The 72089-nt window shown below is 37.3% G+C and overlaps 1 protein-coding gene and 1 pseudogene across 5 annotated transcripts in view; both read right to left on the minus strand.

The window, feature by feature from the left end:
• Positions 1-14616: 14616 nt before the first annotated feature.
• LOC121327341 lies at positions 14617-49804 on the minus strand (annotated as a pseudogene).
• A 17829-nt stretch (positions 49805-67633) lies between these two features.
• Positions 67634-72089, minus strand: part of LOC121305517 (F-BAR domain only protein 2-like) — a 58868-nt gene continuing 54412 nt past the window's right edge. For all 5 annotated transcript variants that reach the window (XM_041237175.1, XM_041237182.1, XM_041237167.1 and 2 more), the window contains 2 exons: positions 71914-72078; positions 67634-70790 (listed from right to left, as the gene is read on the minus strand). In XM_041237175.1, coding sequence (XP_041093109.1) covers positions 70768-70790; positions 71914-72078 — 188 coding nt within the window. In that variant the 3' untranslated portion in view covers positions 67634-70767. The remainder of the gene's footprint in view (positions 70791-71913; positions 72079-72089) is intronic.

Raw genomic sequence — 72089 nt, forward strand, 5'->3', positions numbered from 1 at the left:
TGACAGGCCTTAATAATTTTCAAGACAATTTGCAAAGATGAAATAGCAAACCCGTGAATGATTGGGCCTTTCTTCATGCAAGTGATAATGGGTTTTTTCAGTGGGAGCAATGGAGTAAATGTAACACATTCAGAAAAATGAAGGTACCATTGCAAACAAGCTATTCCTTTCTGGTTTTGATAAACTAGTTCAGTGTTGTGTGGCATTTCCTTTCTAAATCTTACTGTTACTTCTGTGTTATCGGTATTTGATTGAAGCTAGTTGTTTCAGTGTTAATTATCTCACTATACCAAATGTGTTGCTTTTGATACTTTCAGAATAAGTTTTGTGCTTCTTTTCTTCTCTGCTGGAGGTCCCAAGACCATCAAAAAAGCCCTTGTCCCAATGGTAAAAGAGTTATTCAAGCAATGATACACAGGGGGTGGTTCCTCTAGTAACCAATCAACAACCAACAACTTTTTACATGGGCTAAGCTGAGGGTGCACATAGCTCAGTTGATTGATTTATTTATTAAAATATATAATATTTTAGTAGATCAAATTTCTTCTGTGTGCAGAAAGCCTCTGATTTAAGCCTCACATTCATTTCTGAAGTTCTGCCACTGGATTCCATTGCATGTAGCTGCAGAACGTCACTAGCGAGTCCTTGACTCCTCCCGAATTAAATCCATGCATGCCTGTTTCCATCAAAATTACAAGGACGACTCATGCGAAAATGACAGTCTACAATGCTTGCTTTCACACGGGAGCATTGCACGCAATAGCTGTGTGAAAGGTAACAGCAGCATACAAACACAGAAGGAAATGGTGCAGAAAACAGTATGGCGAGGTGACAGCAACCTTTAATATAGCAGTTTCAGGTAACAAGGTAAAATCGAAGCAACTCACGCAATGCCAGATTAAAATATCGATACAAGCAACAAGCTTTATCAATGTTAAAGCTCTTTTGTGGGTAATTTTTAATCAGCTTCAGCAGTTAAAAATTTTAAGGAATGTATTAAAACTCTTCAATTATATTATCATATGCGCTTTCTCTCCTTATGTTTGATTTGTATTGTAGCTTGCACGCCTGTGATTTGGTTAAAAACCCTTCACGTATACCTCTTGTGCTTGGGAAGAGAAAATTAACCAAGAGCAAGTGTTGGACAGCAGGCAGTTCTGAGCAACACAGTATTATTGAGCGAATGTGTGATACATGAACATTGAATGGTTGTGACAGGGAGACCCTGTCATTGGTTCTGAAGTGCACGTGTGCCTCTATGGAAGTAGCTGGGACGTGCAACAGGAGATGCGTTGGTTGGTTGGTAAGGAACTAATTGAGCAGGTAGGCTCGCCCAGTGCGGAATTGCGCGGAGCTCAAGAAGCATTTACTAGGAGAGTGTCCACTCTGCAGGAACTACTGCACGTAACACTTCCACTCCAAAATGGTGCTCATGAAGGCATTGCCCAGCTGAGGCCATGTGAAGAGGCAGGAATCTCTGTGACAATACAGGGGCTCCAGGAGCCCAGAAGTAGGTCAGTTTAGGGGATGTTGATCCCAAACAGTGTAGAGTAGTAAGTTCCTTTTAGTGGGACTAGCGCTTGTCATTTGTGTGGCAAACTTTTATTTTTAGCTTTGTTTTGTTTTCTTTATTGAATGTGACACTAGCGCTAACACGGCTGGTACCCTAGAGACAGCCTGTATATTGTTTATTAAATCTGCACTCCTGTGCAGCTTTTCAGCACCCACTGCTCTGTATCTGCCTATTGTTCTGTGATGACCCAGACACTTAACAAACCCCCCTGTCACAATGATATGTATTGAACACCATATTATTATGTGATTGTGTGATACATTAATATTGAATGGTAAAGAAGCATATGAGAATTGCACATGATGCTACATGGTGATGTATTGTGAATTGCACATGATGCAACATGGTGATGTATTGTACATGTTTTTTCTTGCCTTGGTCATATTGAAATGCAAGGTGCTTTTAATAGATAATAAGCATGAACCTTGGCTGCACACAGTCCTGACACTGGGGGTTAAAGGTGGCATCTTCCCCTAATAAGAATGTGTTTTATTCTGATTCATGCCAAGCTTCATGTCCATATTTTCAGCTCAATCATTTATGGGATGATTTTTTTCTCCAGACAAATCAAGCAGCACAATAATGGCCTTCCACCGCAAAGTCTCTGGTTCACATCCTACAAGAAATCTATTTTTAATGAATGATCATGGCAACACATGACGGCATCCATAATGACATTCCCAATAAAAGAATGTCAACCTTGTCAAACATGGAACATCTGGATAAAACGTCTCCAGTGTAAAATAAGCTGACGTACCGATGCGTCACATACCACTGACGTCAACAGGCCTTTAACACTAGAACCGCCATGGCAGTCATTGTGACGGTTTGAGGTTTTCAAATTTAAATTAATTTGTGTGTCTGAAAGTTATGCTCTTGTCTGTTTTTGACTTTTCCTAAATACATGTTTTAAATACCCGAATGGTGTTTCATATTAGATATTACAAGAAAAAGTTTCCTTAGGTGATTGTGGATTTGCAATGCATCCTTGGCTTTTAACACCTGTGTCTAATCCACACAAGAGTGAAGAACAGGCGTACAAGGAAACACAGATCCACTAGGAATGTGATCGAGATTTTAGACACGGATTTTGCCTAAACATATTTGTAATGTTGTCAGACTCCCGCCACAATTTATGTACAATGTACATGTTCACCTTCACACGTTTACTGTAGGTGTACTGTAGATAAAATGCATGATTAGAGATATTCACCAAACAATTAATTATAAACACATTGTGAGTTAGGTTAGGGAGTTCTATTGTAATTTTAAAAGCTTAATAAATACATAATGAAGTGTTATATACATGTGTAATAATTAACAACTACAAAGACAAATGGCGCTTCAAATTTCTTTATTTATAGCCTACAATCGTACACACTAAAATACATACAAAAGTAAATTCCAACCAAGCCTACACAGCTTACACTGATGAGTTCGTGAGTCTACCACACCCATCGCCTCATCTAAAAAAAGAAAAAAAGGTATTTTCTTCTTTTTAACCAAAAAAGATAGCAAAATGCACATTAAGAGTTGTGCTATATTTAGGGCTTCTAGTTTTCGGTTTTATTTTCCATCTCTCTCTCCCTCCCTTTAAACCTTAATTAATAGTTGTTCAGCCTTAACTGAATACCAGATTGTTTAAATATGTGATGCACTACTAGAAACTAACACAGCGGAAATTAACAAGCTGAATTAGACGATTAGAGCCAGAACGGAATGCAGGTTCAAATAGAATCAGCTGAGATCAATGCACGTCGTTTGTTAACTCAATCAAGATATGAGGGTAAAAAGAAACAACTTCCTTTTGTAATTAGTGTTTAAGAAAGTGAATCGGCTCAAAATATGTTGAAAGGGACATCATCTGATCAAAAATAAAACCCCAAAACTAGAATCCTTATATATAATAAGCTGTGCCAAAATATCCCCCCAGATGAAGGTAAATGACTAGAGGGATTTATTTATTTATTTATTTTAAATCCATGCCATTCGATTTAGGCCCTGTCCACATTATGCCTTTAAACTGTATTAGTTGCCTTTAAGAATTATTACAACCATATTAGTTGTCTAGAATTTCTGAGGCTTGTTGTAAAATGGTAGATCATGGAACGACGTGATCAGATGCCAAATTCAAGGCACATTGATATCTGGAGTGATGAAATAATTCAAGAAGAACTTCAGAGTTCAAAACAAAATGCACACATTATGATAGAATGTACCTTGTGTTTTTAAGAAACAAAACCATAATCATGCCAAGAAGCGCTGTGTCTTCCGTTGGCACAGGCTCCATATTTTCTAAACAGACGGTGGGATACTATCATATTCAATCCCATAGTACACCGTGCTGCGAGGAACTGTAACCAAACTATTTTAATAGTGTTTACACACATTAAGCTTGAATATGAAACAGTACTTTAGTGTGGGCGCTTTGAGCTGGACTAATTAAAAGTTTTTGAGTATGGTTCTTGAGATCGGTTATGTAGAGTGGACCGGGCCTTATACCCACACACCAGATAATCGTAAATCAGCAGTTTATATGTCTTCTAAATGTACATTCTGGATGACAAAATGCACAATTTTAAATTAAGTTTACAAATTATACACAAAATAGATATTCCCATTATTTTTTATTTTTATTGGGCCGCTCCTTGCAGGTGGAAGAGTTATCTCCCTGTACCCTAGTAGTTTCCATAACAGCAAATTCTGCTTCCATTTATTATTCTTGATTGTGTTAACATGCATTTTGATTGACATGTACCCTTTATATAGTCAAGGAGACAGGAAGTGATGTAAGTGATCTGTGACATTTAAGCTTTTTAATTAAAAATGCATTCATTAACGACCTAGACTCAATTTCAAAGCATAGACTGATTCATTGTATTAACAAATTTCATTTGAAAATCACTTGCTACCAAAGCTGTCATTACTGTACCGCAAGTTCGATACAACAGCATTGTTTTTTGAAAATCCTATTCACACACAATATGCAAACACAGTTACAAGTCTAAAGTGAGTGCTGTAGTGCTAGTGGTGCAAATACAATTAATTGTGATATGAGTGCAGTGATGTTCGGGTTTTGTGCTGGCCTCTAGCGACAGCGCCGGGTCGTGTTAGCAATCTAATAACAACAAACAAGTGTATAATTAGACATGAAAAAAAAAACACTCACGATACAACAAATGCCAAGACGGGAACAATCGTAATTGGTATTGTTTCCTTGTCTGAGCCATGAACAAAGGAACAGACTCGCTACTTTCCCTTTTGTACCATCAAAAACCTCTGGTTAATGATTGCACCCACAGTCCACCAATCCGGGCTGTCACTTCTTTTCCCTTTGGGGGTCAAATGATTTAATGGTACCGTAGCACCATCCCCTTTCTAGATGGCCGACTTCCGCCTAACCCTGGGAATACGAATTGTCTGGCCATCCAGTCTAGGGCACTCTTTTCCCATTACACAGTGCCCTCACAGGTTGTCTCTGTGTGAACGTGTGGGTTTGCCAGTCTGCAGTAGTGAGAGGGTGATGCAGGTGCTCCAAACAAGGACAGACACAAAGTTCACGGTTCAAGTTTTAATTCTCCTTTGTCACTTTCACCGCTCAAAAATAATAAAGCTGGCTCTACCCAACAATGGGTATCGCCAGCGCCAAAACGAGGGGTTACAGTCCCGAAATAATAATACAAAAACACAGACACAACACAGACACACGTCTCCGGACAGTGCTCTTAGTGTAGGTGCGGTGCTGAAACAGTGATGCTGGTTAAGTGCAGGTGCGGTGAAGTCCGGGTGAATCACTGGCCCCAAGGCTGCAGCTCCCAGCTCCATGCTTGATCAGTCTGCCGACAACAAAACACACACGGTTGCAAAACAAGCACACACTTAACTCCATCTTTCCAAAAACAGTCCTCGTTTCCTCCAATCAAGCACAACAAAGGGCTGAGGGTCACCCTAAAGTACCCTCAGCCCCGCCCCCTCCGATAGCTAGTTCAATCACGTCTCCTCCAATTCATGAATGAAACTCCGCTCACTGTACTAGGGTCATCCCTAGTACAGTGTACTAGTGGTACTAGGGTCATCCCTTTCTTGAATGGCCGGCTTCCGACTGCCCCCGGAATGAACTGCCCAACCATTTAGTATGGGGCACATAATTCCTGCTGTGCAGTGCTCTCACAGGTCGAAAAGGAGACTGTTGATTCAGATTCATTCGCTCTTTGTCACACTCTGTCACAATTTACAACATCTTTTATAACAGTGTCATTATTAATGTTTTAAAAATTGATCTTTAAACTAGAGTGCTATGAAAATGATATTGTGAATGAATAAAAGTAATAAAATGAGATATAAGTCCATAAAAACCGAGTGGAATGTTAGATGCTGATTCAGCTTATCAGGTTGCAGGATTGCCAGTTTGTAAAACACTGGTGAAGAAACTGAAATAAAAAATCTGCCTGACTTTGAGTAGGCTCTGTTCCATGTAAATTGAGACTCAACGCAAGGATGCTGGATTACAGTTTAAAGAAAGCTCAAATAAAAGGTGGCTTTATTCAGTGGAACTGCTGAAACATTTAAATTATGTGATTACAGTGCTTCTTAACTGCAGAGTCCTTAATACTTAAACAGCTTTTGATGCAGCCAGGTGGTTTCAGGCCCAGCTACCCTGTCAGGCACCCCCTTAGTAACCTGTCCATGGTCCCCATCTGACAGCATCTGTCTCAAAACCACAGCATAGCTGCCAGTCAGGGCTGAATGGAGATGTTTGTCAGGGTGTGTGTGTATTACAGGAGGGAGGCAGGATGTGAACCACAGACCACGTGCTGTCCATCTTAACCACTGGACAAAACATTCAAGCTGGTTTTTACCAGCATTTGTATTACAGTTTAACTCCAAGATTCAGAATGCACAATAGCAACTCAATGATGCCTTTACATATAATCTGTGATGTGCGTCTCGACATCTACCCTGAACAAACATTTAAAGTGGTCTCATGGGGGTCACAATATAAAACACAGAGAGATCAGTGATGTGACTCACTGTGTGTATATATATATATATATATATATATATATATATATATATATATATATATATATATATATATATATATATATATATATATATATATATACTACGGAATCCATTTTACCATGTATAGGAACTACATTTCCTGTGCCATTAGAGGAAAAACAGCTCCATAGAAGGATATTACCACTTTCATGCTTTCTCCTTGGCCTGCGACTATTGAGACCTTCACCATGCAATACTCGGCCTATGGTTGAAATGGAAACCCCAGTCACACTTGCAGCCAATTTACTTTGAATATCTTTGGCAGTCAGTGTCAGATTATTATTAACCTTCCTTACAATTACTTGTTCTTGGTGAAAGAACCTTCCTTCTCCCAGTCCAAGTGAGCGTTGTGACAGTACCATGGGTCTTGTGCTTCCTAATAATAGAAACAATAACTGAAATTGGGATACTCAAATGCTTGGAAATCTTCTTGTATCCTTCTCCAGCTTTATGCCAATAAATAATTTTCTGCCTAAGGTCTTCACATAACTCTACTTTTTCCCATATTGACTTATTGGTAATGACAGCAATCAACCTATGCCTAACGCTTTTATACTTTCTAAGAATGTTCACTTACAATCCAGCATTTTCTAGCCTTTGTTAGAATGTCTAGCACCTTGTAGACAATGCTGTCATAGCATCAAAGGGTATGAATACTTTTGAGTTAGAATTTTTTGAGTTTTGCAAAAAATAAATTACTGAAATTAATAATTGTAGACATATATTTCTTGTAATTTTTTTTCCTCATCCACAACAGCAAAACTTTTACTACAAACATTTTTTCTTACCTAAAATTCTTTGTTTTCGAGCAATTTCTAGAAATTATACATTTCCAGTTCATCAGCAATGTCAGAGACCTTGATGAGAAACCCATATATAAACCATAGTCTTTTTCCTTCAGCTTTTAACCTGGTGGCCCATAATTCATAATAAAGAACTTTTAAAAACCCCTTAAAATCATTAACATTTTTAAGTTACAAAGGTTAAATACATACAAGTCAGTTCATTAAGGCCCAGAGGGACTTGCATTGATTTGCATGCTTCCAGTTCAATATCTATTATACAACAATACAAGTCACATCCAGTTAATTTGATAAAGACAGCTGTATTGGCTATCTAAATGAATCAGCATGCAATTGGATGTTATCTCTGGTGTACCCATATCAACGATAAGTGCAGCTAGACGGTAGAAACAGACTGCATTGTAGGTGCAATTTGAGACCATAAAATCATCATGCTAATAGCAAAGACTGCGTAGGACCAATCAATCGATATCTTCTAGTCCATATACTGTAGGCATTATCATATCATATCCATATATATATATATATATATATATATATATATATATATATATATATATAGGAATAATAATATATATATATTATGGTTTTTGGCCCACAAAAATATAGGGCTGAGGCCAATGGGATGTAGTTTAAATGTAAAGCCCAAAAACCACTGTTCTCCAAGAGGAGAAGGGGGACCAGGGATTTTATAATGATTTGAATCTCTAGAAATGAGTTCAGGGATTATTGAATCCCATATACATGAATGAGGGAGTGTGAGCGGGAACTCATTTCTTGTAGGAGCAGTGCACTGCCAAAGCAAGGCACCCTTTCATTTTGTTATAATGCTGGTGATATAAAGCCATGGCTTCTGCTCCTGCTGCCAACACCATAAACCCTGAGAACCTGATTAGCGTCTCGACTACAGCTTCTGTGTCACATCCCTATCACACCTCAACAGAAAAATGAAACACCTGGAAGATAATATGCACTGCAGCACTTGCTCAAGCTGTTTTGGCTGTTCTAACTTTTAAAAAGAAATTCTCAAGAATTGCAAAAAGAAATGAGGGTGCAAAACTGTACAATTAAAAACAGATGGTGGTGGATTTTACTCTAAATGGAAAATTACTTTATGTCCAACATTTATCACCAAACTGAATTATTGTAAAAAACGTCCTCGAGTTTCCAAGATTCAACCTTCAAATTTTATAAAGTAGGAGTCCAATACAGCAAAGTCTTTTCCTTTCTACACAGCATTGACTTGATGGATCAGCCTAACCCTTCTGCATTCATCACTACAAAACCAGATACACCTCTACCTTTAATTACTCACTATACCTTCAGAAAAAAAATCTAGCATCCAAGCAGGCTCCTCATTAGGCAGCCAGTTACCCTGATGCAGATATCTGGTTACCAGGGGCTGATTGCTGGAATCTGACATTAACTTAATTAGTTTCCCCGAGATTTATAGAATCCAAAAACATGTTTTCAGACAGTGTGCACATTTTGGTGGTATCCCCTTATATTAAACAACAGATTTCCAGAAACAGTTACAAAGCTCCTGAGCAGTCCAGTCCATGGTTTAGTTACACAAAGGTCACTGGGAATGCACAGGGGCGCTCAGAAAGCTCTGAAGGAGGAGAGCTCTCAGAAGGAGAGCTGATAGGCCTCAATCGCTTTGATGCCAACATGAGTCCCCTTCAGGTGTTAAAATGACTACAGGGGAAATAGGAGGCTCTTAAAAACTGGTCAACAAACAGATGGAAAGCATCCTGCTTATTAAAATGATTACCCAAGTGTTCTTGTGAAACCAATGTGATCATATGCATCATTTAAGTATGGAAATACCTCCCCATTATTACTAAGGTAACACATTGCAACAAATCACTATTTTTCCTTTCTGCAAATGATGAATTATACCAGTAAAGCGCTTAGAGAATCTAGATTAATTTGTATTAAATGCTGCACAAAAGATGGTGTTCTTAATCAAAAATTAATTGAATAACTCTCCCCTACCTAACAACATTCTCACAAGTAGCTATTTGTTCCCATGACTTGGAAGGGATGAAAGTGGTATTCCAGTACAGCTATTCTCATCGCGGTGTTAAATAAGCAGAAGCAGGTCAAGTGCATTGAGTAGTTCAGATTTTTACTAACTCAATTCCAATTTTACCCAAAAATAGTATCAGTGTCTGCAGTCAGTCATATTGTCAGAACATGTCGTCGAGATGCAGCTGCATTAATGTGAATACATTGTCCCTGTACAGTGTTTATTTTAGAACAGGATATCCCCTTCCGCCCCTGTGTTATTTTGTATTTGTTTATTTTATGTTTGTGTTTATAGATGACGGCGAATCGCCGTGTGTTTTGTATTTGTTTATTATTTTGTATGACGGCGCAGCCTTGCATTTCTGTGTTATTATTAAAAAATGTATTTGACGGCGAACCGCCTTGCATTTTTGTTTTGCAGCGTGGATGAAGCCCATCCACGCTAATAATTAAAACCCGTGCAGAAGGTGACCATCTCCCGAATTAATTAGGTGATTAGTTTATTGCTAATCGGGAGATGGTCACCTGTATAAAAAGCCTGCAGCTCTCAGTGTTAAAGTGGGTGTTCAGAAGTGGAGAACGGGAGAGCAAGAGAGCAAGAGCAAGAGAGCAAGAGAGCAAGAGAGCAAGAGAGCAATATTTAAAAAGAATAAGGATCTGTGAAGGCTACTGCCCAGCCGGACCTTAGCGTTTATTTTTGTGTTCGTGATTTATTTTGTTTAATTGTTTTATTTCTGCTCTGTGAGCAAGTGTTTTTTTTCAAATATTGTATTTATTTTTTGGTTCATTAATAAAACGGCGCATGCGCCACTGCACCGTACCTTCTGTTTTGGTTGTGCTTTCTTCTGGTCTGGGTCCCCGCAAAGCCGTTTCCTGCCACATGTACGTGGTGGCAGTGGTGGGATCACCAGCGCCTCCTGAACTCAGGCCAGAAGAGGTACTGCAGAGGGGTACTGCAGTTTTTATTTTTATTTTTTAAATTAATCGTTATTTTTTTGGAGTGAAGAAAAGGACAGAAGGATGGGAAGGAAGCAGTGGCAGAAGCAGCAGCGCGGGGCTGGTCGCAAGCCCCACCATGCATCCAGCAATGTGGACGTCTGTCTGACCTGCTTGAGGGGGGAGGAGTGGTGTTTTGAAGTTGGTAAGGTTGGGCACGTGTCGCCCGACTACCACACTACCACTCCCCACCTCAGGAAGCAGAGCCACAGGAGGAGGATGGATGGGAAGCCTTCCTCCACAGCATGGGAGTACAGTATTGTTGCTGCATCTGTGGGGAGTGGGGCCGTTTCCCGGCTAACTGCCCCCTCCCACCAGAAGAATGCCTGCTGCCTCTGCATCCCACTGCTGCCACCACGTACGTGTGGCAGGAAACTGCTTTGTGGTGACCCAGACCAGAAGAAAGCACAACCAAAACAGAAGGTACGGTGCAGTGGCGCATGCGCTGTTTTATTAATGAACCAAAAAATAAATAAAATATTTGAACAAAAATAAACACTTGCTCACAGAGCAGAAATAAAACAATTAAACGAAATAAATCATGAACACAAAAATAAACGCTAAGGTCCGGCTGGACAGTAGCCTTCACGGATCCTTTCTTTTTAAATATATCTCTTGCTCTCTTGCTCTCCCGTTCTCCACTTCTGAACACCCACTTTAACACTGAGAGCTGCAGGCTTTTTATACAGGTGACCATCTCCCGATTAGCAATAAACTAATCACCTAATTAATTCGGGAGATGGTCACCTTCTGCACAGGTTTTAATTATTAGCGTGGATGGGCTTCATCCACGCTGCAAAACAAAAACGCATGGCGGTTCACCGTCAAATACATTTTTTAAATAATAACACAGAAATGCATGGCTGTGCCGTCATACAAAATAATAAACAAATACAAAACACACGGCGGTTCGCCATCATCTATAAACACAAACATAAAATAAACAAATACAAAATAACACAGGGGCGGAAGGGGAGATCCTGTTCTAAAATAAACACTGTACAGGGCTGCTCACCCTGCTACACACTGATATAAGAATCAACCACATATAGTGATAAAAATCATTCCTATACTAACCAGTGTAAAATACTCTGCTTGTAAGAATCAAGCAATCTGCTTATAAGAATCATTACAGGGCAAGTTGATTACATGTAATATGGTACTTGATCATGTGCAATGACGTGTACAACCAATAAAGCTGTATTTGAATTTGATCACGTCTCGCGTGATTAGGCACGTGCACAGCGTGGATAGTGTAGTACTGAAGAAAACACTGCATTGTTTGTAATCAAACAGTGAATGTGACACTGCATTGTGCAGGTAAGTTTTTTGTGTTCACTGTTAGTGAAAATGTGTTTCATAAAGTGAATACACATTCATTGAATACACACTGAGTATAGCAGTGTTATTGTGTGATATGCATGTAGAGGGAGTGGGATTGCGGTGTGGTGGGGTGAGGAGGAGGGGGAGAGATTGCAAAGCTTTTTATCTCTGTTTAATGAAAAATTGAGATTTGCATTGCAACAGAAAATAAGTAAGCCACGGATGCTTAAAATCAGTGGTAGTCCTGACAGTAAAATACTGTACCATAATGTCATTTTAATTCAAAGGCCATTACAAGTAACACCACATGGCAGTTAAACTAGGCACCCTCATGAGACGATCACTTCTCAAGTGTACTGTAGTAAAATAGTATTCTGCAGCCTTGAGTAAACATAATCGTGATCATATAACAAGTTGATTACACACAAGGACGTGTTTTGATGTATTGTCCTCAGTGATTGAGCACCACTATACCCCCATGTGGCAAAGTGCCTGCCTCTGTGTGTATTTTGTGTTATATGTTGTATGTTAATGTTGGTGTATAACACTATGTAACACAATTTTTGTTCCTGAGTAGTAAGTGTTATTTCCTAATTGCTTATGCCTCAAAAGTATAGAAAATGGCTATTATTCCCCACAAACTTTGCTTTTGTGACCAGGACAGTGATATTTCAAAATACTTACTTACTCACTTACTACCCAGGAACAAATTTTTTTTTTAAAAATTGTTACACGGTGTAATCATTGGTACATGGGATATAAACATTTCTGTGTAACACAAGTTTAAAATGTATATTTGTATTTAGGCTCGAGGATTGCACAGCACTTCATGTGCAAGTAAAAAGTAATAATATGTGAGCACGGGGAATAGCACTTTATTAATTCACGTGCAGTTGTACCGCAACTCCAATTGAATGATTGATTGGCAATCGAGTCTGGGTACAGCTGCATAAAAGCAGCATGTTTTCACCCACTCAGGGTTGTGTGTTCAGTGAGTGGAGAACCAGTGTGGAGAGGAGAGAATTAAAAACAAGAAAAGTAAACAAAGTAAAATATATATAACCGTTTTCACTCAACTGTTTGTTTGTTAGTCTACTGTTTGTTTAAGTGTTAGTCCGTATTGTTTGTCTTTTTATTTTGGCTACCAGTGCCGTGTCCTGTGTTTTTTTGTTTGTTACAACCTTTTTATTTACTGTTCTGTTAATTCATTAAATGCTGAGCGCAAGCAAGCGCTCAGCTTCCCCAAAACTCCACCTCTCTGTTTATAGCCAGGGAACAAGCACTTATCATTCTCATACCAAGTTTGATTCTGCACCACAGTAATCATATTGTTCCACTTTTAACAATCATCTGCTTATAAGAATCAAAACACCTGGGATCGATGTGATTCTTCTAAATGGAGTGCACTGGAAATTCATAGATTGTTTTGCGGCAAGGACAGGAAACTGCAGATAACATTTTCCTTTTCTTAATTACCCTACTTGTTCTAACTTCTGTTTGCTATCATTATTCATCAGTGGTTTCCATGGTGACAGCGCTGCGGTGACTTTGAAGACCTTGTTTGTGCATTACTCATCTGAAGGGTTTTTATATTCTTTTTTGGGGTTAAAAAAGAGCTGATGTCATTTACTGTAATGGGTGCTTTTCTGCAACTATAAGAAGTTTGTTTTGCTTTGTTTTGTTTTGTTGCTCATAAAAAAACAATAAACAGAACAGCTTGCTTCTATTAATTCTGCCCTTATAAAAGTTTACCACGGTATTTTTGCATGTTAAGTTTTCATTTTTACCATGCATTTCCCTTACTTTACCCTAGATTACTTTACTTTAGTCTTCTTTACAATGCTGTTTTACCCTGCTTTCACTATGCTTTATTACACTTTGCTGTGCTTTTACTATTGTAAACTTTTATAAGGGTGGAGTTTCTGAAAGAAAAAAATATTAAAATATTCAATTGTTCCAATTGTTATGGACAGATCTAGTCGCTATCATCTATCATACAAAAACCATACCAATGATTGGGTAACCACTAACTGCAGGACCTCATGGCAAGGCTGATGAAACAGGTTCAAATAATGAAATCTCTTTTTAAAAAAAGAGAAGGGTAAGACGGGAATTAAGTGAAGTTTAGAAAATCCTATTCGGTATAAATTTAGTGACCTCTTCAAACGTAAGTACAATGAAGTTCAGTACAGAGGTATGAAGCACATTGCTTCAGTTTAGTAGGTGCAGTAGCAGTGTCTAAAGCACTAGAACACTAAACATCAATGACATCCTGCCCTATGAAATACATTGCATTAGATGGGCTAAGAGACATACCTCTTCTTATTACCAGCATGTTTTATGCTCTGATATAATGTCCATTTGGGACTAGTTAAAGACAACTCATTGCACTTGCAAGATTCTGTGACAGACATCAGGAGCTATTATTGAATTAGCCCGGTTCTTTAGGGTCTCATGGAATATTATAAAAGTTGATCTGGCTAGATGTTAAGGCCAGCTACACTATATATGTTCATATTTTTTAAATACAATTTTTTTCTGCAAGTTTGAATTAAACCCTTTAAGAGATTTGAGCAAGCATTTCAATAGATACCAGTTTTCTGTAGGCTCATAACCCTAGCAGTTATCATCTCCATAGCTGTTAAAAAGATGATATGCTTTGAAAATGCATGGGGCTTACTGTGCAGTTTATTTACTTCATGCCACCCTTCCCTCCCCGTTTAAAGCATATATTTAATGTAAGTGTGGGGTTTCAATAGCATGCCAAATTAGAAAAGCATATGGGGGGCCTAGTTCTTCTAGTCCCCCTTGGTGGTACACCCCATCCTAGAAAAGAGTGTCTTCATTTATGATGTGGCCAATAATGTGCATGCCTTCTGCTGCATCCCAAATATAAAAGAATTCCTCTGCCAGTCTTTGCTGGTGGTCCAACAGATTCCATTCTGCAAAGGAAAAAATAAATTTAATGTACTGTTTGTGGGGTAAAACAGCTAGGATATGACCACATTAAAATTGATATATTATGGTATTTCTAATGAGTATGAGAAACACATGCTTTTTAATAAATTCAAGAAAAAATACAACATAAATGACTTGTGCCTAAGTTCACAAAACTACATCCCTTCTGTGTCAAACCTAAAATGACGCTTTCTAACCGTGGGTTCTCTAGCTCTTTCTTCAAGCACAACTGAAGATTTTACCAGATGTGTATTAAGAGGTATATTCAGGTTTACATTTAAAATTGTACAGTCATTGTACGGTCAAGTGTAAATATTCAGAGCATATTTCAATGATAGATACAGGAAATTACTCAGAACAGCCATTAAAGGGCTTCTCCCTGCAGGTTTCTTGTGGATATTTGTAAGATATAAAATGTACGTTTTCTTTTTAATGATGAGAGTGGATCATAATTCAGACCCCTGTAATATAGACTTGTAGTTGTCTTGATTCTGTGAAGAAAATGCGTATCATCAGTTGGCAGCAGACATACTCTTTTGTATTGAGTAAAGCACACACACACACACACACACACACACACACACACACACACACACATATATATATGTGTGTGTATATATATAATATAATGAAAATGTGTTTTACTGTTAAGACTTATTGAAAAATATTTTTAGAGTTTACTGCAGTCATTAATTTACTTTTACTTTTTGAAAGGGTAAACCCTTCCTGTAAGTATTACAAAACAAGAACCAGTAGTTAATTAAAGACTGGACTAAACATTCTCAAAATACAGCCCATTGGGTACAATAGCACAGATTATCAGTATTCAATGCTGCACTGAGTATAGATTATTGTACAATGAATGTGGATACAGCAGTCATATAAATACATTAATATCCAACTGCTTTTTAAGCTATAAGTGCTTTTTTTAAAAATTTAAATACACCCAATGCCGTTTTCAAAAAAGTATAATATGCCATTTTCTGGTCGGTTACTTATTTCAATTGAATTGTATTTTACATATTATTTTATATTGTAGTACTGTAGTGAAATAGTAGCTGTTAACAGGATATGTTTTCTATTGCAAGATTGTGTGTATAAATCAATAACTTCATTCATTTCACATTGAGCCAATCGAGTTGTACTGTTTGATTTTCGTACACACTGGTTTATTGCAATTTGAGCAAATTTTAAATCATTCTTTTGAGATGTATTTGTTTTATAAAAACAAAAAATCAGCGAACACAGCCAATACAATTCAGATTTTTTTAAATGGAAAAAAGTATGTTTTTGGTGTCTTTTTCTGGTGTTATTAAAAGCAAAAATGTCAAAGTGTATTTATTCTGTATTCATTTCTTTACATTTCAAATTGAATTGGTACGCCTGACTGTGATCGGAGCTTTTAGTTTCATGGGCACCTTGTCCTAGAAAGCACTGTAAACTTAGTTTAATTTTTTGAGGGTACAATAATTTTGAACAGCACCCTAAATGTGGATTATTTATTCTATTTTGTGCTTCTAAGTTTCAGAGTGATTTTTAAAGTAAAGAAGACACTTGTGTTTCTTTTATTGGATGTTTTAAATGTAATGTTTTATCCTTCAGAAAGCTTAATCAGAATTGTAAGGTAAAACTAGATTGAAACACTTCTCACAGGTTTAGTAGTTTTTAACACATTTTAAAAACAAAATATAAACAAACACTATTAAAAAAAACACAGGAGTGTAACCATAATCTACTGTTTTTATAATGAAAATGTCAGTAAATTAGTACATTTACAGTCAAATTTCAATACAATTGCAAGCAAAAAGCAAACAGTCTGATGGTGTTCACTGTTTAAAACATTTCAATAGTATAACATACTTTCCTGGTAACCATGTAAATTTTCAGTTTACAACATTTTATCTGCAAATGTACAGAGAATTAAAAAAAAAGGAAATACAGTTTGTTCCTTTTACTTCTGCACTTGCATGTAATTTTACAGATTTTTTTGTTATCAATGTTGGTTTTCAAACATATTTGTGTATTTTATAGAATTTTCTAACATCTGCTTTTTTTGAAACATTAAGAGGTACACAAATCTGATTCATCACAGATGGACGTGTTCAACTGCACTAATTCTAAAAGGATGCAAATAAATTAGTAAATAAACATAAATAAACTTCACCCACGAAAAGAGGAATTCTCCTTTTCGAAGTAAGAAAAATTTTATTTCTATATATATAAGATATATATATATAATATATATATAGATATATATATATATATATATATATATATCATAAATGTACAAAAAAATTGTAACAAGTGTAGAAAAAAAGTCCGTCATTTCACCAATGTGCATCATGATTTGTATGTAAAACAATATATACAAAATCATTTAAGAAATGTGTTTTTAATGCAATAAAGTCCAGTTAAGTAACCTCATCATGCACGACCTTTATTGATTTGCAGATTATACCGAAGCTTCCATTTCTTAAGGGTAATATATCTAAGTGCATCAATTACATTATCTATATTATGATAGCAACCCATCTATATTGGAAAGATTATCGAAAAACAATTTGACATTATTACAATATGCATTTCAAATTCATTATTTTAGAAAGATTTTAAGAATACAATAGATTGTCCTACACAACATATTTGCATTGGAACCGTTTCAAAGGTATGTGACTCGCCTCCCATTTTGGGATCTGTTCACTTAGCAGTAAAGTGGTTATAATGAGGGCAACTTACAATCCAATACACAACAGGATGCACAAAGCAATGTGCAAAGATGGTCTTGATTAATCAATGTTTCTATGTTTTACCTTGAGTAAACACTGGAGAAATCTGTGTGCCATATCTTTTATAAACTGTGTAACTTAGAAAAATACAACAGGCGTACCCAGTTACCAAGATACTTCTGTTTGTTTTTAGATTGGGATACAGATTCTGACTATTCAGTGACAGCCATGTAAACACATAGGATCACATCCGAATTTCATACAAATATTTACATTTCCAAAGCAAGTTTATGAATAGAAATGGTTAAATTGCAGGTAAGTGCATATAAATATTTAGGAAAGCACGGCCAAAGAAAGACAATTACAAGTAAGTGACATCAAAAGACTTTCACACACATAATGTTGCTGTCCTAACGATTCACCAAAATTGCCTAGCTGAGATGCAGCATCGCCTTCACAGCACAGATCCAAGGGAAGGGTGCACAGTGAAAGCATTTGCCCAAAGTTGAAAACTTTGTGAAGCAACTGGTGAGCTGACATTCATATATGTATGTTTTAAATAGTAGCAGCAGCTAATAGCAGATATAACTAAAGTCACAAGTTTAATGTAAATATGACAGAATCTGGCTTCCTTTGAATGGAAAGATTAGAAAATGATTAATCCAAGGCAAATTTCTCAACAGGTTATATAGCAAATATGGTTTGAATAGAATGGAAAAGCTGCTTTATAGTAAGTATGGTCTAAACCAATGTGATTGGCCAATCAAGCACATATTTTGTGACTTACAACCAAAGTGCTGTGATTGCTATAAACAGAGAGCACAGGAAAGCAAACACATTAATCCTCAAAGGTTCAGAATATCTTCTTGTCATAACAATGAATGGGTCTTTCGGTGATATTAAGGGCAGATGTAAAAAAGATCAGGGCATAAACACTGAGACCAATTATTTTGAAATGTTTAAATATCTTAATAAAAAGAGGCTGACAATATTTACCCAGCTGCTGGGTAAATACCTTCCATAAGGACAGGGTAATGTTTAGTCATGCCCATCGAGTAAACTGGAACACAGGCACTTATTATTTTCCCATTTGGTGAGTCAATAAGGTTTCATATACAGTCCTGTACCTCTCATTAACCTTGTTGCTGGTTCATTAGGATCCCAAGTGCCGAAGGCTCCTTTGCTCAATGGACAGGAACACAAGTCACACAGTTCTTTTTGTAGTGGAGAATATCCCCTAATTCATGTTCCCTTACATGTCTAATATAAGGATGGTCATGGCATATTCGTCACTCAGATGTCATCATTAAAGCCAAGCACAGGGAACTGGATGTTATTTATCCTTATCAAAACTGTTTCTCCAAAAATCAATGGTCAGCTCCTGTGCTACAAAGTTATAATTAAGACAAACAGAAAATATGGGAAATGCAAAAACAATATATTTGTGAGGCGAAACAAGCAACTCATACTTTGTAGTTGGTGGTTACTCTTTCTCTATTCGAATCATTTGGAGCTACTTATTATTATTATTATAACGGTGCTGTTATTTTTTTTTTTAATAATTGGCATGCCATTACAATGCAAACAGCACAGGGGTGTTCAATGAATGGTTCATTTTGACGCAGTGAAGTGTATTGATCTGACAGCACTGCAGGCTGAAGTCCTCTCTAATCCAGATACAGAAAGCACAATGTCAGTACAAGCTTCCCACAATGCCCTGTCCTGGAGGGACCACCCTTACTGGGGGAAGGAAGGCAGTTCAGTTCACAGACCTTTCAGAAAGAATGCCAAGTGTGCCATTCTGTACCAATTATGCAATCCCTCTATTTAACATAAGCCTTTATTGGTTGCCCTAGCAAAACTTAGTCTTTGCAATTTTCCCCATACAACTATTTCCATCTTTAGATATTTCTTTGCTTTAAAATAACATTTCAAAAAGATATATATATATATATATATATATATATATATATATATATATATATATATATATATATATATATATATATAGAATTATTATATTGTTATTTGTTAATATATAATAATAATAATAATAATAATAATAATAATAATAATAATAATAATAATAATATGGTTTATTTTCACAGTAAAGTCACTTGGTAAAGCTGAAGATGTCTATTTATTTTAAAGGCTAAATCAATCCCAAGTATGTTGATGACTGGATTTTAGCAGAACAGATCTGCTAAACAGTTTTGTGTTGAGCTGCTGATATGTCAGGTGCCACATCAGGTGCGTGGTGAAAAATGTAATGTCAACAGCTACTGGCTACGCTGGAGGTCCACCAGACTCAGAGGCTGTTATTTATAGTCTTCAGAGAAAGCACTTCATTGAGAACCCCATGCGTGCCAAAAGAAACATCTAAACTATTGTTGAGCTCATTACGCATGTCTGTGCTGTGGGAGAGATTGAGTTCACAGATCTTTCTAGAAAGTTAATTAAAGTAACATGTGATTTATGAAGACCTGTCATTCATCATCAGGAAGGTGCGAGTTGACGATGCACAATTGCACACAAGGACAGTGTAATTATTCATGCCATGACATATGTGCTCGTCCAGTCCTCGGTATGTTACCTACCCATTTACTTCCCCATCTAATCCAGAGCGTTTATTGTATAAATATAATCTCAAGAGTTATTATGTAATTAAAATCATGTTTCACTGCCAGAGAACTTCAAAGCAGAGCTGGTTTCCTCAAACATTATTTGCTGCTGATGCAATAATTTCCCTTGGATATTTAAAATAAACACATTAGGCAAAGAATCCTAAACTTGTCTGAAAGTATACACTAGTGTTTGATTGGCATGAGGCAACCCAGTAAAATAGTGATGAAACCTATCACTGGTTTAATACATTTCCAAGCTCCCATGCAGTGCAAATTACAGGATAATGGGGTGCAGGCGATGGTGGGCTCTGTTTATGCAGTTCATTTCTTCACACAAGTTCTCATTGCTTTTCCCCTTCCCTTTGCTGTTTGTGGAGGTTCTCTGATCCTTCTGACCTCGGCCATGTGTTTTCACTTTCTCTTCTGATCTGAGTTCCATGACCAGCGGGGAATGGAATACAAATTGAATAGTAACCATTCACAGCCGTTCTTTTCAAACTGCTGTTAAGCTTGCTTTGTGTTGACTGAAGGGGGGGGTGGGGGGGGTGGGGAGGGTGTGTGATTAAACCAAACATAAATGTTCTGTATCTTACTGACTTTTCCTGAAAGCATTTCGGTCCTGCCTTATACGATTCATATATTGTATGATATACATTCATAAATAGAATACCCTGCATTATCCAAACATATACCATAGATCTATATAGATGAAACCCTGTTGCCCTGTAGGTGACACTCACAAAACATATTAATATATATCCACACGTTTTTGGTGAAACTCGCTGGGCAACCAGCAGCCCTTAAAGAAGTGGCTGGCTTTGTTTATTCAGCTTTTACTGGAAAAGGCGGTTTGAATAAGTGAAAAAGAAAGTTTTTGTTATTGGTGGGCTTCAAATTTTTTCTGGAGTTCATCCACATTCAGAATTTGTTCTCACAGCTTAAAACTGTCCAGAAACTAAAGAAACCCTCTGCCTTGCTTTTTGGCTTGAACTGTAGCTGCAACTCTATTTTAGTTTTTGTTTTAAATACATACATATGCATAGTAGCTATTTCCTACGGAGCTTGGGACAGAATATGAGAGAAAAAATACAGGCTATATCTTGTGCGCACTTACCATCTATCTGAAGCGCATGAGATAGTAATTTGTGTGCACGAGACAGCTAATTTATCTCATGCGAACGAGTGAATAAGTTGTGCGCACGTGCTAGTAAGACGCATGCACGAGATTTTCTCTCGTGCACCCGCACTGGCTCAGTAATTTCCTTTTTTTTTAATTACCGTAAATTAGGTAAATGTTTGATCAACAAAATGCATGCCAAGTAATACATTGTGTGTTTGGATGACAGACTACCACTGCTGCCTAAAATGTGATCAGCCATAACTAAATATTCATGTTACAAAAATAAAATAAAAATAGTACTACACTGGTCTGAAAAGCGAGCTGTCCCGTGATGCATTGTAAAACCAATTCACATCTATCACCTGCTTCACATTAACGTTTCACGCATTTTTCCTTTCTTTCTTTTTTCCCCCTTAAATGATTCTTGTAAACTTTGCTTCGTTTACTTAGTCTGGCTTTCATTGCTGCAGTTTTGCACGGTTTACCTTTGTTTAGTTTATTAACCCACGGGGTTACTCAAACTAAACATCCCAGCCGAATACTTTGGCTTTGGGTTTCAAGGTTTTCTAACAAAATTATTTGGACATAGCTGAAACCAAGCGGGGGAGCAGTTATGTCGAGGTTTATTGACTAGTTTTACATACCGTGACTGGTGTCAAATGAGAAATAACAAAATGAAAGAACTGGCATGATGTTGTAGATTAGGACTTCGTCAGTGTTCTCATTGTTATTTATTTTATTTTTGTACACAATACTTTTTTTTTTTTAATGGTATTAGAACACTCATCTCTGTAATATATTTTATAATATAAACACTTATAATACAAACATAATCAACACTTCAAGTCAATTAAAAAAAAAAGTTTTAATGCACAGGTTTCAACATCCAATTTAATAATTTGTTCTAACTATACTGCTGAGTAAGACAGTTATTTAGCTTTGCTACATTTGTTTCTCAAACTAGCAAAATAATCATTAACTTCATGTCTTATATATTTTCTAAATTTGAGTATGTTTGTTGTATTTTCTAATAATAATAATAATAATAATAATAATAATAATAATTAGGAATGGTACATTAAAAAATATATATAGGAAAACGTTTTATGATACATAGAAATTCTACCTAAAAATACACAAAATTTGGATCCAGTTTAATTGATTCATTATTGATATTGTGTGAATCAATTTAAAATAAATATTTCTTCTCATCACTGAGGATTTCTTTTTTGTCCTATAAAATGGTAAAAGTGAACTGAACCAGGCCCACTGCTTTCACTTCCGATTCCCATGCTTTGACACACAGGCTGAGGGAGCTGTGTGTCAGCTGAATGTGTTCTGGAAGTGAGTATGGGTGGTCTGCCCCACTCTGCCTCTCATTGCGGTTTGTGCCCTACATCACGGTAGCTTTCAGCTGGAGTTACACAGGTTTTCACTTTATACCATGTTATAATGGGTTGCACTTGGGGGTGAACCATTAGCTCTGACTGGCTGCATGGCATTATGTTGGCCTGAACTGGTAGGTTCACAGGTCTGCCACTGCATGAAAGGTGTTTTCAGTTTCACTGGAATCGTTCAATCAAGGTCATACACTAGGCTCTCACATTATAAAGAACGTTTTAATTATTTAATTATAAAGCGTTGTTCTGGGATAAGTTAGGAACGTTAGTCAGGAAAGATATTAAACTATTTAAATGCTATTGTATTCTTCTTCTTCTTCTTCTTCTTCTTCTTCTTCTTCTTCTTCTTCTTCTTCTTCTTCTTGCTAATACTAATAATACATGTCTTGTTTATATCTATATAGCTATATTGGATTGCATTGAGAATAGGATACGACTGGCAATTGACTGCACTAATTGCCCTATTCAAGTAGATTTGAAAATGATGTTCAATCAAATCAAATAAAAGTTTATTTATACAGCGTCCTTCATACAGGTGTATCTTAAATCACTTTACAGGACAAAAATAGTCAAACTTAACTTAAATAAAAACAAAACAAACATGTCCAATTGAAAAAAGTTTAAGAAATATAACATATAAACACCAGAAACTAAAAATTATTATTATATATATATATATATTTGATATTAATATCTATATCTAATATATATACACACACACACACACACACACACACACACACACACACACACACACACACTACCAGTCAAAAGTAAAATTAAAGCAAATAGAACAAATAAACAATCGGAGAAAAAAAGAAACCATGGAATCGTTTTGTTTAACAAAATTTAATCTCAATTTTTGACTCATCAAAGTAGCCACCTTTTGCAGATATAACAGCCGAACACACTCGTGGCATTCTTTCTACAATGGAAATCAAATATTGTTCGGAAAGTTCTTCCCAACACTGTTGCAGAAGTTCCCACAAATGTGTTGCACTTGTAGGTTGCTTTGCTTTCACCCTTCTGTCCAGTTCATCCCAAACCAGCTCGATGGGGTTTAAGTCTGGAGACTGTGCTGGCCATTCCATGATTTGAAGCCTACCGTCTTGTTCTTTTCTTCTAAGGTAGTTCTGACATAGCCTGGCGGTATGTTTTGGGTCATTATCTTGCTGTGGGATGAACCCCTGACCAACTAGGCGTATACCAGAGGGTATTGCATGGTGCTGCAAAATGCTGTGGTAGCCATTTTGGTTCAGGGTGCCACTCTGTGCAAGTCGCCGACTTTGGATCCAGCAAAAGTGCCCCAGACCATCACGCTTCCTCTTCCATGTTTGACAGTTGGTGTCACACACCGAGGAACCATCCTTTCGCCTACTCGACGGCGTACAAAAACCCTGCGTGATGAACCAAAGATTTCAAATTTTGATTCATCGGTCCATAAGACCTTCTTCCAGTCTTCAGTAGTCCACTGGCGGTGCTTCATGGCCCAGGCAAGCCTCTTTTTCTTATTTTGCCATCTTAGCAGTGGCGTTCTTACTGCCACTCGACCTGTCAAACTTGCAGCTCGAAGTCTTCTCTGAGACTTGCTTACTTCGACCAGTGTTAAGCTGTGCTTGAAGCTGTTGTCTGGTGAGCCGCCTATCACGCAAGCTGTTGACTCTCAGAAACTTGTCTTCTGATTCTGTTGTGGCTTTGGGTCTGCCAGACCTTTTCCTGTCAGTTTCCTCCAGTTTCCAAGTGCCTTTTGATGGTGTAGGAAACTGTACTCACTGACACTTTGGCCTTCTTTGCAATTTCTCTAAAAGAAAGACCTACACTTTTAAGGGTTATAATGGTCTGTCTGTCTTCCTTTGTTAATTGCCTTTTTCTCATCATTATGATAGCAATATACTACTTCCTGCAGTACAATACTGTCCAAATAATGCTTAAAGAGAGTGTAATAACACAGTCTGTTCCAATACTGCTTTTATACAGACAGAGGATCTGTAATCAACAAAAGTTGGGACACCTGTAGGAATTGTTAGCATCAACTTTCAAGGCTTAATTTGGTTCCATTGCTGCAGAACAGCTGTAAGTTGTTAACCCATTACTTGTTCCCAGAAAAGGCCTTTTAGTATAACTCTGAAATGTACATTATTTTTCAGTTTTTGGTAACCTAAACTTTTTTTTTTTAACCACTGGCAGTTTACTGCTTACCTTTGTACCATTTCAGGTTATTCACTGACTTGAACTGCTTATATTTCAATAAAAACTGGAAAAATTGGGGTATTTTAAAACTTTTGACGGGTAGTGTATATATATATATATATATATATATATATATATATATATATATATATATACACACACACACATACACACACAATGCAATGCAGATAAAATGTCTATGTTGTTATTAAAATTTAAAAAACTATATATATATACCAATCATTATTATACATATTATAAAAGGCCATCTCAAACTAATGTTTTTTGTCTTGTTTTAAATAACAGGCAGAGTCTCAGCTTCCCTCATATGTGCTGGTAGCTCATTCCAAAGTTTTGGGACTCTATAACAGGAAGCCCTTCCTCCCCCTTAATAGCAGTGTGACAGGGAGAGCCCTGTCGCTGGCTCATGGAGTGTATGTGTGCCTTTAGAAAAGCAGCTGGGACATGCAGCAGCAGACGTGTTGCTAAGTGACCAGTTGAGCAGTGGACTCGCCCAGCGCTCAGCTGATCAGGAGGTCCGAATTGGCTGGGGGGGGGGGGGGGGGGGGGGGGGGGAAGTGCCTGGGAAAGTTGCGCAGAGCTCAAAAAGAGTCTGCGCTACAGCTCAAGGCTACTGGAAGGCCATTGCTACACAGACGGGCTCTGAGGGAAAGCTTGCTTGGTTTACATCGAAGAGGAGAGTGTACGCTTTTCAGGAAAACTACTGTGGAACCTGCAAGACAATGCCTGTGAAGGCTGCTCAGCCAGGACCATCACAAAGAACCGGAGTCGCTGGGAGGCTGGGACTTCGGGAGCAACAGCAGTAGGTTAGTTTAGTGTAGTAGGTTTCTGGAGCAGGACGTCTCGTTTTATGAAACTAGTGCTCGTCTTGTGTGACAAACCTTTATTTTTAGCTTTGTTTTGTTTTTTTCATTAAATCCAACACTAGGATTACCATTGTTGGTACCTAGCGCCTGGCCTGTGTTGTTATTAAATCTGCGTGCCTGTGTGGCATGTCAACACCCACTGCTCTGTGTCTGACTCATTATTATCCAGTGACGACCCACACGTAACAAATCCACGTTAAAAGCAGTTTCATATAGGCAATCTGTGACAGGATAGCCAGATGTTTAAGGTAGTCAGGAGGTAGGAAGGAGACTCAGAGTTGAAGAACTGCCAAAGTTTATTTTTCCCAAATCAAAATTACAAACACAAACACAGCTCACAGAGCTCAAATAAAAAGTTTAAACAAAACAAGTCATGAACACAAACTGAAACAGAAAATTCCTCACCCAAGTCCCCACTATTTCGGTGAGCTTTACTTTACTTTAAATATAAGAGCATTTGTCTCTCTCCATGCAGCTCCCAAAACCTTTCTGTTCCCAGCTCCCTGGTAGTCCCAACAAAGGTCTTCACTAGTGATGTCTGAAGGACAATTATCCTATTTCCCCCTACTCACATGGGGTCAGCAGCCACAGTCTCAACAAAAATGGTTTTCCATTTACAAAATGAAGGGGGTTAAGGAATGGATTTAAGTTGTATAACCAGGCATTATATGTATACATGCTCATGGACTGTGTTTAAAAGAGCACACAACCACAAATGGATATTAACATCAAGTAAAATGCAAATAAACTTATTTTACAAATTCATGTAATTTCTGCCATTTCATTAACCATATTGAGCCTGTGCAGAATGGAGGAAGGTTTGCCTCTCCACCAGATGGCGCTTTATACAGGGTGCAGAGTGTTAACCCCTTAAGGTACACAAGGAATTGAACACTTGAATCACAAGGAAACTGACCATTTCGACGACCAGATCCATCCTGTCAGTACATTAAACCCTCATTAAAAACGTTGTGTTAATCCTGAGAAAATTTTGTGGTGAATAGTGATAAATGGGGTTACTTGTCACTAGGAAAAAAAAAAAAAAACTATAAAACCCTTAAAAATGAAACATCTGATATTTCACTGCAACGACAATCAGCATTAATAAATACAGTATAACATATATTTCTACATTCTTTATATGTTTATTTCTGTATCGTGCTTTCCTCCTGCCTTCAAGCAATTTCCTTTTGCCTAACTCTTGTTGTTTGCTATTCATTTAAGTAGGTATTAAAGCATTTTGTTAGCTTGCTGAGGTTTTTTTAAGCTTAAAGACAAGACATTCATAAACGCATATTTCAGCACTAGCACAAGTCAAGTGCACAATTAAAAAAAAAAAGAACTGAAATAACTGTTGAGTATTTCTAGTGAGCTTTATTAAAGATTAATTCAGTAACTGGATGACTTAAAGAGAAGCAGCATTTTGCTGAAAAGAACATATCTGAGTAGTAAAGGCCTTTAGTGTAGGGAAATAAATTCAAATGAAAATAATACATAGAGAGGTGTTTCTTTCTGTTCTTGCAGTAATAGGCTCTTAAGGCAGCCTGCATCCTCAAACTGTATAAAAACCACATGTTAATCTAGCTAGTTTAATTGGTGCTAATTTAGACCAAAACACCCTTTTTACATGGCCCAATGTTATTCTATGAAGATATTTATTGGTGCCTGTGAACAGATTTTTTCCCAGATACTGCAATGCTGTTCTGAGTCACAACTATATATTAATGTGGTTGTTTTTGGTTACGCCATGTGGTGGTCAACTTGCAGTATATATCTGGATATCAAGCCTCAGGGAAAACGTGGCAGTGACTCTGAACTCCACCCAATACCACTACAATCTTTGCAGTTACGGGACTTTCATTTTCCATCACACCTAATATTGCTTTCCTACTCAGTTCACATCTTTAATCTATGATAGTTTCCCTCAAGTTTGATAATGGATATTATCCAGTTAGAAACAAAACTTTTTCAGGCCACATTTGTTTTGACCTTTCGTCCTATCACAGTAGCTGTATGAACTGCACAAACCATTCTATCAAAGGTGCCATTCCACTTACAAAACCAATGCTCTTTTTACATTATTGGCCACAGATAAGATTACTTCCCGAGACTCTAAACTGACAAGATGGAAACTTGCTTGGAATAATTACTGATCCTAGAACAGTGGATCCTGGATGTGAACAGTTAGGAGGTAGTTACTGAAGGCTATACTGTGTTGGCTTAACACACTGTGAACATGTACATAGTGGCTATGAAGACACAAGCAGCAGTTCGGATAAGCTACGTGACGTTTTTACACATTAAAAAATCCAAAATGCGCACTCAATTAAATGTGTAAAAATATGTATACCAATTTTGCTGCATACCTTGTCTTTCTCCTTTCTCTCCTGCCTCCCTTAAAACTTCCACTAACAACTACATCTCATGGAATACAATGTCCTCAATTACTAGGAAACTATACACAAGAAAAACCAACCCAACAACATTATCTAATCTCTGGCTAGCCCTGTTGTCTTTGCAGCTAATCAGAGTAAGAATAAGAAAAATTCAAAGCTACACAGGTGAGCACCGCAGTCCAGCTACAAATCCAGCTGCAACCACCGTCAGAGGCAACCTCTAAAAAAAAAAGGTGCCTATAATATTAAACAAACTGTTTTCTAACTTATTAACATACTTCCTTCTTGTGTGTATCTCATAGCACTGATACAGCTCCTGAAACAGTTTTTTTTTTTTTTTTAAAGAATGATGATGTTGTTTTACCAATAACATTTTACAGGAAATACCAACGGTACTCATATTTTCACAATTGGCTCAAAATGTATAAGCTTATATATATATATATATATATATATATATATATATATATATATATATATATAATATATTTTAAATATACTGTGCACCATTCTACTTTGAATATTACTGACACATATCTTCTCTGGACTGAACCGTCGACCCAAATGTTGATTAGAGCAAATGTTTCTTCATCCCTGCTGCAATCTGGCTCATGGTGTGTCTCAAGCAACAAAAATATGGCTAAACAGAAATGTTCTTTGCGGAAGTGAAACCTTCACACAGGTGGGGCTGTTTGTTAGTTCGTCAGCCGATATGCATTTTGTCTCGCTCAAACCGGGTCACATCCTGAGGTGGGTCGCTGGCCTGGATTAACCCTGATACGACCCAGGTACTAGAATCCAGGTCCGGAGCCAGTGTGAAAGGGGCTTAAGAGCGCTTTACTACGATACTAACAAGTGTATACAATTGAATGACAACACTGCTCCAGTATCAGTAACACCGGCAGGGAAATCTGGGTTTAATATCCTATTCTCTATTATTCTCTATTGTTACTTCTGCCAACAGTGCTGCTTCTAAAACAAAACATGGGGTTTTAGAAAATGAGCACTAGACACGTGCAGCTGTAATAATAAATGTGAGATTACTAACTCAGTTGCCACAGTTGCAGAGGGGATAGTGCAGAAGTTACAGCTGCACACCACTAGCAATCATTTTCAAAACCACCTCACCTCAGAAAATCAGTTTTTATATCCATTGGCTGATAAAAGCATCAGTCTGAGAAGCAGCAGCGCTAGATAACTGTACAAAACACACGTAATAGGATATTAACCCTTTAAGGTACAGGAGACACGTGTCCCACAAATAAAATGATGCCAACTTTCTTATTTTTGCAATGAGGTGCACAAAACAGGGTTTACAATGTATTGATAGGTTGGATCTGGTCATTTTGTCAGTTTCTTCATGATGCTTCATGAGTCACTCTCAAATGTATTTTCAGATGAAACTGTTTGAACAAGCACTCAATTCCTTGTGTACCTTAAGGGGTTCAATATTGTGAAAATGTAGATGGCATAAGGAACCCCTTTTCAACAGAGAACACATGCTTAGATTACAGGTATGAAGCTCAGGTTGTTCCATTGTCAGGGAATGCAATACTTATTTAAGCAATAAGTAAAATGTGATTAGATCTCCTGGTAGAGGTAAGCAAATCAGCAAGTCTTCTGCTTCAGCTGAAGTCTTTGAAGGGAATTCTCTGGTAAATTCACCTAATGAATGGAATACAATTATCAAGTCTTGATCAAACAAAAGCATGAAAATTAATATTGGTTTATCCTGAAAAGAAATTTGCCTATCTTGGTTTTTTCTCCTTCATCTTACTCCACTAAGAGTTTAGCAAATCACACAAGCAGCCCACCCATTTTCAGATGTGCAACAGTGTGTTTTGTCAAAGTAAGGTACATCAAAACACACTGCACACAGCGCCCAGGTGCTTTATAGCACTACTCAGATGACCAGTGACACCAAAACACAGCATGGCCTCCATCTGCTAAATATTATAGCCACAAGACACCAAGCTTGTCCAATAAATATTACACATGGGTGGTCTTGCCTCAACAGAACAAGAAGATCATTTCTGCTACAACTTCATTGTGGTCAATTAAAGGCTGTATGCTTTGCAGTTGAACACTTCCTCTGTGTCTTCTGCCATAACTATATTTATTTTAACTCCTTTCTGATGTTCTCTTGTCATTTATGAAATATTTCTGATCTAATGCGCTGTTAGTTTGGCTATATAATACAGTAACAGAAAGCTTTTCAGAAGCGGTCCCTCATGTACCTTTTCTTTTTTACTGTAAATACTGTTTGATATTAGGCATCAAAACACGTGTATATACTTGTACTCTCTAATAGGTATCTGGACATGTGAAACAACGATCCGAGTCATAGCACCATTGTAATGGCTGGAAGCAAATAGGCTCATTTCACACTGCCCAAGCCAGCACTGACAGGTAATTACGTTTTACCAGGAGTTACCCAATCAGGCAATAGGCCTACTAGTACAGTCATACAAATGGCATATGAGTTATGTTATATATTCCGTTCTTGTTGTGGTTCAGATTCTCACATCCTGGTATTTTTGAAATCTTAAAAAGCATCTCTGTGACCCAGACAGAGCTCTCAGTATCATGGTATGTGCATAAGGGTCACCGGAGTGTAATCGTTAACAAGCTCCTGCAACACTGTGTCCTTCGTGGAAAAGGGGCAGTGTTAAGGAGGGGGCAGGTTAAAGGTTGCAGTCTGGCGTACTTTGCATTATACATTACTAGTGAAGATATTTTCTACCTATATTAAATATAGCTGTTTAAGGTGTTTTGTCACATTTGTATCAAACCTATTGTAAAATAATACTATTTTCTTTTTGATTTAGGTCTGGTGAATTTCCAAGCATTTTTTTTTTGTGTGTGTGTGTAACTTGGTAATTATTCTTCCACCTCTGCTCTGTGTGCACCAGCAAAACTGTCTCTTCTGTTCATACTATAATTATGTACAGCTATGACCAAACGTTTTGCAACACCCTATAAAAGTCGAATAATACCTGCTGAATAATGTTATGCTAACATACTGAATTGTGTACCGCTTTATAGTTTTCCATATACTTAATGAAAAACTGACAAAAATTGATAAATGTTACATTTACTACGATTATGGCTGCCAGTAGACTTTTGCGATATTATTTTGTAGTTTCTTTGATTACATGATGCTAAATAAAATATCTAAATTATGTTCATATAGTTGTTTTTTATGTCTTAACCCTAAAGTTCTAGGTGATCTTTCGTCCACAGCTGTAACTGTCTGCTATGACTCTAAACCAGTTCCTGAGTCAATTTCAAAATGTACTCCTGAATAGTCTTTGCAGTTAGTATTTCAGTCATGGATGGTGATGTGTATTTGTCAGGTAAAACTATATGAAATTCAATAACACTGATGAAGCCATTAACCATAACCTTTTAGTTTCTTCTAACTCTACCTCAGAATGTATGACTGAGTGCATGTATGTTGATGCTGTGTGGTGTGTCTTGAATGTACAGTATGGTATACTCAGTGGGCTGAGGGATCATCAGTTGGGTCATCGTATCTTTAATCACTTTTCAACATACAGCAAGGATTCAATTAGGCTTTATATGAAATAAGATCAAAGCAAGAATGTTGTGCACTAGTGGAGTTCTGTAAAGAAATATGTTTTTCTTGCTTAAAGAAACTCCTATGTTTAGATTCTATATAGAACCATTCTTCTATACTGAACAACAGCCGATTCTATACAATGGGTTCTAATTAGTATCATTTCATTAAATAGAACCCTAATTATGAGCTCCAAATATCAAGTATCAAATTGTGGAACCCAAGGTTCTGTTCGGTAAATAATGTTTTTTAAAGAACCTAAACAGAACAACAGTTCCAGAGAATGACAGAAGGACTGTAAGTCTCTATGGTGGATGCAAAAACATAATGAATTCCTGGTTTTAAGGAAGTCACACAGCCTGGTTGCATGTGAGTCTTCTTTCTTTGGAGGTAATGATGAAGCAGCACACAAAATGTACAGTCCAAGAGAAGCATTGAGTCAGTGTGTCTCTCAGGTACAACTCCCAAAACTGAGTGGGAAAATCTGCCGTTTCCTTTCAACTCGCACTTCCTAACTTGGATCAGTGTCCGCGTCTTCACAGCAGTACAGTTCATTTAATGCAACACTTTTAGACACATTAGTCTTCAGCTGTATCTGCTAAAGTAGCCAACCCTTTGGTCCAGGTGACCAGTTACAGATGACCCTTTGTCCATCCTGGAATATTAAGCCACAATGTGACCTCTTGGTCTTGGTCAGTTTGTGTTTGTGACCCCTCTATTTGGGTATATCCAGCTCTCTGGTTCATCAGTCCAAGCACATTAGGATGTGTATCTCCTTTGTCCAGAGCCATCTGACTGTCTAATCAATCTGGGGTATTTAACTCTTCAGTCTGGTTCTGTCTGAATGTCTACCACTAAGCATGGAATCAGATGTCCAATCGGCATCCCCCTTTTCCCATTAAAACTTTCTTTCTGGGTTGCTTCAGCTATATTAGCTGTGTAATCTAGTCTGTAAAAATCCCTACCATTTGGATCTGCCAGGGTCTACCTTTTTTTCGTGTGTCTAAGCCATCATTACAGATCCATCAAGAATGTTAACCTCTTTGTATTGCTGCTTCTAGTTGCCTACCCTTTTTGTTGTTATCCTTGAACAGATCTAACACTATGCTGAATATCTTGACGTCCCCAAAAACATACACTCAACAATCTTCCAATGTACTGTAATTCTTTCAATACGCAAACCTACACTGTCCTATAGGTATTAGGTGTGTAACGATGCAGTAATGTCACAATACGATCCGTATCATGATATGCAAGTCACAATACAATCTGCACCATGATACATGTGATGGTCCTGATGAAATTGGCACTTTGAACTGACACTTACTCTGGATTTGTCGATTTCCGCATGTGTTATACATTGTGTACAACAACTTGAATGCTCTGGGCAAAACAAGACATGCAACTCTGGATCTGGGTAAAGTGTATATACAATTCTAATAAAATGAAATCACCATGGAAACAAACACAGAGTTTAAATACAAATGAGCACAACTGAATGCAAGATGTTCTGTTTTCAGATTCTGCTACTTGTACTTGAAGGCCTGTGCTGAGTCTTTGACAACATCTCTCTTTGTAGAAATTATTAACTGTCGGGCTCACTGCATAGGTCTGATATGAGGGGATCTGCTCAGCCCAAATGTTGTTTTTATTGTTTCTATGCAACATCTTGAACTAGTCTGTTGAATAACAGTTGTTTCATCCTTTAGATATTTTTTTTTTTTACTAGACCACCAAAGATGCATCCCAACTTTATTCAAATCAATAAAGTTGAAACCTTGTGGTGGATAGTATATAATTTAAACCACTAATAAGATATTTTTACCAGCCTATTGCTATAATACTGAGATTACACGAAAATAATAGTATATGTACACATATAAACACTATAATTAGACCTGGGTTTTCAGGGCCCCTGTTACATGCTGTTATCTACAAATAATATGATTTTTCTTTAAGCAAATGGGAATAACAAGAATGACAAAGACGAGTGACCTATAATATCCTTTTGTAATTAAATGGTTAAGCAGCAAAAAAGTTTTTTTTTTTGCTTGCTTTCAATCATCACACATAAAGAGGTGTTATCCTTTATGTTTTCTATGGAGAAAGAAGAACAAGTTTGAGATAAGGGGGTCACAGCTATGGTGCCTTGAATTACCAGCTGAAGTTTCTTTGAAAGCGCTTTGCAAATAAAAGCCTTCCATCAACACGTATAATCTCTTAGCTAAATCCATTGAAAGCCCAGGCACTGGGGTTAATTCTCCCATCGCAATGAGTTTGAATCAACTCTAAACTCACATTGAGATGAAAAGCCATGGAGCCTCTTGCCAAGCTTTTCCAGCAAAACTCGCTGAGATCAGCCGACTAAGGCAGATTATTGCATGTTCATCCGTTAGACCTCCATCAGGACAGGGAAACTGAAAAGAAAAACAATAATTAGGGATAATTGCTTGTGTCCAAACATAAGCATTAAAGCCCCCTTCCCTTTGGTACTATGTGAGGTGGAATGAAAGAGACACCGCCTGTTTTGACAGCTGGACAGGCGAACATAATTTGTGACAGCTGAAATGAAATGTCTTAAATACAAAGAGAGAAGGAACGTAGGAACGTTTTTCAGAAAGGGTGAAAAAAGTGAAGGGCAGATTTAATTCAAATATCCTGAAAAAAATGTAAATGAAAATGTATAGAGTACTGCATAGGCTGCATCAAAAGACAAGTCCGGTGAAACATTTAATGAAAGAACTAGGTGAAATGGGGCGATGTGCGAGGTTTGCTCATTGGGTTAATTTGCTGTTACGTTGCACTGGCCTTTCTCCTTGTGGTCTTGGGTTCGAGGCAGCTCAGAACGAGGTAACCAAAATCCTGTCAGCTTGAAGGGTTTAAAGGTCATGAATGAGATGAGCTTTGGGCAGCCCCATATTGAAGTTAGGCCTATAAGGCCTTTGAAATGAAACAAATAACCACACTCCCTTAAAAAAAGTTTTGCCTACTTTGTTAAGCAAAGTATAGTAAAATAAAAGTAGTAAATACTTAGCAGACATATGGAGAGAGCATAATAAACTGCTGAACACTGCAATATTACTGTGGTAAACAAAGGGTAAGTCAAAGACTATATACTAGCTTTTTACAAGAATGAAATCAAAACAATGCATTCAGTATTTCCTGACGAAAATATTATATTACTATAATATCTAACAAATATTCATATATGCTTCTTTATATATATATATATATATATATTATATATTATTATTATATATATATATATAATCTATATATTGATATATTGTCTTCTTGTTGAACTTGAGTTGAGAGGAACTTTCCTATTGGTTGGCGATACTCTTGGCAGCGTTTAGTCCACAAAGCTGGAACAACCAAAAGATAATTCCGTTTTGATCGTTTTCATCTGTAATTCACAAACAGCAACGTTTTCATGTGCCTCCAGCAAGTTTTCTTCAAATATGGAATCCACGTGTCCTGTTTTTGTATTGATTCTGGGTTATACCGTGTTCTACAGCAGTCTGTTTCTCTGCACAAGCCGAGAATGTAGCGGTAACCTTTGATACTGCGTCAGGAACTTATTTAGCAATACCACCAGCTTTCAGCAGCTGAGCTAAAAATAAATACGTCTGCTGTAAAAAAAGAAAGAAAATATATACATCAGCTGTCAGTTGGTCTTTATTCTTTTACAAATCAGAAATATAATTACAGATAATAGTACAACGGCTATTTTAGGCCCAACTTTATTTTTTCACAATTCACAAGATGGCAAACGCAATAAAAAAAACCGCGTTTAGAGTCTACCCACATTCTAAACACATACTTGATGTGTTTTAAAGCAATCTTTAAAAGCAGTGCTGAGATACCGTTTTTATTTGTTTATTTTATTAATACAATAATTGTTGTTAATTTCCGTAATACTGTGTTAAATAGCAATACAAAACAATGTGCAAATGACTAAGTCACTCTTCTTACCTCGTTTCCACGATTACTATTTCATACCGTGTCAACATGGTCCTTAAACAGCATAGTAATGGAAGCATGCCAAGTTGTCTCCATGAAATATATAAACTGTAAATAACAGAAAAGACGCGGTAACCATGGTAACACATAGTATCGAAGATGCGTCAAGATGGATGTGTTGAATTGTTTATTTGTTTGTTTGTTTGTTTTGTATTTTTAACCGATGGTTTAACTTATATATATATATATATATATATATATATATATATATATATATATATATATATATATATATATATATATATATTAAAAACACTAGACGGAAAAAAAATCTTAGAAGACAACGTAAAGCAGGTAAAAGATTTACATTATTACTCAGAACAATATTAAGTTATATGTTATATTGCAAATTCACATGGTTTTGCATAAACAGTGCTTGACAATAACGTTTTGTTTAAATTTAATTTAATTATTGATCTTATTTACAGAAAATTATGGATTATTGAACTACTGAACTTCACGAAAAAAAAAAATGAAATTGACCGAAATCAGAATAGCAATATCAATGCACTATTTACAGAGAATAGGCCTTATATGTTAACAGTAGTAATTTAAACTCAATCCTGAACTTAACAGGAAGCCAATGCAGAGATGCCAGGACAGGTATAATATGTACAAAAGATTTAGACCTTGTTAGAACTCGAGCAGCCGAGTTATGTGTTATGTGACAGATTAAAAACAACCCAACAGCGCTTCAATCGTATCATGTTTTTATTTTTTTTTTTTTTTTTTTTTTTACAGACATCAACTAAGAATTGAATACCATCATAAAAAAAAAAAAAAAAAAACAATAGCTAATAAAAAAAATGATGCCATGCAGCACCGGGATACACTCCACTCCCTCGTGCGTTGGACTGAAATGCCCTTGCAAGTGAGTACTTAGATCCAGTGGTTTTCCAGTATCACCTCAACATGAACACTGCAACAATAACTGCTGAACCATCTTCTACAACTACACTGATAACCAAACAAAAACCCAACACGCTTTTTCTTGCACTCTTCTGGCATCTGAAAGTTTGGTTAACATCTGCCATCCATTTAATTTGTTCGAGCGTAGATCGGACAAGGATGATACAGAATTAAATGATGCTGTTTGAATGCTTAATGTACTTTTAACATCACTGAAGGCAGATGAACCAAGGTGTTGAAGCGTATCAGAATTTTTACAAGGCTACTAAAGAGCCTAACCTATTTCATTAAAATTGTTTTTGATGAAATATTTTAAGGGGTTTATGCTACAAACGAGCAGCCCAAATATGGATGTTTTTAGTTTTTCTTTTGTTCTTTTTTTACACAACATTCAGGAAACTGGCATTTAAACAGATTTTATTAAGCACCTCGTCAGTAAGAGTACATACAGCTATCAAAATCCTCGTGAGAACTCTGGTTAATCACATTACGAAATTGTCCGTAGCTCTGTGTGAGTTGGTTAAGGGTTTAAAAGCATCGAGAAAGACGCGCAAAGGCCAACGATAAAATAATGAGCTGCAGGCCACCCACATTTTATAGAGCGATAAAATTTAATGAAAATCATATTGTGCTGTCGTTAAAAAACAGAGACACGGGCACCAGTTATATAGGAGTATTTAAAACTGTTTCTAACCCTATGCTAAATCGGAGTTCACTTGTCGACTGCAGTTTCTTAGTGAAACCAGATTTGTTTCAATATGTCCTACTTTTTTTTAGAAGAAGATATATTTTCAAACGTTCTAAACTATTGGCTTCAAAACAAGATTAGCTCTCCCTTGTGTAAATATATGTATATGCAACACTGACCATGTTTCCATTGCATCAATCTGGAAGTGTGAATAAACTAGGGAATTAAATTTATCCCGAGTGTTCTCGACATGTCGACGTATCCATGCAACTGTTAGCAGCGATCTTTCCTTTATTCTGTTACTCGCGCTACCCAGAAACGGGCATTTGACCCAAACCTAGATTCGCACTTAGCTGAATTGCAAACATATATTCACACCTTACAGAAAAAGAAAAAAACTGTTTCGATCAGGTTTATACAAACCCTGTAGCTCATAATACATCTATAGAGAAGGCTATTTGACCTCTGGTACATTGCATTACACAACTACACAATAGAGCAGTTCCCATCAAATTTATGGTACGTTTGATTGCTGGAGTTTATGTGAACATATAAAATTGGGATAGAAACACGGCCATTGAAATCCATATAAATAACCAGTATCCTGCACCCACCCACCTATCCTGATTGAAGTCGTGAAATTTGGTACTGAATTACTCAAACACCCCTCAATTTAATTAATAAAAAAGTAACACTACAACAATGGAATTGTTTTCAATTAGTCAGACATCTGAAAATCTGAAACTCTTTCTGGCATTCAATGTTCTTATTACCGCACTTGGTTGGAAATTATATTGTTTGATTAATCCCGCATCCTGATACAAGTATTTTGTTTTTCCATTTCAGACAAATACAGGCAATTTCATTTCAAGATACTCATTGATACAAGTGAATCATTAAGCTGTCATGCACTATCAACATGCCAAACTTCTTATTAGCCTATCATGTAACAAGTACTCAGGAGGCTATGAATCCATGTTCTTGCAAATAATTCCACCAACTCCAATTTAACAAGTCGCTTCGTCCACCTATAGGAACAGTTCATTTATTTGAAGTAGTTACTGGCTTTGTTTTATACGCTACTGTTAAAATTGATCAATTAATTCCGGAAAATGTATTCTGCCTTTGAATTTGCACTTCCTTAAAAAAAAAAAATTTGGATAAAGGAGAACACACTATTTGAAATTAAGGGAATACTATTTTTGTTAACCCAGCCTGTATTGCTCAAATGGTCTTTTCTGAAACAAACACTGTGATCATTTTAATACACTTTGAATCTGTTTATTTATGTATGTATTTATTTTACTAAATTACAAGAATATATGAATTTCTATATGGGAATTGTATGCTGTGTTTCCAATAACCTTGTCATGCTGTCGTAATTAGATAACTTACTCTAAGGTTTAATTAAGCTTTTCAATTATAAAGAACATTCTGTTATTATATTATATAAACCAACCGGATATGAGTCATATTTATTTTAGCCAAACTTATTTTGCCTCTGTACCATGTTTATGTTGTTGGCTATAAATGTACTGTACCCATATGTAATGTTGGAGCTGACAATCCCTCATTTTGATGCTTTAAATACAATTTATGGGGACACTAATTCAAAACAGTCTTGTTCCGCTGCACTATCGCTGCCAAACGCACATAAAGTGTCATGATGTAAGATTTGTATAAATCACAACGGGCACGAGACTTCTTCACTTTCTCCTTAAATTATCCACACGTGTCAATTCTATACTAGGTAATCTGTGTTTACCAGCACGGTTGTTCAGTGTATATGTGCTCTGCCGGCAAATGCACGTTGTAGTGATGGCGTTCGGGTAAGTGTTCGTGCGTGCCCCTGAAGATACTTGATAACGAAAGGACTCCAAGCTGAATGAAGACAATTCTCTTAGCAGCATATTCTAGCACCTGGTACTAAGGTTGTTTTGCTTTAAATATTGGCATGTAGCACAGATTGTAGCTCATATTGGAAGTCTAAGAGTGCTTGTTACCCAATTAGGGGGTTTAGTAAGCTGTGAAGAAAAACAACGAGCATACACTACCGAGCTAAGCCGTTTGCATTCGTTAGGTGGTATTATTTAAAATGAATGAAGTGACCCCGCTCAGATCAATCGTTTCAACGAAGCAGTGTGAAGGGAATAGCGGGTTACTGACCTGGAATGTTTTCCAACCTGTCCGACCCTCTTATTAAAGCTGGTTTTGAAGTCATTGAAAAGTGAACGTTTTAATTATTTGAGCTTGTCGTCTAGGACTAAAATAAATAAATAAATAAATAAATAAATGCGAGTTACAGTAATGACTGTGAAAAAAAAAACACCACTACAATTTGTGTTATAGGTAGAACAACACAATGACAATGAATACAAAATGGGCTAGATTTGCTACGGTGCGAATTTATATAAAACTAGATAAGTACATGCATAAATAAATAAATAAATAAATAAAAACATTGATGTTTCAAAGCTTCAAATAAATATGATTGTTGTCACTAATTGTTAACGAAGGAGCGCCTAGCGCCTTATGTTTGTTAGTTCTATTGCTGCAAACTGATCTCATGGGTAGATAGATGCATTGTGAATAAGAACGTTATCAGATTTCACACATACAGTGTGTTTTAATTATGCAAACACATTCCACGCTAGTTTTATTTTTGTGTGTGTTGTGGGTCACTTGTCTGTAGCTGTAGGTCATTTGCAAGTATTTTCTATTTTACAAAACTCTACAATAAACTGCAAGTAAAAACTAAATGTGAATGTGGGTTTATTTGACAACACGTATCTTACTCTGTGAACAAAACTCAGCTGATAACCACTTTTTACCACATATTAGGCTACCAAAAATAGCCTGTTAATCAAATCACGAAATAGTTATTATTTTTTGTATTTGTATTATATTATATTTTGTATTTATTTATTTACATAAGTTTCTTTACAGAACGGCGATTGGTGAGCCGTTAAGCTATTGCTATCGACAATATAGCTAACGACAATATTAGCCCGTTGGACTCCAACGTTAAGAGCAGTTTTTCAGGTGATTGTGTGTGTTGACATGTTACTACCAGGATTCCGAAACCTCGTGTTTATCTTATAGACACCTCTTTCACATCACTAAGAAGTGACCACGTAGTCCAAAATCAAGGTTCCTCAAAAGGACATTTGAGGTAACGGTTTACATGTTTTCTCTGGTTCCCAAAACTAAATCAATAACCAATCTGCATCGATATTATTTGATATGGCAGGCGTTTAAAACGTGTCATATGTTATATATTGTGTAGGCTGGAGGGTAGAATGAATGCACCAATCCTATTTCTACAGGCTATGCATAACAGAAGGCTTGTGATGGACAGTCTTGGCGAAATGTCTGCGATAATTACAATATGGGTTTTCCAAGGAAGGAAGGAAATGATCAAATTCAAAATGGGCCTACTGCGATTTATTTAACAATAACATGAGAGATAGATAGATAGATAGATAGATAGATAGATAGATAGATAGATAGATAGATAGATAGATAGACAGATAGTAGGAGTTGTTAAATTGAAAACGTAATAACACTACAAATATCCTGAAATGAATATGTTCAGTTAAGGGGAGAACGAACATGTGTCAAGAGTTCGTGCTGTCCCTAATATTCAGACATTTCACACAACCTGTGTGCTTAACTTTTAAGTTGAAACTTGGAATTTCTCCACAGAGAATTTGTTTTAATTAGTTTAACATAAGTTCCCCTTTTCTTTAGGCTTACGCTGGTAAAGCAAAGTCCGGCTCATTGATTTTACTCAGCCTTTCTGCCCCCATGTGGTCTTCCAGACATATGCGTTCAGTTGTACACTACTAACAATGGCCATACTCATGTGACACTTTCATTCAGGCTTTTGGTCTGTTTGTGTTTTGCTTGATCTCCCTAGATTCCAAGTGGGTCATACAATATGATCAAGCCATTATAAAACCACGTGACCTTAAACAAATGGGAGGTAACAAAGGTGGAAGGAACTGTCCGTGTTTGTTTACCACTGGTGTGTGTAATAGTGAGAAAATATGCACCACCAATGGTCCCTATATACACAACAGTGCAACTATGGTCTTGCTGTTTACACCACTGATGTTAATATACCCCTAGTATGTTATGTCTTTACCCTGACCTCAATCCTAACCCTAATCTTTTCATTATCAAATTCCTATTACTAAAACAAGAAACTCTAAGCATAACTCCACCCTTAATCGTAACGTTAATAACATACTGCTGCAAACTGATTTCAAGTGTACTATAAATAAAAACAAAGGCCATGTAACGGTCATTTAATAAACCACGCTGAGCGCTAATATTCTTTTCATTTTTTAATTTTTTTGGAGGGGGAGAGACACTTGTTCAGTTCGGGTATAGCATTTTGTTTGCATCACGATTCTTCCTTTGTTAATAATCCTGTACAACTGATTTGAACACATTGTAGTATTTCTAAAGACTGTAAAGGTTTTGGTAATAGGTACAGGGGCATTATAATGATATTATAGTCATTTAACATTACACCTACGGTTAGGTTCCGCTGCAAGATAACGCAATAGTTAAATTTAATACGAACTGGTGCTCAATAAAGAACCACTGACCATCCATTTAAAAAAATACAACATACCAAGAATTGAAAATAGTAGGAGAGAGCGAGGACAGATGCAACATGTTCTACCTTTCTCTCCATTACGCACAGGCGACTGTGCTAGTTTGACCAGAATTGGATGCAAACAACTTACATTTGTCAACTACCAATCCCCTTAACTATTCTGTTTTAAGAGCTGATATACATACGTCAAGGGGGCTTGACCCCATGGCCAGGGTCAGTTGTAATGGGGGTGAAGTCAGATGTAACACACTGTGAAGAATAATTAAATAAATATCAACTCGTTTAATTTAAGTCAAGAATTGCATTTTTTATTGAATAAGATCAATTTTCACATGAAACAAATATGGTTATTTTTTACTTAACTCAAAAACTGAATCTCTTCATTGAAAAATAAAAATGGCAGTTATTTTGTTTGTTTGTCTATTTTTAAAACGTGTTTAACATCCCTAAAATGATAAGTCTTTTCAAGCAAGAATATGTCACCCTGAGTCACAATTGTGATTTATATATATATATATATATATATATATATATATATATATATATATATATATATATATATATATATATACACACACATATACACACACACACACACATTTTGATTCCTTCAGTGCAAGCTTCATATGCCCAAATATAGTTTAGCTAATGTTATTGCAACGCGTGTTACAACAGCCCCAACCCAGGGAGCCATTACTAAACCTCACGTTCCAGCAAGAACAAGCAATTGTGTCAATTATAAGTACAGAGATCAGGGATGAGAATGCTAAAAGCATTGATCCATAAACTGTATAACAAAAAGAAAATTGGGGACTAAAATTGGTGATTTTTGTAGATAAAATCTCAGGGCTTTGGCACAGACCGCTCCTCTTCCACAGGCAGACAGAGACCTGAAATGAGCATGTGCAGAGTGAGTGATGGCACTCTAGCTTGCTTGACTGGATAAATTCAAGGTGTTACAAACTTTCCCAGTCTCCCCTTACTTGAGACATAACAGCAGGTCTGGTGTTTGACTAGGCACACAAAAGTATTCAGAACTACACAATAAATGTGGGAAAACCAAATACAGCACGGATTGATTTACGCACACATTGTGTTTCTGGGCAATATGAATTATGCTGATCTGACATATTTTATTCTTATTTAATTTGTTAAATGTTAGTAGTTATTGAAATCCCTGTCTTTACCTCGACAGCTTTTCACATTGTATAGTTATTAAACACCGCCTGGTCATTTATTCTTTATTTTCGTTATGTGTTTCAGATTTCGTTATATTTGCAAATATTCGATACTGTATTGGGAAAATATATACGATACGGCGTGAAAACGACCAATATAAAACAGGAATGCATTTTGTCACCCATTAAATTAATTTGATGAAGCACATAAACGTCTATCCATCGTAAGTGGATATGATTCCACTCTGTAAATCAGGTGATTAAGAATTAAACCGAAATTAAATACATTTGCATGCTTTGTAATTTTAAAATCTGGAATAAGATGTATGTTTAATTGTTAAACATTTGTTTTTACAATATAATCTTCCATCCTTTGTAGATTGTTTTTGAGTAAAGACAACTAAACAATTAATGTTTGTATAAACGCTCTAAACCTGTTTAACGTGTGCGATTTTAATTTTACACAACAGTAACACATGTGTAAATTACACTTGTTGATTGACAGTAACACATGTGTAAATTACACTTGTTGATTGATTTTGTTATAACGACATACGATATGACTGATGATATAAACGACACACACACACACACACACACACACTTTTATGATGGCTCAAATGCCACACACAAAAACAGGGAAACGAATTGTTTTATTGAATTGCCACTTAGTAATCCAGATGTTATTGTTAACTCATCTATCTCACTCACGTCACCACTGCTGTGACTCTATTACTGGATTTCCAGTCTGGTTTGTCTCCTGCCAACCCACTATTTCCCTTAATAATTAGGCGCATTATAATTTTAATTTGACACGTGTGCCCTAACGTGCAATACTTATTTAATTAAATATTAAATTAGACTTATTACGTAACTATTTTAGACTATGTAACACAATGCTGTGTTATGAAGTTCCATACGTGTAAATTACATGGGAATATATAAAATTATACATACAGTGGATGGGAAATCGGGTGTTTGGTCGTTTAAAACCTATAGTTTCTATCTCTGTTACTAATGATTACGCAAACATGATTCCCAGGATCATTCAAAGTGCATGTGTTCCTTGTGTTGTGTGGTTCGTGCATTTTCAAACCTACGACATGTACAATGCGGGTAGTATTTGCTCGCCTACCTGGGTCATATTAAAACACGACATCAATTACGATTCGACTGGAGCATAGGAACACATAATAATGGATGGAACTAGCAAGTGATAGCTGGTAGAAAGACTAATGTAATAATGCAATAATGTAACGAGATCCTGCTCCACACAATGTCTACACAAAGCTACTACGTCCTGTAATTCTGTTAGAAATTGTTAAAATGATTAGATATTTCCAAAACAAAAAAAGGTTCAGAATAATTATAACCAAAATATTCCAGATAATTAGGCTATGTCAATTTAATTGTATATATAACCTGTTTAAAAGGTTGTTATTCTGTTAGAATGCTCAGCCTATTATTCCATTTAATGCTGGTTTCACAGACCAGGGTTAGCATTAATCGTGGACTCCAGGGTAACATAGATTAGTGCCAGTCGGGATATGTGGAATCACAGCCGTTAGAAAATATGGGCAATCGAAAGATTCATATGCCTCCTTTTGCCAAATACAGAATGAAACTCGTTCTTGTGTGTTAAACGAAAATGACATGACAGACATTTAAAATCAGTCGAAAAGCTCCATAAACTCGACTTTATTTGTCACTGCTATATAAAGACAACGGAGAGTAAAGTTCAACTCCGTCTCTCTTAGAGAATAGCGCACCATCTAATTTGGTCCGCATGCTACGTTACTTGTTAACTTGTATGGTTTTATATGTAACTTCTTATTTGTTTTTGTCATTTGGAATACGTTCATGATTGTATGGTTTGAACTCCAGGATCAATTTAATAAGTTTAAATAAAATAATAATAAAAAATAAAAATAAAAATTAGTTTCCTTTAACATTTATAATAAGTGGCTGTTGCATTATATTGTTTGTGACGTTCATTTATTGTGTTATGGTACAACGTTGCTATCGTTATTTCGGTGGTACTTTAAGACATTGAGGTCTTGCGATTTAATTAACCCCATGACGTGGGGACGTGGGGATGTCATAATCTTCACTGAGATTACACAACAAAACCTAAAGGCAGCCAGGCACAGTATAACGTCAATACTGTAAAATAAGTATAATTATTGTTTAAAAATAATTTTAAAAATGTGAAATACATCACAAGATTGCCCACAGAAATGTTATCTTTAACTTTTTGGTACTGTCGGATGACAAGGAAAACGAGAATGTTTCTTCATAAGGTGGCGGAGTGAGGTTTTCAGGTGTCTCTCATCCAGCTCCTCTTGATTCTCATCAGCCCTGTGAAGGATTTAACAGCATTACGAGAAAGGCTATTGTTCCCCCATGAATCCCACAAGATTGTTAAGACAACGGCGCTAAATAAACCACTGTCAGAAACTGAGGACAAGAACATTTTCAATTCATAATATACATTATTATTATTATTATTATTATTATTATTATTATTATTATTTATTATTATTATTATTATTATTATTATGTTTTTCTTCTTACAACCTGATAATGGTCTGTGATGTTTGCTTTAGATGTCAAATTTTAATACGATTTAACAATCTGTAACGGTAAACGACAATAACTGGAAAACACACTGTTAATATGTCTGTGTAATAATATCTTCAAGTTAATAACGTTAATAATGTTAGTTAATAAATAAGCTTAGGGTGAATAAAAACTTTTCACTGGCCGTATGCACTAGTCTAGTTATCAAAAGCTTACATACCCCAATGGAAATTTATAATTTCTAGAAAAAAAATAATTCTAGGAAAAATGTTTTGTAGCAAAAGTTTTGCTTTTGTGGATGAGGGGAAAACATTTAAAGAAATAGATGACTACAATTATTTATTTCATTTTTTTTTTTTTTTTTTTTTTTTTTTTTTTTTTTTTTTTTTTCCAAAACTCCAAAAATTCTCAGTCATTCAAAAATATTCATAACCTGACAAGAAAAAGCAGCTAGTTGAGGCACCTTTAAAAATAATAATCTCTTTTAAAAGATTAGGATATTTGTCAATGTGCTTTTCACATGATTCTTTAATGATTTTTGACCATTCTTCAATGCAAAATTGTTCCAGATCATTCAAATTCCGAGGACTTCTCTTGTGCACAGCCTTCTTCAACTCATATCAAAGATTCTCAATCGGAGTTAGATCGGGACTTTGACCGGGTCATTCCAGAACCTCGATTTTATTGTTTTTTAATCATTGTGAATCAGATTTTGATGTGTGCTTTGGATCTTTGTTGTGTTGAAACGTCCAGTTGTGCATTAAAACAAGTTTTATATCGGAATGTTTCAGATGATTGGCCAATATCTTGTGGTATGCTATGGAATCCATTTTACCATGCATTTGAACTACATTTCCTGTGCCATTAGAGGAAGAACAGCCCTACAGAAGGATATTACCACCTCCATGCATGGTGTTCTTCTCTTTGTACGCCTCACCAGACTTTCTTCAAGCATAATGACTATCAGCGTGACCAAATAGCTCGATTTTTGTTTCATCACTCCACAAAACCTTTGACCAGAACTCATGTCCATCATTCAAGTGCCGTTTTGCAAACTTTAAGCGACTGTCCTTGTGACTTTTTCCTGAGTGGCTTTTTCTAAGGTTTTGTAGCGGAGGGTTTCAGATGATTAGTCAATATCTTTTGGTATGCTATGGAATCCATTTTACCATGTATAGGAACTACATTTCCTGTGCTATTAAAGGAAAAACAGCACTATAGAAGGATACTGCCACTTCCATGCTTTTTCCTTGGCCTGCGACCATTGAGTCCTTCACCATGCAATACTCGGCCTATGATTGAAATGGAAACCCCAGTCCCACCTGCAGCCAATTCACTTTGCATATCTTTGGCAGTCAATCTCAGATTGTTATTAACCTCCCTCTCAATTCTACTACTTGTTCTTTGTAAAAGAATCTTCTTTCTTCCAGTCCGAGGGAGCGTTGTGACAGTACCCTAAGTCTTGTACTTCTTGATAATAGAAACAATACTTGAAATTGGGATACTCAAATGCATGGAAATCTTCTTGTATTCTCCTCCAGATTTATGACAATAGACAGCTCTTTACTTTTTCCCATATTGACTTATTGGTAATGGCAGTAATCATCCTATGCCTAACCATTTTATACTCTCAAAGGATGTTCACTTACAATCCAGCATTTTTTATAATTAGGTTCTGCATTATCATATTGAAATTTCTAGCACCTTGTAGACAATGCTATTATAGCATTAAAGGGTATGGATACTTTTGAATGAGCATTTTTGGAGTTTTGCACAAAAAAAATGTTGAAATAAATAATTGTAGACATCTATTTCTACTTTTTTTTTCCTCATCCACAAAAGCAAAAGTTTTGCTACAAAAGTTTTTTCCTAAAATTCATTGTTTTTGAGAAAGTTCTAGAAATTATAATATCCATGGGGTATTTAAACTTTTGACTACAACTGATATTACACACATATATATATCTGATATATTAAATAACTAAATAGTTTATAATCTGTTGAAATACATATGACAAATGGGCAATTCGTTTTTGAATTTGGAGTGATAGACAGTACCTGCAATCATCGCTGTTTGATCTCTGGTAAGGGGGCAGTGTTCTTCACCGACAAAGGACGGATTATCCATGGGAAATATTGTGAAGTATTGTGGGGGGCATATCGTGGTTCCTTGTTCCCCGCTCTGTAGGGTACTGCTCTGAGACCTGTTTGCAGAAGGCGCTGAAGCTGCGGTTATGACAATGCCATCCTGTGCCGGGGAGCCATGTGGAGGGGGAATGTACTGGACCACAGTGATTAATTTTGGGTTGATTAATGCCTGTAAAAACAAAGAACTGACCACAGGGTGGCTGCTCCCCCTCTGTCACCCTGTCATCAGCCTGCTTGCATGTCTTGCATGTGAGCATCCTGAACTTGCAGACAGTGATTAAGACTAAGGTGACTCTGACAGACAGGAGGATGGGTCCGAGTAGCTGAGTCCATTTGAAGTATGTACTTCTGTCGTATTTGATCCATCCCATAACCATAAAGGTTATTCCAACCAAGCCGAAGAAGACACCAGAAAACAGCAAGGTAGCTCCATCTTTCTCACCATTGGACACTTTGATATCGGAGCTGCTGGGCAGGTAAGGACAAAGAAAACATTCATTGATACATCTGCTGTATTTTTATTATCGTTATTTGTGTTGATGTTAATAATAGTACGAGTAGTGTAACTGCGTGACTGATCCATCTGCCTACCTTCAATAAACTCTTCTGTGAGCCATGCACTTACATCAAGCTGCATAAATAACCTTGTTGCACTGTAAATGTTTAAGAGATCACTTGCATTTTAAGGTAATACATTAATCAAAACACAAGGAAGACCTGGTGAATTGAACTCCACTGTACAGGAGTTTGTTCTTCCTTAGTTCCGGAGACTAGCCAGGCATTAAATCCAGCAGCAACTAACAACTAATCACCAGAGTTACCAGGCAAGTCAGTACCAATTCACAAACCCAATAACAACTGCAGGCAAAAAAAAAGTTAAAAACAACATCAAAACGAACTATTATCGGTAGTGTATTTTCTGTAAACCCAATACCTGCCCAAAAAACTCGGAGGGCTGGTTTCACAGATTAGCACTAGTCTTGCACTAGCTAATGTTATTTTAGGTGAAATAGTCCAAGGTTTGCTATGGGTCTGTGAAACCAGCATTTTTGAAGACTGCTCCTCAAATATTCGTTAACAATAAGTCATCCTTCATCTAAAATGTGTTATTATGTGCTTTATAAACATCACTAAAGTGCTACAATAATACAGTACTATAAACTGGGCAATTTAACTAAGAAACCTTGTGCTCAACAATGTATTGCAAGAAACTTCTCTCCATTGTTAGCAGATTATAACACCTTTAATAACATGCATATATAAATTGCACTGAAGTGAGACCCAATAAGTTATCAGCAGAAACGAATTCCGACTCTTGATGTAAAGCGATTGGATTCTAGACATTAACGTGGTAAACCTGACAGCATGCTAGGCAATAGATTTGGCTTGTGTGTATTTGAGTATTTGTATATTGTTAAGGGTACTGTCATGGAAGAAAATGCATTATTTTCTGCTTCCAAAATTAATTTCAGTTTAGGGATATCAGTTCACAATTCTCTCAGAAAATACATTACTATGAAAATATAGAAGGTATTTCTGGTACCCAATCAGAGTTATTTAAATTGAAAGCTGTATTAATTCTTAACTATAGCCTCCAAATAGATAATTTAATTGTTTTCTGTTTTACGGGACATTTCTCAAAAATGTATTTTTATTAAAACTATTTTATATCTCTAAACACACAGTTGTGCCCAGTTAATAAGACACAGTACCCTATTTTTGTCTAATGAAACACGGCTGGCTGCAGATTCATCAAACACAAATCTGCAACATCACATCCAGATGCTGTAATCTTACTTGTTGTGAAACATTTGCCAACTACACCTAGCTCCAGATTTCAAGTCAACCTGAAATCCAAAAACCACACACAGCAATTTGTCAGTTTTGTAGAGATGTATTTAGCTACTGTAGTGCCAAAACACCCAATAGTAATTTAAGAAATGATTCTCACCTAGCTCTATGGTAGGTACATGTAGACATGATTCTCATCTAACTGTGGTAGGTACATGTAGAAATGATTCTCACCTAGCTCTATGGTAGGTACATGTAGAAATGATTCTCATCTAACCGTGGTATGTACATGTAGAAATGATTCTCATCTAGCTGTGGTAGGTACATGTAGAAATGATTCACATCTAGCTCTGTGGTAGGTACAGGTAGAAATAATTCTCATCTAGCTCTGTGGTAGGTACAGGTAGAAATAATTCTCATCTAGCTCTGTGGTAGGTACAGGTAGAAATAATTCTCATCTAGCTCTGTGGTAGGTACAGGTAGAAATAATTCTCATCTAGCTCTGTGGTAGGTACATGCATATGTTGACTAGCACAGCACTTCATTTATTTAAATCATTTAGTGGCCCTCTTAATTTCAGGGTCCACTTTAAAGCCATACTGCCACTTCCTCTTTTCATTTTTCTTTAGCAGAGTATAACCTCTTTGAAATAAGAGTACCAAATTCAAGTAGCTTTTTTAAATCAAAGAAAGGCATTTTGAGACGATAAAGGTTCTTGCAAGCAATGGAGCACATATTGATGTCTGTAAAAAATGATCGAGGGTGGGTTAATGCAGTCCAAATGATTTTGCTCCAATTACTGACTACAGTTTTGCAAGACCAAATATTAAGACTGATCAACACTGATCCAGAATTAAATTATGTTTTATAGCCATGAAAAAATATCAGTGAATTTTGTGGAATTTGTGTTACAAACAAATCTTGTGCAGCAAACAGCATCATAGTTGGTCACTCTAGTCTTTCTCGTGTGTACGATCTATTTGTCTTCAGTAGTTCCTCCTTAATGTAATATGCTGCCTGAACTGGAAATAGGGTCTTATCCTGATTAGAAGTCAGTATAACCACTGGGGGCTCCCAGAATGAAAGGGCTGAACTGGGAATGCAACAATCCCCTAAACACAAAAGATAAACCGTAGACACACGTAGTATTGTAAGTGAAAATCCATACTGCATAGCCCCTACCTCAGTGGGCTGGCCGATACAGATGGCTCATCATCTGTTTTTGGTATTTGAGTTATTGTGCCATTGTCATTTCATATCAGTCACCAGGCATTTCTGATCAGTTCTGTGTTTCCGGGATGTTTGACTTGTCTGAGATACAGATGCTCCCACAAATTGGTTGTCCACTATCATGTCATAGCATTGCCTACGCTAGTTTGATGTTAATCCAAGGCAGAAGACAGTATCGAGAATCCAGACACGGATTGCAGATACAAGCACAGAGCAACTTTGTTCTGCAAAAATGATTCAAACCAGTCCTGTTTCCATTAACAACAGTACCTGGATATGTTAATGATGTACCAAAAACAGTCTAAAGCTTGGTCTATTCACAAAACATCGGAAATGTTATTTTCAACCTCTAATATTACGAAAATGTATACTATGTAAAGACCAATTCAATGTGTGGTCTGTATCTACTTTAGTTTCCTTTTAAAACCATCTTTAAAAGAGCAGAAGACATCTGGATATATTAAAGATGGTTGGCGATTGCAGAACTGAAGCAGACGCCAAAATATAAGTGTAAGCATAAGCAGATCCAAGTCTGTGGTAAAACAAGCTAGCCTTTCTCATTGGAACCATAATGTGAAGATCCTCACCACGTCTGGGGTTTTCAGAAATGTTGCACGCTGTGTTTAAAAGACATGGAAAGCAACCAGACAAGAAGAACACACAGAAATAAGCAGCATTATTAATGAATAATCTATGTGGTGGGGAACAAAACAATCCATTCCTGATACAAACTTGCAGAATGAATTTACTGTGTGCTAACATGAAGTCTAGTTTCCCAAGAATGATGTTCATTGGTTTTTACCATATTTGGGAGCTCATAGCTTAGCAATGACAAAAGGCTGGCATCCTTCTTTATAAGAGGTAGTGATGATTAGGTTGGTTTTAATTTTTGGGACAGGACAGTGGAAAGATGGACAGTGAAAAGCTTTAGCGTGCTGATCCATCTTGTCAAATACAATTTTACACTACAGTGTATGACAGAGATGTACAGTAACTATCCATGTGAAACCATACTGCAATAGGTAAACAATCATCCCAACATGTAAATGACCATTTCTCTGGTGTGTAAAAGTACTGCTCTCTGTAAAGCAAAAACACAATGCGCCCCAGATACTGAAGAATGGCTTACTCACAGGCAAGCCTGGAGGTTTAATATTACTATATATAGTTACAGCTGCATTAGCTCTATTAGGAACTATATTTTATGAACATGAAATCTTTAAAAAAAAAAAAATTTCACATTGAAAATAATAAACAGATTAAAAGGACAGTAACACTACACAGTCTTAACTACCTGACAAATATTGACTGAAATTAAAATTTAAAAAAGTTACATTCAAAACTCATAATGTGGAACCATGCATGGTGCATAAGCATTCAGGTCACATGTTCATTTTTAGTTAAGCAAGCATCGCTAAATATGCTATTAAAAGTTTTGACTGTTATAAACTATGAATAACAGATTTTAATAATGAAAACATTGCCAGCACAAATCTTGACATCATATGATTAACATTTCTTATAGTTACCTATTATTTTAACATATTGTCATAGTTTATTATTATTAATACTTGTCCAGTATTATTTATGTCATGCTTTATAACACATTTATAGATATGTTGTTGATGGTTTATAACAGTCTTAAACAGTGTTACCCACATACTTGGATATTAGGAAGATGTAAATGCAGTTTCTCCATGACCTAAATCCAATTATAAATCTGTACTTGCCATAACAGCACATCAATCTGTGATAACCAAAAATAGCATCCACAAATCACAGTAATAAACTCAATGACGCACTTTAATAGGTCTGTACAAAGTGTCTATGTTGACCTTTTATAACTATGGTTTATAATTTCATCAGGTTATTGACCAAGCCTAGGTTTAACAGTATGTAAAAGTCACATTAAAATGTATTATTTTTTGCTTAAGCATAATTCTATAACATTAATAAAAAGGAACATTTATTTCATAATTCAGGGATGCTTTTTACTGCTTTCACAGCCACTAAAAACCCTTAAAGTCATACAGCGCTTAATAATCCCAATGTTCATCTCCTTTCCCATCACTCTTTCTATTATCAGCAGTTCTTATTTCTTGTTAAACAGTTTCTTTTTATACAGCGATATGCCTTTAATAAGAAAAAGGCAAACATGGGATCAACCACCAGATTTTCTGTTTCACATTAAACCAAATCTTTGAAATCTTTGAGAAATTTCAAAACCAATTGCATACATTATGTAAAGTATAACTTAGTGAAGCCAATTGTTACAGGCAGCAACTATTGTAATGCTGCCAAAAAAAGTTGTTTGATAACATTTAATTTGCTGAAATCTGCAATGCTGTTTTTTATTGCAGTATAATAAGCATTGCTTGAAATGTTAATATAACATTTTTTGCAAGAAAATGTTAACATTATAAAAAAGAAATCAACTAATCGGACTCGAATAAGAACCTTTATGCCCACTCTATAGTTCAGTTAGTTTTGCAGGTTACATTTATAAGAGCTGCAAAAAGCATATGGGTCCTGTTTAGCACATAAAGCTACGCAAGGCATTGAACGGTTGTTCAAACGAACACATGGCCCTTGCACCTTAAATGGTTAACATTGGTACATGGGTTAATGTTTTATTATGTACAAACTGTACACTCATACCTTTTCTTGTACTTCGGATATTTGTTTCTATGAAAGCTTGTGATGCTCCCAACATCTGAATGTCTGGTTGGATTGTACACACCCAAAAATATATACACCCCAAAAACTCACCTGCTGCTCTTTACTAGATCTATGAGCAGAATGGTTTGCAAGAGCAGACTGGTGTAATGTGCTGTGTTAGACAAAAACCCTTCTGGTTAATTTTGTATTCATTGGCAGCTGTGGTCTCAGTATTTCTCTCTGCTTTATGAGAGTAAGGTAAAGTAGAAGGTCACTCTCACTCAACATGATGAATACACAAAGGAATGGTGTGTTTTCTTATTCCACAGGAGCACTTCAAAAGAGGAATACTGACTGTTACAACCCTGCACTCTCCAGAGGTAACTCTGGCTTGATATACAAACATTTTTCAATTCCATGCAGCTCTGATGGCAATCCAAACATTCCCTCTATAGGGAACCCCTACCACACCACAGCCTGCTGCTTAGTTTATTCAAAACCTACTTTAAGCAAAAGAGAACCCGTGTGTCTTGGGGCCTTGGAATAGTCATCGATTATCTGGAAACTGACCTTCAATACTACTCTCTGACCCACTCATGCATGTATACAACTGACTTGGAGCCTTTTTGTGACTGAAGAATACTGGCCCACAAGAGGCATAACAAAAAATGTAAGAAATCTTGCAGCAAAAATATAATAACCAACTATGCAAAATGCAATTAACTCAAAATCTAGTTTCCTAACAAATGGCATGCTTCTGAAGTAAATTACACACCAGTAGTTTATTTAAAATAAATAAATAAATTAAAAAAAAAATACTTGACTCTTTTACTGATACAAAAAACTAAGTGTGCATTTTAGTCTGAAAAGTGAAAGAAGGGGTTTTCCTTCCCATTCTTTTTGTACACTAAAGGGAATGGAGATACAAGCACGTGGAATATGACATTTAACCACACACTGCCTAGCGCTGTATACTAAGTAAACTTCTGTTTTTAATGTAATCAGCGACTCATTAAAAAGGAAAATCATCTAGCGACTATCAGCTTACAAAGAATTTTCTGCAACAGTGAAAACCCTACCCTTCCTCTTGAAAGAGTTTATGTTGACTACATCTCCCCTCCAGCAGGAGAAATGGGACTGAAGGGTTTACCAGTCCCCATGACAAGCTTCTTCTACACAAGTAGAATGTATCCCACCCTCTGGTTAACAAGCTTGCTTCTGCACATTACTAAAGCATGTACCGGCTAAGTTAAGAGACCAGACCAATATCCCAATCCAGAAGCACCCAAAATAACACCTTTCCACAGCTCTTTCCACACAGATCAGAGAACATCAAAGCGGGGTTACTTTTCACTGTAAAGGACCTATATGGGAGCAGTTAGAAAATGGGTTTAAACCTTTATTGTATTTAATACACATTTGGTGATATTCAAAAAACACAATTCCAATGACTGTATCAACCTCCTCTCCGAGGTAAACACACACAAGAGACAAACACTACGTTTCATAACCACACAGGAATACCCTCTCAAATATTTAATACATCTGTATGCTTGTGTGTTTCCAACCCAAGATCCCCATCAATAACCCTTTATAATATCTACATTGTGTACTGGAGGAGTGGGTGTATGAAGATGAATTTCCTTTGCAGGCGACAACACCAGTCCTAATATTTTCATTCCTTTAAACTGTCGAGTGCTATTAAGGAGATTTAACTGGTGTAACATGTGTTTCATATCGTTCCTTTCTTGTGCTGTCATCATCCAATAGATCAAAGCACACAAAAATAAAGAAGTTTCTTTTCAATGTGAACCCTCCAAAAAGCAATTCAGAACTTGTGTGGGTAACACAGGAAGCAAAGAGCCATTAACCATTTTTGTTGATGCTGTGGATGATGCAACTGATAATGCACTGATCTATGTTGCAAAAACGTGAACGTTATGTGATAAATGGCCCCCCAGAGTCACGGACTGAACAAGGATTATTCTATCTTAAATCTTCTCTGCCATGCCTCATCTATCTTGGCACAGAAGCTGGCTCTTGTAACTGATCTGGCAGACATGAACTTCAGAGTTGTGGGGTGAAATCTACCTCTCCACTCTAACTCGTTTATTTAAAAGGACTGTTCCTTGGTCTTTAGGCATTGCATTACACTAGCATTCATTGCTTTGACACATTAATGTATTACTGGTCCAACTTGCAAAACTCTAGTAACTTTACACAGAAGGAGGATGACTCCAGTTTCTGGCTGGGTGTTTGTTATCTCTTGAATAAGCAATGCTGGCAACGTCTGCTTACTGCATTAAATCAACACAATCACACAATTCCCTGTACCCTGTAATAAACAGATACATTGTTATTGCATTTGTAGTTTGATACAACCACGAAAATTCACTACAAATAAAATCAGGTAAATACTGGTAATTTATCGCTGGGTTTAAATTGCTGTAGTATTTAACCAGGTTGGATACAATTAAGTGTTTGATAAGGAGCCATAGCCACAAACAATAGTGGTCAGTAGTGGTAGAGGTTATGGGTTCAACACCAGGGTTAACAGGATTGCCACAGGGGTTAAAATATTTGTTTTTATTTAAAATCAAGTAAGCTTCTGAAGGCCATATATGTCACCAAGGCAAACGGCGAGCACGGAGCTGAAACTCAGATCATAACAGACAGGGTCAACTGTACTGGTAAACTTACAACACACGACTAACGGTAAAACTAACATATTCAACACCACTAGCGCCAGGTAAATGCCACCTTTAAATCACAATTGGAGAAGTGGTTCTCAAGATACAGTGAAACAAATCTTAATTATCTCATCATAGAAAGCCAGATCATTGTTCCTACCTACTATGATGTGGTGCGGCTAAGAGCGATTGGGGAGCCCCTCGGGTAGAGCCTGGTCTTCTTCCATTTCATTGAAGTTTTGCCTCCTTCTAATGCACCCCGTGATAAATAAACCAAGCCCCACCACCACCGCCACTGGGCCTAGGATCTGCATGGGCAAGGAGCTACAGTTCTTGTACTCCAGCTTTGGACTACAGACAGGGAACCAGAAGCCCACCACAGTTACCAGCAACCCCACGACTACCAACAGAAACCTGGAGATCAATACTCGGGCATACTGGTGCTTCTCCACACACCTGAGGAAAAGATCAGCCGCCCCTTCCAAGGCAGAGAACGTTCAACAGGATGAAACCAAAACCCAGCACAACAAACGGCGGTCCAGACACCTCCGGTCCCTGCAAGCCGGGGAAGTGAACACTGAAGGAGTTGTCCACTGCACAGAAGCAAGAGCCCGGCCCGGTTAGATCTGTCACCTGCTTCAGGACTACCACTGCACAGAAGCAAGAATCTGGCCTTCAACCCAGGGCTTGAGAGGAATCTGCTGGAGCAGTGCCTAGATTAAAAAAGAGGAGATATTTTACACACAAATGATTAGTCTAAACTCTTCTGTACTCACATAGGGGATCTTTGTTAGTTTTTGAGGGACACTTCTTTAACCCTTTCCAGTCCAATGTCGGACCCTGTCCGTCATCGTCGTAAAGCACAGGTCTCTAGTCATTTTTTCTCAGGAAAAAGCGGATAAAACCTTTCTATGGCCGAGTGAGACCGATAGGAACCACGTGAAACTAGAAAAAAGGGCGTGTCTCATAGCCCCATGCAATACAGAGATAACACAGACATAAAGGAGGTAGCTGCTTCTGCATCCAGCGTTCAAAGAAATTACAGACATTTGCAGAGCTTTTTGAGATGTTATAATAATAAAATAATGACTTGGATATCATTGTTAAGGAGTTTGGTGATAAAATGAATGATCAGGAGAGGATTTATCAGAGTGAACATCTATAAAGTGGTATGTGAAAAATACAGCGAACAAGGGGTGGGGCTTGGCTGTTGAAACAGTACGGAGAGTTTTTGCAATTCAATGCCTTTTGAACCTGTTTTACTCTGAAAAAAATATTTTAAACAGCGTGTGTAAAATAAACAGTGTGTGTGAAAATAAATTGGACCTGACATGCCTGACAAGTGCTGAATAATTGGACCTCTAAGGGTTAACTGTAATGGCAGCTTGTTAGTTCACTACAGCAGACTAGTACTACAACATGGGAATATCCAGGATTCTTGTGCAGCCGCAAGCTCTGTCATTATTTTTTGTTGAAATAAAATTATGAAAAATAAAACTAAACCAAAAGACCTTCAACTCAACTTCATCAACCCTGCATTATAGGGGAGTGTTCACTAACAGTGTACACATGAATAAAGCTCAATTAAACAAAGTGTAGAAAATCGGTGAAAAAAGTTTGGAGAACATTTGTGAACAATTCTTGGCAGTTTTCTTGTTCACTATGAGTGAGAGTGAGAGGAGAGAGAAACATCAGTGCATCCATTTCTAATGAGGATCCTAAAAAGATAATCCTCTGCAGCAGTACATGCAGTGTGTGTGTGTATTCACATGTACAGGACATCCTGGCCTATGGTCCATGCTGGCCCTGCTTCCTCAGCCACTGTACAAAGCTGGATCTCAACGCCAACAAGCATCGGCTGAATTTAATTAAGCAGCAACTAGATGCAGACCGCAGATGGAAATTTCACTAATTGGGGAAAATTCTGCTCACAAGTCACAACACCGATTCGTTGTATAGAGTTATTAAGTTAACTTTATGCCTGGGGCAGGTTCTATTGGGAGGGATACTGTAATGCACAGTTTCCCATATATCTAGAGAAGCACTAGAGTCCAATTCCTGTTTAAACTTGCTACGGGTATTTTTTATCTATTAATTGTATTGCAGGTTATTTTGAGTATCAGAATCTGGTATATGGGGCACTTTTCACATTAACATTTTAACATGTGCTAACAGTGGATGTAGGTCATGCGGATTTACATGTTCATGTTATCGATGGCTTATTCTGTATTTACATCAATGTCAGGGGAGTAATGTCACAGAGATACTTTAAGACTTTAACAACGCAGAATTAACACAACGTGCTGTATTACGTTTGTGTTGAAGAAAATCACATGTGTGTGTGTCTTGGTTTGAAAATGACTTTTACAATTCCAAGTGAAATAACTAAACATGGCAACATAGCAAACTACAGAGATTCTTCACTCTCTCCTCTTGATAATCACAAACAAACACCACCATGACAGCATCTAGAAAATACTGGAAAAGGAAAAAAAAAGTTGCAATCATTCATAACACTAATATATCAAGAGAAAGACAATAAGACTTCCCTCCCTGCCTGCTGCTTATTCATATCACATTACAACCACCTCTGTAAAACACCTTCACAATGGATAAATGGGGGATACAATCTTGCAGACAGACATAGGAGAGAACTTCTTAAAAGCATGTGCTCCCCCTCCTATTTCCTGTATCCACGGCTCAGACCCTATTTGACATTACTGCCCTTCCCATTTAGTAAGCCCTGTTAGGGGAATACAGAGAGCTGGATTCTACTTTCTGTAGCTCAGAAGATCAACAGGATTCACATCCCAGGAGGATATTCCACTGCAGAGGAATTAATCAGAAATCTAGAGAAAGTGGTTCCCATAGTGCACTGGGGTTCAGGGATTTCCATAGCCAGTCTGGGGGGTGTCGAAGGCAATCACTAATACAAAGAGAGGTGTTTGAGGCAGGAGCCACAACCGAGGACACAAGGACAGCAACATGGTGCAGGCGCTAAACTGGGCTACCACAGTTTGCCAGCTGTGTGGCTGCTATTTTACGGCATTTTAAAATTAATTAGAAAATGATTGAGTGCTAACAGACAATCAGCTTCCAGATCTAGCTGGCTTCTATTTTGCATAGATGCCTGCTGGAACATTAAAGTGCTTAACTGTGAATTAAATTTTAAATCAATCCACGCTTTTTAACATTCTAATCTGACAACATAACACGCTACTTAAACATTGATACTTTCTGACACTGGTGTAGGTACAAAGGAAATCATGTCTATGACAGGACACTGTAATGAAGGCTCAATTCACAGCTATTAGACAGCAAATCAACAGGAAAGACACAACTGGTCCACAATTCTGTCATCAGCTGGATCCAAACACACTGCCTCAAAACCAGCCAGTCCACTCCCTGCCAGCTTGAATGATGTCCTGCCTCCAACAAGTCTGACTTAAAACTACATGGACTATTCAACAATTGTACAGTTAAATTTATCTGGCAATGCCATAATAATAAAAACCCTTTTCTCTGTGTACGTAATTTTTCTACTCTAATTGTTAGGAACTATTTTCCTCAGCGGAAGGTTATATGGTGAAATATCAGAAATTCAAAGTAAATATAGGTTTTAAAAGAGAAAATAAAGAAATAAATTGCTTTATAATAGCGATAGAGCCCTCTCAATGCGTGCTCTATCGTGTGGTAGAGGACCTTGACTTTCGTTTGTGCCCTCGCCTACAGCTCGGGATGCATAACTCCAGTCGCGGACATCTACCACACGGTAGAGCCCGCATTGATGGGCTCTATCGCTTAATTATAAACGCAAATAGTAAATCTGTATGTATGCTCCTTACTTTTAGCAATTTTAAAAATGCCCATTCCTGACTAAAATTGCATGTTGATATCCCGATGCCAACAAAGTATCTTCAATGCTGAGCGCTCCTTGAACAGGAAGGGAAGAGGAGGAGGATTGTCTTTGGGAGTTCTTTTTATAGAGACAGGGCACTGCATTCATCAAAACATTTCTTCAGGCAAAGATATTTAATGAGCTGCACCAACCAATCAGTGCATTCCAGGCACGTTCTAGTACTGGATTCGTGCTGATTTAACAGTTCAGTGACCAATTCATAATACAAACAAAACGATGGAGAGAAATCCCATATGCCCATTGTACTGTGTGTGGGCAGATAGAGCTCTTTGCCAGGTCAATAGGCAAACTTTGCAAATGCAATAATAATATCAACAACATCATCATCTATTTTATATAGCGCCTTTCATAGTGGACCACCATCACAAAGCATGTTACTGAGGTAGGCTGTGAACTGTGCATTATATGCAGAGTCACTTACAATAGGACATTGATTTAACAAATCATCCACAGGATGGAGTATGAGGAGGTGAAGCAACTTGCTCAGGGTCACACAGTGAGTCAGGCAGTGGCAGAGGTCGGATTTGAACCAGTTACCTTCTGGTTAAATGCCCTGGACTTTAACCAGTGGACCACACTGCCTCCTATAGTGTGTGCAATTTATTTTATATTTATTATATACACACACACACACACACATTCCTTAAAACTCAGAAGACATCAGTATATAGCAATTCTCCCATTCTCTTCTTTACAACAAAAACAGAAACAGCTTTCTCTACGATTTATTTTTTGCTTCTTACAGATACTGTATTTTTTTTTTAACTTACTGGAAACAAACTTTCTGGCAAACTGCGCTTTCCTGGTTTCACTGAAACACGTGAAATACAGTAGCTGTGATCCCAGTTGTATTCGTCTGTTAGCAAGCTTTGATCTGCCCATTCTCCAAACAGCTTGACGATTCCTGTGCAACTGGAGCCAATGCTGACAAAACTCTTGAGTATTCAAACATATTATTAAACAGCCTTGCTTCTAACTATGATGTAGAGACAGAGTTTGAGCCTTTGTTTCTGAAACGCTAGAGATAGGAATTTGTTTTAGCCTTTTTACTAAAATTGATATTAGTGTTTTTGTGTGTGTGTATACGATTTAACTGCAATCGAGTAGCAAGCGCGGTGCTGGTAGCGGTTCATCTGTGCGTGTGTTTGTTTCTTCTCAGTCGAAACATTCAGCGCGTAGTTAAGTCTGTAGGTATCGAAAACAGACTAGCCTATACACACCCCTCATGTTTGTTTTTTTGGACATCAACAAGTACGTCATATCTTTTGTAACATAAAACAAACTACTTCGACAGTAAATGCATACTAGTCTGCGTTATCTTTCCCAACAAAGAAGGTATTCTTACACTGCTGAATGTCTTCCAGACAGCCGAGATGCGTTCACATCAGCAGCTAGGGAACAAACTCTCCTTGTCAACATTCAAATTTCTAAAAACGGGGCATGATAGCCCAGGTGATTACAAAGTAAATGCGGATTCTAGAAACTAAACTAAATAAATAAACCCAACGAGAACGACTTTACTTTGAGGGCTGAAAAGTCCAATCAAAATTCTCTGTTCCTACCTGTTGTCTGGGCATGATGTCACGGTGCTAGCGTTAAGTGGATGTTACTGTTAAGAAACTTATTTGGTCCTGAAATTGACCCGACTATGCTGCTCTGGATATTAGGTTGGACTGCACACTTCTCAAACTGCACATGGGTTTTGCTTCAAGTTAAGGATTTGTTCATTACCTATTGCAATTATCAAGCGAATGTAATTATCTCCAAATCTCAATTATTAGCTTCCTGTGAAGATTGTAAATGTGAACAACACATAGCCTATTAAAACAAACTGAATTAATTAAATATGTGGAATCACCCACTCGGATTCTTAAAATCAATTTCCGTTATTATTAGTAATTCTCTTATCAGGAGAAAGGGCCACTCTGGCCAGTAACTATAAATACTGGTGGTGACCCTATTGTGACAAAAGTTGGCACCTATGTATTGTTTCTATCTGAATTCAGTGACGGGGGTGCTTATCTACGTTGAGAATGTTTAACTAATTCAAGATCTAACTGCACACAGTCGCAGGGGAAGGGTAATCAGAAGTATTGACTCTCTCTATTCATTTCAGTAGAACTGTCCCTGAGCAACACGCAGATAAACTCCGATTCGGATTAAATGCTTTAATGGGCTGGAAACATCAAGCTACTGAAAAGCAGAGAGTTTTCAGGTATTAAGTTGTTGAAACTAATCTGTTGATCAGAGTGTCAAAAGATATTTTAAAAAGTGTTGGTGATGAAAGTATAATTAATTAACTAGCTAGCAACAGTGCTTTCCAGTTGGTAAATGTCTTTTTACGTGCAAGCACAGGGTGTCTATTTTATTTATATATCCAGGAGATACCCATTCAGACTGAGGCATCATTTACAAGGGGGTATATACACACACGCACACGCACACGCACACAACACACACACACACACACACACACACACACACACACTGTCTCTCAAAAGTATTCACCCCCCTCGGACTTTTCCACATTTTATTGTGTTACAACATGGAATCAAAATGGATTTAATTAGGAGTTTTTGCCACTGATCAACACAAAAAAGTCCATAATCTCAAAGTGCAAAATAAAATCTACAAATTGTTCCAAATTAATTACAAATATAAAACAGAAAATAATTGATTGCATAAGTATTCACCCCCTTTGCTATGACACACCTAAATAAGCTCTGGTGCAACCAATTGTCTTTAGAAGTCATATAATTAGTTGAATGGAGTCCACCTGTGTGCAATTAAGGTGTTTCACATGATTTCAGGTTAAATACACCTGTTTCTGGAAGGTCCCATAGTTGGTTGGTACATTTTCTAACAAAAACTACATCATGAAGACTAAGGCATATTCAAAGCAAATCCGGAATAAGGTTCTTCAAAAGCACCAATCAGGGGTAGGATATAAGAACATTTCCAAGGCAGTGAATATCCCCCGGAGCACAGTAAAGTCCATTATTAAGAAAACTGTGAATCTCTCTAGAACAGTATCCGGGCAAGAAGGGCACTAGTCAGGAAGGCCACCAAGAGGCCTATGGCAGCTCTATCGGAGTTACAGTCTTCCACGGCTGAGCTGGGAGACACTGTGCATACGGCAACAATAGCCTAGATGCTTCACCAAACTGGCCTTTCTGGAAGAGTGGCAAAAAGAAAGCCATTGTTGAAAAACAACTCACATCAAATCTCGGTTAGAGTTTGCCATGTGGGAGACCAAGTAGAAGAATATTTTATGGTCTGATGAGACCAAAACAGAACTTTTTGTCAAACCATCCAGTCCGGAGCACACTATTCCTGTTATATTGTGCCCTCAGAAGTCGGGAATGAGATTGTTGACTCTGATTCATTCGCTCTCTGTCACATGCCCCCACCTGGTAATGCTGGAGTGGAGCGTGAGAGCGGTTCAACGAGCCCTTCCGGGTAGTGCACCAGTCACAGCGACGCACATAGGTCTCCACATCGCGGCGGCACGGCCCCCAGGATAACCGCTCCTGGAGCTGGCCCAGGGTCTTGGCTACACTGAAGTGTCCAGTGGCCAGTCCGCCATGCACGGTTCACAGGACTGTTCCTCTGAGAACTTGGGAACCACCGCTTGTAACTGCTTATGTCTTGTCGCAGGGTCTGTCTAGGCACGGTACAGCACATCTCTGGCTCCGTTGGTTATTGGCAGATCAGCGGTACTAGCTCAGCGTCCAGACCCTGTTGATAATGGTGGAGCTCCCCCTCCTGCAACTCAAAAGGGGTCTCCATGGATACAGCGATAGCACTTACCCACTAATCCAAGGACTGCTGTGTCTCCCGCTCCTCCATCTGATGGCAGTGCTTACAGTCCTCAGAGGAGCAGGGGTGACAGGACAGGGTATCTGCATTGTTGTGCAGGTGGCCGGCCCGCTGCTGGATGAAGTAGTCATATCCTTGCAGTGCTTCTACCCTTGCGAGCCACATGTCCTTCAGGCTCGTGGAAGTTGAGCAGCCACCACAGGGAGACGTGGTCCATGTGCAGATGGAATTTCCATCCATAGGAGGTAGGGGTGGAAGTGCCGCACGGCGAGTCAGCGAGTCACACTATAGTTCCGCTCTGTTTTGCTAAGAGCTTGGCTGTAGTATGTACTACTTGTTCCCCATCCGGACTCTCCTGGGCCAGCATCGCCTTGATCCCTGTGTTGCTTGTGTCCGTGTCCAGGAGGAACAGTTTTTGGGGATCGGGGAAGGTCAAAACCGGGACCGTCACGAGGGCCTCTCACAATTCCCCAAAGACGGCTGTGCAGTCGGTGTCCCAGGTGAACCAGGGGCCTGGCGATCTGAGAAAAGTCCTTCACAAAGTGACGGTAACAAGACCCAGAAAGCTAAGCAGCACCGTCACAGTCTTGGGGACCAGCCAGTCTTTTACTGCCGTTACTTTAGCAGGGTCTGTGGCAATGGCGTCTGCTCCAACCATGTTCCCGAGGAGGTGAGTTTCTCTTCTCAGCAGGTCGCACTTCGCCAGATGAAGTTTCAAGCCCGCTCCCCGGATGCGCTCAAACACAGTCCTCAAGTTCTGCAGGACATCCGGGAAGGTAGCAGTGTGCACCAGTAGGTCATCCAGATACACAACACAGTGAGACCGTGGAACTCCGGCGAGCACCCGCTCCATCAGGTGCTCGAACATCGCGGGGGCATTGCCCAGTCCAAAGGGTATCGCTGAAAACTGCCAGACCCTGGACAATGGAGAATGCAATTTTTGACCGTGCCTCAGGGGTCAACTCAACCTGCCAATATGCGCTATGCAGGTCGAGGGAGCTAAACCAGTGAGAGCCTGTGATGTAGTCATTGATTCTGGGGAGGGGATAGAAGACCTTGTGGGTCACTGCATTCAGTTTACAATAATCCAAGCAGAACCGCAGTGAGTCGTGAGGCAGACTCTCCTTATCCTCTGCCACAGCGCTTCCACCATATCAGTTGTCCTGGCGATGTCCTGCAGTCCTGTGCTCCGCTTGTAGTGGTTGCAGGAGGAGGTGAAAGTGTTGCAGGGAGTGGGGCAGAGGCGGTTGCAGCCCTCGTTGGCTCCGTTGCTGATGCGCAGTCATCTGCTTCTGGGAGGGGCTGGTTCCTGCCCCTTCTCTTCTGGTGACGCCACACGGTGGCTTTTGTGCAGTGATTCCCCTCTTTTTCTCCCAGCCCGGGATCAGGCGCAGTTGGTTCTGGCTAAGATGCAGGGTTCCCCCAGCCAAGTTGATGGTGGCTCCCACTTTGTTCAAGCGGTCCAGGCCCAGGATGCCGCGAAGAAAGAGGACCCTGCTGGAGTCTGTGAAAAAAGCAAGTGAGAAAGCTGGCCTTTTCATCAATCTTAAGAAAACAAAAGGTGATGTCCATCAGGAAGAAGGAAGGATTTCAGAATTGGGAATGAACAGAGGTGAAGAATTTTTCCTTTCTTGGGTCCGTGATTGATGAAAATGGATTTTGTAAAGATGAGATCAAGAGGTGTTTAGTATTAAGAAAAGCATTGATGATTGGTCTGGTTAAGATTTGGAAAGACAAAGATATAACAACAGAGTCTAAGAGGAGGCTGTTGAAAGCAATGATATTCCCTGTGGCTTTGTACAGGTGCGAGTCATGGATGGTGAGGACAATCGAAACAAGATCAATGCATTTGAGATGTGGTGATTGACAGAAGTGCTTTGATAATGGAAGAAACTGGAGTAACACTACTATTGGAGGCCATGATTGTGAAGCAGAAATGACCTTTAGTAAAAAAAAAAGAGGGGATGGAGAAACCATGCTAGGAACCAGTAAAGGCAGGAGGAGATGCAGTTATGAACAGAAGTAGGTGGAGGGTGTTAGTCATGGAGGTCTCCAGAAGTCGTGTCTGACTTGATGGTACAAGGTGTGAAACCTCAAAACCCATTTGCACAAACATACAGTAATGGAGAAGAGTCAGATTTTGCTTATGCTGGCGTTTCTTCTTACCTTTGTGAGTGATACAGTCTTGACGTCCATCTTGTTTCACAAATAAGTCTGTCCGGCAGTATTCACAGTAGACGTTAGATTGAGACACACTGCTTCTTTTAATGAATGACTATTCTGTGGTAAATTCATCTCAATATTTGAGACAAGCCAACCTCGATCTTTTAGATGGAATAGTGTGATATTTGTTTGACTTGTAATTCCTATTTTAATAACTGATAAGTAAGGCTGGGATTTTGTCATGTAAATCTGTACTAAAGATCACTGAGCAGTCATGATAAATTTAATCAAAATCAAAAAGGGGGAAATGGTGTGTGGGATGAAAATTCAACTTTTTTTTTTTTTTTTTAAATACAATATACAGTACCTACATAAACATAAAATTAATCTGTTTATAGAAGTTTTAATCCTATAGAAAATCGGTAAGCTTCACAGCATATACTATAAACAAAAATGTTCATTTTACATAACATTTGGTGGAGTTTCTATGGAGAGCAAACAAAAACTGTAGGTTTTACACACCTTTAAAAAATAATGTTTTAAGTTAAAAAAGACTGTCTCGTGTGCATTTGTTACTTCTACTGTGGTACAGTTTGCAGTTATTTTATGTTTTAATTTGTTTGTTTACATAGTATTCTGATACAACATGTTGTACATGTTTGATGCCTTTGTGAGGCGCCGGTCATCCCAAGCACATTTTTGTATGCAGGAAATGATTAGAGTTGGGAATCTCATTTCCATCTTTTCATAACTGGCAAAACGTCACATTTCAGTTCACTGACAATTTTGTAGCAAGCACAGTATTCACGGTGTGCTACACAGTTGTCTTCAAACAGCAGAATGGCCTCAAACACTTTTCTCTGAGATACTTGCTTGATTTTGGTCAAAGACCCGACAGGCATTGAACTGCATGTATGTTTAACTCAACTGACAGCAGTGACAATTTTTTTTAAATGTGAACGGCTACATTGCAAAGTAAGGCAACCGAGCTGGTTCAACATTATTAACTAAACCTAGGCTAAGGTGGAATTTCAAGTTGTGTTGGTAAAGATTTATGTTCTGTAATAAAATCACACAATCCGTGACTGGAACTTTTGAAAAGATTTTGAGCAAAATGTCGGAACACTGGGATGTCTAGTCACCATATATATATATATATATATATATATATATATATATATATATATATATATATATATATATATATATATATATAATATATATATAAATTACACACACATCCACATCTATCTATACACACAGACCAATGTTGCAGCAGAACTTTTATTTTTCAAATCAACCATGGGCCACAGAAAGTACCTAATTCTGTGATTTTCATGTTACTGGATCCACTTGTTTCTGGTTTTAGATAAATTGTCCAAGTATAAAAATGACTGAACTGTTTAAAAGCAAAATTTTAAAAAGGAGAGCAAACTAACCACATGGCACAAGGTTTCGAAGTGTGTATACATATACATACACACACACACACACACACACACACTGGCAAAATGAATAAAATTGAAGACAAGTGACAGATATTTTGTAAAATTTACATTTCACGAAAAATCATTTCTATTTACAGATTTCTTTTGTACTAGATAACAAAGTGTTCACTCAATTTTAAACATACAACCAGAGAAACTGTTTAAAAAACTCAAATTTCCAAGTGGAAGTTGTTGATGTTTTGGCGGCAGCTTTAAAGGGCATCACTGTGTAAGGAAGCAAGATCCAGCTCGCACAATATATATACAATGTTTGTTTTCTTTTGTTTTTTTTGTTTTATTTTTTAGATATTTATACTTCGACTCTCCCAGCTAATAGCTGTGGCTTCCCCAGTTTTACTTCAACAGATACAGCAAAACCATTAACATTGGAATAATAAATAACAGCAATAATGCATAAGAGATGCACCAGCAATACTTAAAAAAACACATATTTGAATTATTCTAAATAATAACAATAAAAACACATCTTTAAAAGCCATATTATCTATGTAGTAATGTTGTCTAAGTTTAATAGCATTCATTACAAAAGCAGTTAAAAGCTGTTTGACCATAGTGATAACTACACAGTACAAGTGCCCTATTTAGCTGGTATCATATGCAAGGTAAGGCACTTGAACTTTCCAGAAAATTAGATAAACTGCAAAATTACAACTGGGGATCCACCAGCATTTAACATCAGCGTGACAGGCCCTTTTATTATTATTATTTTTTTTTTTTTTTCTGGTTGCAATATGTTTCCATTAACTATGGAGCTTCCTTAAGCAACACGGCAACAACTTTATTGCTGAATTAGGAGACTTTTATTTTTTATTTCACTGTAGATCACCAGTGGAACCCAGGAGTCTGTGTATATTGCTTTAATAAGACATTGTTCCCAGGAGTCTGTGTATATTGCTTTAATAAGACATTGTTCCCAGGAGTCTGTGTATATTGCTTTAATAAGACAGTGTTCCTTCTCTGTATACTGAAAGTACTCTTTGTATACAAGTATTGTCTTAACCATGTACAGTTTTCTTTTTTTAAAAAAGGGGACAAGTTGCCGAAGTAAATATATTAGAAATATCTATAAATACAAAAAACTATACCTGGGAGAACAGTGAGCTATGTCTTACTTTGCAACCAGTGAGACTGGGAAGAAACGCAGCCCTTACAGACTTAGATTTGGATTGCACACATAAAAAACATCAGGGATCAGAACAAAAGAAGTTGCCACTACACAGAGGCTGACCTTATAAAAAATGAACTTTTTATCTCCTTCTTACAACCCCCCCACCCCCCAAAAAAAGAATAAAACCAAAACAAAACTGCTGCATAATACAACGTACTGCCTCTATAGAGCTATACAGACAGCAATATCCAATTACTACAAGGGTTACGTTTCATATTCCTCAAAACACAGCTTCACAGATGCAGACTGACTCATGCCTGCCACCAACATACAACACAACAATGACACAACTGTAACATTTTCATGCAGTGGCTTTTTGAAAATATACACAAATTGAAAAGTTACATTTTTCCTTGGCTTTTTTTTCCAAACAAAAACAAAAAAAGTGAACATGTGGTAGCGTTTCCCTTTCTATTAAGTTTGAAATCTCATTTAGTTCAAGCACACATGGCACACAGGAAATCTGATACACTGTTACACAAATATTTTCCACAGAGGTATTCATAATATACACTTACATTTGGACAACGTTCCAACAAGCAGCTGCATATTCCTCAACATTTAAGACACAGAGAAGGGAAATGCATACATCTATTTACGTTCTATTTTTTTTTTGTATTCACCTTTCTGTCTTCATCTTTTGAGTTTCTGCTACATTACTTATTTTTTAAAGAAGTAGCAGAGACAACTCTACAATAAATTACAAGAGCTACTGTTAGCAAGAACAACCCCTGCATAACAGTAACATGTTTGTTATTGCAAATACCCCCTTAGGAAGGAATCTGAGTGTGAAAAAAACAACAATACATATATAAAACTCACTGCAAACTGAAAAAATCATTAGCAGTGAGTTTTATCAAAAAATGTATGATAAAAACAGACTGTGAAAGGCAGGAACAGTAAGTAATGAGTGTATTATAAGAGCCACCACCTGTATCACTTTAATACCCTTTAAATTCAAGCTTCAACAAAGTATCCAGCCCTTCCCTTCAAAACCCAACTATATTTAAGAGCACTAAATAATTGTATGCGTAACAGTCAAGAGCAGTGCTCACATACTAAAAAGTATAAAGTTATAGGAATTATAGATTCTGAAAAGGTAAAAATAGGCACATTAATTGAGACATGGGACAGGCGGATTAAAAAGAGGCACTAATGTTATCATATCATCCATGTAAAAATGAACTGATTGGCTATACCCAAAGTTAACATTTATATGAAACTACTTATACCAAATACAAAATCCATGCAGTTTTTGAAAGCGAAGTTGTCAGAACATTGCACGTTGCATTCGCAGAAAATACCTAAAGTCGTTACATCAACAGCCATAAATGCTTGTAAAAGTGTAGTCTACAGATATTCCATTCAGCCATTCTAAAACCAAGCTTTTAAAACGGTGCTTGAAAACAACATTGCAGAGTAGCACAGATTTCAATTCTCTCAGTTTGCAAATATTTACACACCAATTTTCTTTTAGTATCCCCATTAGATTTAATATAATTGTCATATGCAAAGCATTACAGGATATTGCATCTAAACCTGTTTATTATACCCTAGCTAAGATGGTTAGTGCAGGTTCTTTTAATTTATAGCAGTCCAATATATAATTATTATACATATTATTAACTATATACATTTGACTATATACTACTGTTTTGATTTACAAAAGTCTAAATAAATCAAACTGCAGTAAAGATTTTCAATTTTAGAAATTTCCTGAAAGCCCAGTTTTTAAAAGTGTTAAAAAAAAAAAAAAAAAAAAATCACATCAGTGCTAATTTTATGTAGTCGATATTACTGTTTCTTCTAAAAAGGTGCAATTACATTTAGAAAGATTTCTCTTTTTTCAAGAATTAACAAAATTAACAAAAGTTATTGCCAAAACCTTGAGATTTGATATTAAAAACTGTTTCTGTTTACAGGACCATGAAACAAACAGATGAAGCTGCTCTAGTAGAGTTGTGCTTCTTGGACCAAGTCCTTTTGTTTTAGCATCATCAGCAGTCTGCCATATACCTTCCTGCAGAATGGAAAAAGAAACAGGTCTGTGAGCTGACATAACAACAACACTCTCACACTGGTGGGTTTCTGTGGAAAGGATTTCAGCTTTATGACCATAAATGTCTATTCAAAATGCTTAGTAGGGTTATTAACTAAAATCTTGGGTTTCTTCAGTTATTTTTAATTTTACATTTTTTTAAACAAATATTTAGGTGGGATCGTTTATTGCACTTTTCAGAAATATCTTTCCAGCTCAGCTCATGAAACAATTTGACAATCGTTAAGTGGCATGCTCGTCCACTTGTTACTTAGTCCTCGCAGTTTAGAAGCAAAACAGTATCTGGCACCATAACACTGGGTTAAAAAAGAAGATCAGCCTGCGTGCCTTTAAAAACATTCAAGGGGTGGAGAGAACCGATCAACTGCTTAAATGAAGACACTAAAAAACTGTCAAAGCCTTTGTCTTAGAATTGACTTCATTTTGTAATTTGTATATAACCCATTCAGGCCTTGATTTTACCCTGTACGTAGAGAAAACCCATCAGTGACATGACCACACTTGAGGCCCCAGGGCCTGACGGGTTATGGATGCCTCCCTAATGGCAGACAGGCTTGCAGCCAGTGACAAACCAAAGCCCTTCCCCCAGTTTTCCATCAAACACTATTGAGTTGAACTGACCTAGAAAGTACAAATCTAACAGGCTACCTGAAAAGAAGTCATTCAAACTGAGAGCTTTCTTTAACCCAGCGGGACTAGAACAACGCAGCATTATAGCCCATTAATAAAAGCCAATGCCTTTCAGTTACAGAACGCAGCCTTGTAGATGAATAGGTTAAAAGGTACATCCCCAGGATGGCGGGTCTCTGTGTAGATCACCCCTTTGTAACGGCAAAGTCACTTTTTATTTATTTAGATTTTGGCTTATTGTACAAAGATGATTTCCAAACTTAAATTAAATATGATCAAAATTCATTAACATTAGGTTAACAAAAAGATATAGTAAAGCTGTGAGGTATGAGAAGTTATAAATACAACAAAATCAATTGGTTTAGTTTGTTTATTGATGCTTTCTTAGCACATGCAACACTGACTGCATGTAAATAAAGAAGTTCATACAGATGAAAAATAACTAACTTCTTACCTGTTGCAAATCTCTTCTTTGTTAAGGAAAGTCTGTATCCAGAGCCAACCAGCTCTATTTCTACCCCTGAAAGTGTACTTCCTTCACTTAAGAATTGCACTGCGAGTGTGGCAGGGTTAGTGGGTCCTTCTGAAAGTTCAAATTTTGCCCTCATGGATCCTGAACCTATGAAAACA

Source organism: Polyodon spathula, chromosome 2 (genome assembly GCF_017654505.1).
Source record: "Polyodon spathula isolate WHYD16114869_AA chromosome 2, ASM1765450v1, whole genome shotgun sequence".
Classification (NCBI taxonomy): Eukaryota; Metazoa; Chordata; class Actinopteri; order Acipenseriformes; family Polyodontidae; genus Polyodon; species Polyodon spathula.